The following is a 72,089-nucleotide window of genomic DNA, read 5'->3' on the forward strand; positions in this document are numbered from 1 at the left end:
CTCCAACTCAAACATCTCCTGAACACATAAGTAAAACTACAACGACTGGCACCAGCACCATCCAACTTCCATTAACAGGCCAGGAAACATTGACAACAGCGATGTCTTCATCAACAGAAGAACAATCTACATCTGCTACGACTGTGACACCAACTCAAACATCTCCTGGACACAAAATTATAATAACAATGACTGGCACCAGCACCACCCAACTTCCATTAACAGGCCAGGAAACATTGACAACAGCGATGTCTTCATCAACAGAAGAACCATCTACATCTGCTACGACTGTGACACCAACTCAAACATCTCCTGAACACATAAGTAAAACTACAACGACTGGCACCAGCACCATCCAACTTCCATTAACAGGCCAGGAAACATTGACAACAGCGATGTCTTCATCAACAGAAGAACCATCTACATCTGCTACGACTGTGACACCAACTCAAACATCTCCTGAACACATAAGTAAAACTACAACGACTGGTACCAGCACCATCCAACTTCCACTAACAGGCCAGGAAACATTGACAACAGCGATGTCTTCATCAACAGAACAACCATCTACATCTGCTACGACTGTGACACCAACTCAAACATCTCCTGGACACAAAATTATAATAACAATGACTGGCACCAGCACCACCCAACTTCCATTAACAGGCCAGGAAACATTGACAACAGCGATGTCTTCATCAACAGAAGAACAATCTACATCTGCTACGACTGTGACACCAACTCAAACATCTCCTGAACACAAAATTATAATAACAATGACTGGCACCAGCACCACCCAACTTCCATTAACAGGCCAGGAAACATTGACAACAGCGATGTCTTCATCAACAGAAGAACCATCTACATCTGCTACGACTGTGACACCAACTCAAACATCTCCTGAACACATAAGTAAAACTACAACGACTGGCACCAGCACCATCCAACTTCCATTAACAGGCCAGGAAACATTGACAACAGCGATGTCTTCATCAACAGAACAACCATCAACATCTGCTACGACTGTGACTCCAACTCAAACATCTCCTGAACACATAAGTAAAACTACAACGACTGGCACCAGCACCATCCAACTTCCATTAACAGGCCAGGAAACATTGACAACAGCGATGTCTTCATCAACAGAAGAACAATCTACATCTGCTACGACTGTGACACCAACTCAAACATCTCCTGGACACAAAATTATAATAACAATGACTGGCACCAGCACCATCCAACTTCCATTAACAGGCCAGGAAACATTGACAACAGTGATGTCTTCATCAACAGAAGAACCATCTACATCTGCTACGACTGTGACTCCAACTCAAACATCACCTGAACACATAAGTAAAACTACAACAACTGGCACCAGCACCATCCAACTTCCATTAACAGGCCAGGAAACATTGACAACAGCGATGTCTTCATCAACAGAAGAACAATCTACATCTGCTACGACTGTGACACCAACTCAAACATCTCCTGAACACAAAATTATAATAACAATGACTGGCACCAGCACCACCCAACTTCCATTAACAGGCCAGGAAACATTGACAACAGCGATGTCTTCATCAACAGAAGAACCATCTACATCTGCTACGACTGTGACACCAACTCAAACATCTCCTGAACACATAAGTAAAACTACAACGACTGGCACCAGCACCATCCAACTTCCATTAACAGGCCAGGAAACATTGACAACAGCGATGTCTTCATCAACAGAACAACCATCAACATCTGCTACGACTGTGACTCCAACTCAAACATCTCCTGAACACATAAGTAAAACTACAACGACTGGCACCAGCACCATCCAACTTCCATTAACAGGCCAGGAAACATTGACAACAGCGATGTCTTCATCAACAGAAGAACAATCTACATCTGCTACGACTGTGACACCAACTCAAACATCTCCTGGACACAAAATTATAATAACAATGACTGGCACCAGCACCACCCAACTTCCATTAACAGGCCAGGAAACATTGACAACAGCGATGTCTTCATCAACAGAAGAACCATCTACATCTGCTACGACTGTGACACCAACTCAAACATCTCCTGAACACATAAGTAAAACTACAACGACTGGCACCAGCACCATCCAACTTCCATTAACAGGCCAGGAAACATTGACAACAGCGATGTCTTCATCAACAGAAGAACCATCTACATCTGCTACGACTGTGACACCAACTCAAACATCTCCTGAACACATAAGTAAAACTACAACGACTGGTACCAGCACCATCCAACTTCCACTAACAGGCCAGGAAACATTGACAACAGCGATGTCTTCATCAACAGAACAACCATCTACATCTGCTACGACTGTGACACCAACTCAAACATCTCCTGGACACAAAATTATAATAACAATGACTGGCACTAGCACCACCCAACTTCCATTAACAGGCCAGGAAACATTGACAACAGCGATGTCTTCATCAACAGAAGAACAATCTACATCTGCTACGACTGTGACACCAACTCAAACATCTCCTGAACACAAAATTATAATAACAATGACTGGCACCAGCACCACCCAACTTCCATTAACAGGCCAGGAAACATTGACAACAGCGATGTCTTCATCAACAGAAGAACCATCTACATCTGCTACGACTGTGACACCAACTCAAACATCTCCTGAACACATAAGTAAAACTACAACGACTGGCACCAGCACCATCCAACTTCCATTAACAGGCCAGGAAACATTGACAACAGCGATGTCTTCATCAACAGAACAACCATCAACATCTGCTACGACTGTGACTCCAACTCAAACATCTCCTGAACACATAAGTAAAACTACAACGACTGGCACCAGCACCATCCAACTTCCATTAACAGGCCAGGAAACATTGACAACAGCGATGTCTTCATCAACAGAAGAACAATCTACATCTGCTACGACTGTGACACCAACTCAAACATCTCCTGGACACAAAATTATAATAACAATGACTGGCACCAGCACCACCCAACTTCCATTAACAGGCCAGGAAACATTGACAACAGCGATGTCTTCATCAACAGAAGAACCATCTACATCTGCTACGACTGTGACACCAACTCAAACATCTCCTGAACACATAAGTAAAACTACAACGACTGGCACCAGCACCATCCAACTTCCATTAACAGGCCAGGAAACATTGACAACAGCGATGTCTTCATCAACAGAAGAACCATCTACATCTGCTACGACTGTGACACCAACTCAAACATCTCCTGAACACATAAGTAAAACTACAACGACTGGCACCAGCACCATCCAACTTCCATTAACAGGCCAGGAAACATTGACAACAGCGATGTCTTCATCAACAGAAGAACCATCTACATCTGCTACGACTGTGACACCAACTCAAACATCTCCTGAACACATAAGTAAAACTACAACGACTGGCACCAGCACCATCCAACTTCCATTAACAGGCCAGGAAACATTGACAACAGCGATGTCTTCATCAACAGAAGAACCATCTACATCTGCTACAACTGTGACACCAACTCAAACATCTCCTGAACACATAAGTAAAACTACAACGACTGGCACCAGCACCATCCAACTTCCATTAACAGGCCAGGAAACATTGACAACAGTGATGTCTTCATCAACAGAAGAACCATCTACATCTGCTACGACTGTGACTCCAACTCAAACATCACCTGAACACATAAGTAAAACTACAACAACTGGCACCAGCACCATCCAACTTCCATTAACAGGCCAGGAAACATTGACAACAGCGATGTCTTCATCAACAGAAGAACAATCTACATCTGCTACGACTGTGACACCAACTCAAACATCTCCTGAACACAAAATTATAATAACAATGACTGGCACCAGCACCACCCAACTTCCATTAACAGGCCAGGAAACATTGACAACAGCGATGTCTTCATCAACAGAAGAACCATCTACATCTGCTACGACTGTGACACCAACTCAAACATCTCCTGAACACATAAGTAAAACTACAACGACTGGCACCAGCACCATCCAACTTCCATTAACAGGCCAGGAAACATTGACAACAGCGATGTCTTCATCAACAGAAGAACCATCTACATCTGCTATGACTGTGACACCAACTCAAACATCTCCTGAACACATAAGTAAAACTACAACGACTGGCACCAGCACCATCCAACTTCCATTAACAGGCCAGGAAACATTGACAACAGCGATGTCTTCATCAACAGAAGAACCATCTACATCTGCTACGACTTTGACACCAACTCAAACATCTCCTGAACACATAAGTAAAACTACAACGACTGGCACCAGCACCATCCAACTTCCATTAACAGGCCAGGAAACATTGACAACAGCGATGTCTTCATCAACAGAAGAACCATCTACATCTGCTACAACTGTGACACCAACTCAAACATCTCCTGAACACATAAGTAAAACTACAACGACTGGCACCAGCACCATCCAACTTCCATTAACAGGCCAGGAAACATTGACAACAGCGATGTCTTCATCAACAGAAGAACCATTTACATCTGCTACGACTGTGACACCAACTCAAACATCTCCTGAACACATAAGTAAAACTACAACGACTGGCACCAGCACCATCCAACTTCCATTAACAGGCCAGGAAACATTGACAACAGCGATGTCTTCATCAACAGAAGAACCATCTACATCTGCTACAACTGTGACACCAACTCAAACATCTCCTGAACACATAAGTAAAACTACAACGACTGGCACCAGCACCATCCAACTTCCATTAACAGGCCAGGAAACATTGACAACAGTGATGTCTTCATCAACAGAAGAACCATCTACATCTGCTACGACTGTGACTCCAACTCAAACATCACCTGAACACATAAGTAAAACTACAACAACTGGCACCAGCACCATCCAACTTCCATTAACAGGCCAGGAAACATTGACAACAGCGATGTCTTCATCAACAGAAGAACAATCTACATCTGCTACGACTGTGACACCAACTCAAACATCTCCTGAACACAAAATTATAATAACAATGACTGGCACCAGCACCACCCAACTTCCATTAACAGGCCAGGAAACATTGACAACAGCGATGTCTTCATCAACAGAAGAACCATCTACATCTGCTACGACTGTGACACCAACTCAAACATCTCCTGAACACATAAGTAAAACTACAACGACTGGCACCAGCACCATCCAACTTCCATTAACAGGCCAGGAAACATTGACAACAGCGATGTCTTCATCAACAGAAGAACCATCTACATCTGCTATGACTGTGACACCAACTCAAACATCTCCTGAACACATAAGTAAAACTACAACGACTGGCACCAGCACCATCCAACTTCCATTAACAGGCCAGGAAACATTGACAACAGCGATGTCTTCATCAACAGAAGAACAATCTACATCTGCTACGACTTTGACACCAACTCAAACATCTCCTGAACACATAAGTAAAACTACAACGACTGGCACCAGCACCATCCAACTTCCATTAACAGGCCAGGAAACATTGACAACAGCGACGTCTTCATCAACAGAAGAACCATCTACATCTGCTACGACTGTGACTCCAACTCAAACATCTCCTGAACACATAAGTAAAACTACAACGACTGGCACCAGCACCATCCAACTTCCATTAACAGGCCAGGAAACATTGACAACAGCGATGTCTTCATCAACAGAAGAACCATCTACATCTGCTACGACTGTGACTCCAACTCAAACATCTCCTGAACACATAAGTAAAACTACAATGACTGGCACCAGCACCATCCAACTTCCATTAACAGGCCAGGAAACATTGACAACAGCGATGTCTTCATCAACAGAAGAACAATCTACATCTGCTACGACTGTGAGACCAACTCAAACATCTCCTGAACACAAAATTATAACAACAATGACTGGCACCAGCACCACCCAACTTCCATTAACAGGCCAGGAAACATTGACAACAGCGATGTCTTCATCAACAGAAGAACCATCTACATCTGCTACGACTGTGACACCAACTCAAACATCTCCTGAACACATAAGTAAAACTACAACGACTGGCACCAGCACCATCCAACTTCCATTAACAGGCCAGGAAACACTGACAACAGCGATGTCTTCATCAACAGAACAACCATCTACATCTGCTACGACTGTGACACCAACTCAAACATCTCCTGAACACATAAGTAAAACTACAACGACTGGCACCAGCACCATCCAACTTCCATTAACAGGCCAGGAAACATTGACAACAGCGATGTCTTCATCAACAGAAGAACCATCTACATCTGCTACGACTGTGACTCCAAATCAAACATCTCCTGAACACATAAGTAAAACTACAACGACTGGCACCAGCACCATCCAACTTCCATTAACAGGACAGGAAACATTGACAACAGCGATGTCTTCATCAACAGAAGAACCATCTACATCTGCTACGACTGTGACTCCAACTCAAACATCTCCTGAACACATAAGTAAAACTACAACGACTGGCACCAGCACCATCCAACTTCCATTAACAGGCCAGGAAACATTGACAACAGCGATGTCTTCATCAACAGAAGAACAACACAAAATTATAATAACAATGACTGGCACCAGCACCACCCAACTTCCATTAACAGGCCAGGAAACATTGACAACAGCGATGTCTTCATCAACAGAAGAACCATCTACATCTGCTACGACTGTGACACCAACTCAAACATCTCCTGAACACATAAGTAAAACTACAACGACTGGCACCAGCACCATCCAACTTCCATTAACAGGCCAGGAAACATTGACAACAGCGATGTCTTCATCAACAGAAGAACCATCTACATCTGCTACGACTGTGACTCCAACTCAAACATCTCCTGAACACAAAATTGTAACAACACCGACCACCCAACTTCCACTGACCGTCCAGGAAACTCTGACAACAGCAATGTCTTTAACAACAGAAACACCATCTTCATCTGTTACCAGTGGACCAAAACACTGTCAAGATTTGTTGTTTGGAAATAACTGCTCTTTTGGAATGAATGACACTCCAGCTCACGTTGGTGAGTTTTTCTCATATACATTAATAGTTCTTAAAAAAATTATAGAATGAGTAAAAAAAGTGAAGGCTGAGATAAGTTATCAGATTTTAGTAGTATATTTTCATCAAATGTGTTTGTGTCTAACCTTAATTATCTGTTCCTCAGTATTAAAAACGCTATTGAAATGTTTCTGATGATTTTGCTCTGTGAAGTTGATTGTGTCTTCTGTGTTCGTTTTTTTCAGATACCGGAGCAATACCAACCCGGAATGCTAATTTTACTTTAAAAATCAGTGTCACTTTTCAGCCAGCTTTTAATAACCTGAGCTCATCTCAATCATTAGAATTCATCAAGACGTTAGAAAATGAGGTAGATATGTCATTCTTATTGTTGAGTGTTTTTTTTCCCAATTTAAGTATTTAATATTAATTAGCATATATGTGTTTTTCGTCTAAATAAGTCAGTTGACAGTTATGTGTGGCAGTGCTTATTTCTAAAGGTCTTTGTAATTTGTGTCTTCCGGGTTGCTGTTTCAATGTTAAATGGCAGAGGAGGCTTCATGCCCCGGCCCAACCCCCCAGCAATCCCAACACCCCTCAAATGAAATACTCTGTATTTCAAATACAGCACATTTAATATCCAAATTATTTTATTTATTGTAATAACCATGTTTTTTATAACCATGCTGTATTAACTGTCCTGTGTTGTAGCTTGAAGTCCTTTGCAGAGAAGCAGATCCACAAACCTTCAAAAAAGTTCAAGTCATCAAGTTAGCGTAGGTTTCATTAATCTTATACAATATTTTACAATATTTGAAATGCTCTGGAACTAAGTTGAAGATGTTTTCTTTGAGTTATATCTTTCTCTTTTTCTTCTTTAGAAAAGGAAGTGTTGTTGTGGAGAGTCTGGCAGAGTACAGCTATCCAAACAATGAAAGCCAAATCCAGTTTGTCAACAATCAGCTTGATGGGGTGTTGACTGATATCTTGAATGACACAAGTAACCTCAATAAGATTTCTAAGGCCTTTAATAATTCACCTGTGCAGTTAAATAGAGTCACTTTCAAGCCACCTAATATTACAAGTAAGTGCACTTTGTCAGTTCTAAACACATTTGATTTGTTGCTTCTTTGCACAGTCTGCGTGTCTTCATTGATTATATGTCAACATATTTGCATTTTAATACTTGTACAACAGTTACAAATATTTTTTTTCAATTCATCAGATATCAAAGATCTGGAGCCTTTCATAAACTGCTCTCAGTTTGCTAATTACACAGCGGAGATTGTTAATGGTCAATGGCAGTGTGTTGGACCGTGCAAAACAAACCCTGATTACTGTCAACATGGACAATGTTTCAATGACATTAACAAAGGACCAATCTGTATGTAAGTGAAAACACATGTTTTTATATTGATTGTACATAGTTTAAATACATCTTAACATTTTTCATTGTCAAGAAAAAAAGTTCCCTTATGAATCCTGTGGTCTCACCCAGTTCACAATCTACATTCCCTCAACTAACTTCTTACTTCACTTAAATATCTTCTCAACATAGAAATGAAACAACATCAGCAAGCACCAGCACGACTCCATTTCCATCACCAAGCCAAGAAACATCAAAAAGATTGGTGTCTTCTTCAACAGAGATACCCTCTACATCTGCTACAACTGTGGAACCCACAACAAGAAATGCATTAACAGCCTCAACGTCTTTGTTCACCACCAATGAAGAAACAAGCTTGACCAAGACTGGTCATTCCCCAACAACAATCCTTTCCCCCACATCTAAAGTGACATCACTGAGTTCACAATCTACATTCCCTCCAAGAACTTCTCATTTCACTCAAACATCTCCTGAACACAGAATTGAAACGACTGTGACAGAAACCAGTACGACCCAGGTGCCAATAACAAGCCAGGAAACATCTACAACTATTTTGTCTTCATCAACAGAGACGCCATCTACATCTGCTACTACTGTGACACAAAAACTTACATCTATGTTCACAGAATCAACTTCATTGCTCACCACCAATAAAGAAACAAGCTTGACCAACACTGGTCATTCACCTACAACAATCCTTTCCCCCACATCGAAAGAGACATCACCAAGTTCAGGATCTACATCAACTCCAATAACTTCTCATTTCACTCAAACATCTCCTGAACACAGAATTGAAACAACAAGAACCGGCACCAGCACAGCTAGTCTTCCATTAACAAGTCAAGAAATATCTACAACTAAGTTGCCTTCATCAACAGATGCGACATCTATATCTGTTACAACTGTGACACCAATGGCAACTAATGCATTAACAGCATCAACATCGTTGCTCACCACGAATGAAGAAACAAGCTTAACCAACACTGGTCATTACCCAACAACAATCCTTTCCCCCACATCTAAAGAGACATTAGAGAGTTCACAATCTACATTCCCTCCAATGACTTCGCATTTCACTCAAACATCTCCTGAACACAGAATTGAAACAACCACAACAGGCACCAGTACGACTCAGGTGCCAAAAACAAGCCAGGAAAAATCTGCAACTATGTTGTCTTCAACAATGGAGACACCATCTACATCTTTTACAACTGTGGTACCCACCACAACAAATGCATTAACAGCCTCAACGTCATTGCTCACCACCAATGAAGAAACAAGCTCGACCAACACTGGTCATTCACCTACAACAATCCTTTCCCCCACATCTAAAGTGGCATCACCGAGTTCGCAATCTACATTCCCTCCGATAACTTCTCATTTCACTCAAACATCTCCTGAAAACAGAATTGAAACGACCGTGACAGGCACCAGTACGACTCAGGTGCCAATAATGAGCCAGGAAACATCTGCAAATATGTTGTCTTCATCAACAGAGACACCATCAACATCTGTTACAACTCTGACACCCACAGCAACAAATGCATTAACAGCATCAACATCATTGCTCACCACCAATGAAGAAACAAGCTTGACCAATACTGGTCATTCCCCAACAACAATCCTTTCCCCCACATCTAAAGTGACATCACCGAGTTCACAATCTACATTCCCTCCAATAACTTCTCATTTAACTCAAACATCTCCTGAACACAGAATTGAAACGACCGTGACAGAAACCAGTACGACCCAGGTGCCAATAACAAGCCAGGAAACATCTACAACTATTTTGTCTTCATCAACAGAGAAGCCATCTACATCTGCTACTACTGTGACACAAAAACTTACATCTATGTTAACAGAATCAACTTCATTGCTCACCACGAATGAAGAAACAAGCTCAACCAACACTGGTCATTCCCCAACAACAATCCTTTCCCCCACATCTAAAGAGACATTGGAGAGTGCACAATCTACATTCCCTCCAATGACTTTGCATTTCACTCAAACATCTCCTGAACACAGAATTGAAACAACCACAACAGGCACCAGTACGACTCAGGTGCCAATAACAAGCCAGGAAACATCTGCAACTATGTTGTCTTCAACAATGGAGACACCGTCTACATCTTTTACAACTGTGGTACCCACCACAACAAATGCATTAACAGCCTCAATGTCATTGCTCACCACCAATGAAGAAACAAGCTCGACCAACACTGGTCATTCACCTACAACAATCCTTTCCCCCACATCTAAAGTGACATCACCGAGTTCACAATCTACATTCCCTCCGATAACTTCTCATTTCACTCAAACATCTCCTGAACACAGAATTGAAACGACCGTGACAGGCACCAGTACGACTCAGGTGCCAATAACGCACCAGGATACATCTGCAAATATGTTGTCTTCATCAACAGAGACACCATCAACATCTGTTACAACTCTGACACCCACAGCAACAAATGCATTAACAGCATCAACATCATTGCTCACCACCAATGAAGAAACAAGCTTGACCAATACTGGTCATTCCCCAACAACAATCCTTTCCCCCACATCTAAAGTGACATCACCGAGTTCACAATCTACATTCCCTCCAATAACTTCTCATTTCACTCAAACATCTCCTGAACACAGAATTGAAACAACCGCAACAGGCAACAGTACCACTCAGGTGCCAATAACAAGCCAGGAAACATCTGCAACTATGTTGTCTTCAACAACGGAGACACCATCTACATCTTTTACAACTTTGACACCCACAGCAACAAATGCATTAACAGCCTCAATGTCATTGCTCACCACCAATGAAGAAACAAGCTCAACCAAGACTGGTCTTTCACCTACAACAATCCTTTCCCCCACATCTAAAGTGACATCACCGAGTTCACAATCTACATTCCCTCCAAGAACTTCTCATTTCACTCAAACATCTCCTGAACACAGAATTGAAACGACTGTGACAGAAACCAGTACGACCCAGGTGCCAATAACAAGCCAGGAAACATCTACAACTATTTTGTCTTCATCAACAGAGACGGCATCCTCATCTGCTACTACTGTGACACAAAAACTTACATCTATGTTAACAGAATCAACTTCATTGCTCACCATCAATAAAGAAACAAGCTCGACCAACACTGGTCATTCACCTACAACAATCCTTTCCCCCACTTCGAAAGAGACATCACCAAGCTTAGGATCTACATTAACTCCAATATCTTCTCATTTCACTCAAACATCTCCTGAACACAGAATTGAAACAACAAGAACCGGCACCAGCACAGCTAGTCTTCCATTAACAAGTCAAGAAATATCTGCAACTACGTTGCCTTCATCAACAGAGGCGACATCTATATCTGTTACAACTGTGACACCAACGGCTACAAATGCATTAACAGCATCAACATCATTGCTCACCACCAATGAAGAAACAAGCTTGACCAATACTGGCCATTCCCCAACAACAATCCTTTCCCCCACATCTAAAGTGACATCACCGAGTTCACAATCTACATTCCCTCCAATAACTTCTCATTTCACTCAAACATCTCCTGAAAACAGAATTGAAACAACCGCAACAGGCACCAGTACCACTCAGGTGCCAATAACAAGCCAGGAAACATCTGCAACTATGTTGTCTTCAACAACGGAGACACCATCTACATCTTTTACAACTGTGGTACCCACCACAACAAATGCATTAACAGCCTCAATGTCATTGCTCACCACCAATGAAGAAACAAGCTCGACCAACACTGGTCATTCACCTACAACAATCCTTTCCCCCACATCTGAAGTGACATCATCGAGTTCACAATCTACATTCCCTCCGATAACTTCTCATTTCACTCAAACATCTCCTGAAAACAGAATTGAAACGACCGTGACAGGCACCAGTACGACTCAGGTGCCAATAATAAGCCAGGAAACATCTGCAAATATGTTGTCTTCATCAACAGAGACACCATCAACATCTGTTACAACTCTGACACCCACAGCAACAAATGCATTAACAGCATCAACATCATTGCTCACCACCAATGAAGAAACAAGCTTGACCAATACTGGTCATTCCCCAACAACAATCCTTTCCCCCACATCTAAAGTGACATCACCGAGTTCACAATCTACATTCCCTCCAATAACTTCTCATTTAACTCAAACATCTCCTGAACACAGAATTGAAACGACCGTGACAGGCACCAGCACGACCCAGGTGCCAATAACAAGCCAGGAAACATCTACAACTATTTTGTCTTCATCAACAGAGAAGCCATCTACATCTGCTACTACTGTGACACAAAAACTTACATCTATATTAACAGAATCAACTTCATTGCTCACCACCAATGAAGAAACAAGCTTGACCAATACTGGTCATTCCCCAACAACAATCCTTTTCCCGAAATCGAAAAAGACATCACCAAGTTCACAATCTACATTAACTCCAATAACTTCTCATTTCACTCAAACATCTCCTGAACACAAAATTGAAACAACAAGAACCGGCACCAGCACAGCTAGTCTTCCATTAACAAGTCAAGAAATATCTACAACTAAATTCCCTTTATCAACAGAGGCAACATCTATATCTGTTACAACTGTGACACCAACGGCTACAAATGCATTAACAGCATCAACTTCATTGCTCACCACGAATGAAGAAACAAGCTTGACCAACACTGGTCATTCCCCAACAACAATCCTTTCCCCCACATCTAAAGAGACATTCCAGAGTTCACAATCTACATTCCCTCCAATGACTTCGCATTTCACTCAAACATCTGCTGAACAGAGAAGTGAAACTACCGTGACAGGCACCAGCACAACTCAGCTGCCATTAACAAGCCAGGAAACAACTACAACAATGTTGTCTTCATCAACAGAGACACCATCTACATCTGCTACAACTGTGACACCGAAAGCAACAAATCCATTAACAGCCTCAACTTCATTTCTCACCACAAATGAAGAAACAAGCTCGACCAACACTGGTCATTCCCCAACAACAATCCTTTCCCCCACATCTAAAGAGACATCACCAAGTTCACAATCTACATTCACTCCAATAACTTCTCATTTCACTCAAACATCTGCTGAACACAGAAGTGAAACAACCACAACAGGCACCAGTACCACTCAGGTGCCATTAACAAGCCAGGAAACATCTGCAACTATGTGGTCTTCAACAATGGAAACACCATCTACATCTGCTACAACTGTGACACCCTCGGCAACAAATGCATTAACAGCCTCAATGTCATTGCTCACCACCAATGAAGAAACAAGCTCGACCAACACTGGTCATTCACCTACAACAATCCTTTCCCCCACATCTAAAGTGGCATCACCGAGTTCACAATCTACATTCCCTCCGATAACTTCTCATTTCACTCAAACATCTCCTGAAAACAGAATTGAAACGACCGTGACAGGCACCAGTACGACTCAGGTGCCAATAATAAGCCAGGAAACATCTGCAAATATCTTGTCTTCATCAACAGAGACACCATCTACATCTGCTACAACTCTGACACCCACAGCAACAAATGCATTAACAGCATCAACATCATTGCTCACCACCAATGAAGAAACAAGCTTGACCAATACTGGTCATTCCCCAACAACAATCCTTTCCCCCACATCTAAAGTGACATCACCGAGTTCACAATCTACATTCCCTCCAAAAACTTCTCATTTAACTCAAACATCTCCTGAACACAGAATTGAAACGACCGTGACAGAAACCAGTACGACCCAGGTGCCAATAACAAGCCAGGAAACATCTACAACTATTTTGTCTTCATCAACAGAGACGCCATCTACATCTGCTATTACTGTGACACAAAAACTTACATCTATGTTAACAGAATCAACTTCATTGCTCACCACGAATGAAGAAACAAGCTCGACCAACACTGGGCATTCCCCAACAACAATCCTTTCCCCCACATCTAAAGAGACATTGGAGAGTTCACAATCTACATTCCATCCAATGACTTTGCATTTCACTCAAACATCTCCTGAACACAGAATTGAAACAACCACAACAGGCACCAGTACGACTCAGGTGCCAATAACAAGCCAGGAAACATCTGCAACTATGTTGTCTTCAACAATGGAGACACCATCTACATCTTTTACAACTGTGGTACCCACCACAACAAATGCATTAACAGCCTCAATGTCATTGCTCACCACCAATGAAGAAACAAGCCCAACCAACTCTGGTCATACCCCAACAACAATCCTTTTCCCAATGTCTAATGAGACGTCACCAAGTTCACAATCTACATTCACTCCATTAACTTCTCATTTTACTCAAACATCTGCTGAACACAGAAGTGAAACAACCACAACAGGCACCAGTACCACTCAGGTGCCATTAACAAGCCAGGAAACATCTGCAACTATGTTGTCTTCAACAATGGAAACACCATCTACATCTGCTACAACTGTGACACCCTCGGCAACAAATGCATTAACAGCCTCAACGTCATTACTCACCACCAATGAAGAAACAAGCTCAACCAACTCTGGTCAAACCCCAACAACAATCCTTTCCCCAACATCTAAAGAGACATCACCAAGTTCACAATCTACATTGATTCCAATAACTTCTCCTATCACTCAAACATCTGCTGAACAGAGAAGTGAAACTACCGTGACAGGCACCAGAACAACTCAGCTGCCATTAACAAGCCAGGAAACAACTACAACAATGTTGTTTTCATCAACAGAGACACCATCTACATCTGCTACAACTGTGACAACGAAAGCAACAAATCCATTAACAGCCTCAACGTCATTACTCACCACCAATGAAGAAACAAGCTCGACCAACACTGGTCATTCCCCAACAACAATCCTTTCCCCCACATCTAAAGAGACAGCAACAAGTTCACAATCTACATTCACTCCAATAACTTCTCATTTCACTCAAACATCTGCTGAACACAGAAGTGAAACAACCACAACAGGCACCAGTACCACTCAGGTGCCGTTAACAAGCAGGGAAACATCTGCAACTATGTTGTCTTCAACAATGGAAACACCATCTACATCTGCTACAACTGTGACACCCTCGGCAACAAATGCATTAACAGCCTCAACGTCATTACTCACCACCAATGAAGAAACAAGCTCAACCAACTCTGGTCAAACCCCAACAACAATCCTTTCCCCAACATCTAAAGAGACATCACCAAGTTCACAATCTTCATTGATTCCAATAACTTCTCATATCACTCAAACATCTGCTGAACAGAGAAGTGAAACTACCGTGACAGGCACCAGCACAACTCAGCTGCCATTAACAAGCCAGGAAACAACTACAACAATGTTGTCTTCATCAACAGAGACACCATCTACATCTGCTACAACTGTGACACCGAAAGCAACAAATCCATTAACAGCCTCAACTTCATTTCTCACCACAAATGAAGAAACAAGCTCGACCAACACTGGTCATTCCCCAACAACAATCCTTTCCCCGACATCTAAAGGGACATCACCAAGTTCACAATCTACATTCACTCCAATAACTTCTCATTTCACTAAAACATCTGCTGAACACAGAAGTGAAATAACCACAACAGGCACCAGTACCACTCAGGTGCCATTAACAAGCCAGGAAACATCTGCAACTATGTTGTCTTCAACAATGGAAACACCATCTACATCTGCTACAACTGTGACACCCACGGCAACAAATGCATTAACAGCCTCAATGTCATTACTCACCACCAATGAAGAAACAAGCCCAACCAACTCTGGTCATACCCCAACAACAATCCTTTTCCCAATGTCTAATGAGACGTCACCAAGTTCACAATCTACATTCACTCCATTAACTTCTCATTTTACTCAAACATCTGCTGAACACAGAAGTGAAACAACCACAACAGGCACCAGTACCACTCAGGTGCCATTAACAAGCCAGGAAACATCTGCAACTATGTTGTCTTCAACAATGGAAACACCATCTACATCTGCTACAACTGTGACACCCTCGGCAACAAATGCATTAACAGCCTCAACGTCATTACTCACCACCAATGAAGAAACAAGCTCAACCAACTCTGGTCAAACCCCAACAACAATCCTTTCCCCAACATCTAAAGAGACATCACCAAGTTCACAATCTACATTGATTCCAATAACTTCTCATATCACTCAAACATCTGCTGAACACAGAAGTGAAACTACCGTGACAGGCACCAGCACAACTCAGCTGCCATTAACAAGCCAGGAAACAACTACAACAATGTTGTCTTCATCAACAGAGACACCATCTACATCTGCTACAACTGTGACACCCACGGCAACAAATGCATTCACAGCCTCAACGTCATTACTCACCACCAATGAAGAAACAAGCCCAACCAACTCTGGTCAAACCCCAACAACAATCCTTTTCCCAATGTCTAATGAGACGTCACCAAGTTCGCAATCTACATTCACTCCATTAACTTCTCATTTCACTCAAACATCTGCTGAACACAGAAGTGAAACAACCACAACAGGCACCAGTACCACTCAGGTGCCATTAACAAGCCAGGAAACATCTGCAACTATGTTGTCTTCAACAATGGAAACACCATCTTCATCTGCTACAACCGTGACACCCTCGGCAACAAATGCATTAACAGCCTCAACGTCATTACTCACCACCAATGAAGAAACAAGCTCAACCAATTCTGGTCGAACCCCAACAACAATCCTTTCCCCAACATCTAAAGAGACATCACCAAGTTCACAATCTACATTGATTCCAACAACTTCTCATATCACTCAAACATCTGCTGAACAGAGAAGTGAAACTACCGTGACAGGCACCAGCACAACTCAGCTGCCATTAACAAGCCAGGAAACAACTACAACAATGTTGTCTTCATCAACAGAGACACCATCTACATCTGCTACAACTGTGACACCGAAAGCAACAAATCCATTAACAGCCTCAACTTCATTTCTCACCACAAATGAAGAAACAAGCTCGACCAACACTGGTCATTCCCCAACAACAATCCTTTCCCCCACATCTAAAGAGACATCACCAAGTTCACAATCTACATTCACTCCAATAACTTCTCATTTCACTCAAACATCTGCTGAACACAGAAGTGAAACAACCACAACAGGCACCAGTACCACTCAGGTGCCATTAACAAGCCAGGAAACATCTGCAACTATGTTGTCTTCAACAATGGAAACACCATCTACATCTGCTACAATATCAACAAGCACAGTTAATACTGGACCATTACCAACGTCAAAGGCTTTGACATCGGTGGAAATAATGAGCACAAAGAAATTTACAACAGTCAATCATTCAACATCTACCATTATTCCCCATTCAACTTCTGCCTTGGGGACAACGTTATCTCCAACTTCTCAGTGTGAGAACTGTTCATGTAAAGGTGGTACCTGTGAATTCAACGTGACACTTGGAAGATGTCTCTGCCACTGTCAAGAGTTTGTTTTTGGAGATGTCTGCTCTCTTGGAATGAATGACACAACAGCTCATGTTGGTGAGGTTTTTCATTTCTTATTAGTTCTTCAAAATCTTGTAGAAATAATAACGTATCTGATTCTGGTTTTGATATTCTACCCCTTAGCGTTGAATGTATAACGTTATCGCATAGTGTGTTTTTACAATGTAAAATTAATGTTTTCTTCTTGGTTGTTTTTTAGATACTGGAGCATTACCAACCCGAAAGTCTAATTTCACTCTGGAAATCAGTGTCACTTTTCAGCCAGCTTTTAATAACCTGAGCTCACCTCAATCATTAGAATTCATCAAGACATTAGAAAAACAGGTAGACACTTTTTTAATTGTTGCAACACTTCTTGTATTTTAAATGTAGGAGTATTTACTTTTCTTTTTCAACTTAATTTTGTAACACATAAGTGTGCCTGTTACTGATTACATAACGGCCTTTTGTATTTATTTGTGTTTTGTTGTTTTGATGTTAAAGGTGCTGTAGATGGCATTCACAGCATTAATATAGCAGAAAACAAATATTTTCTTTTGTAAATGTAGTTAAGCCATGTCGTCCTTCCTAGAGTATGAAGTCACACTCCATCTAGGTGTTTTAATCTGATCCTCTATGACCCTTTTGTTGTCTGTCTGGCAGTGTGTGCATGTTACCTCACTATAGTTTCCTTTGTGTGTGTCCCACTTGGTGCCACTCTTTGCATTTCCCATTTTACTAAAGTAACAATTAATATAATGTTTAAACGTTTAGCCACCAGCTCAGCCAGTGCTATGTTGAGAGCCATGTGCAGTCCATTGATATCCTCTGAATATCAGATACATCACCTTTAATACGATAGTATTTTTTTCATTTTTTGTTATAAACATGCTATAATAACTGTCCTGTGTTGTAGCTTGAAGCCCTTTGCAGAGAAGCAGATCCACAATCGTTTAAAGAAGTACAAGTCATCAAGTTATCGTAAGTTTGCATTAATCTGTACTGCTACAATGATTTAAATTACTCTTTAATCAGGTCAAAAATGTTTTATACAATTTCTTTCTTATTTTCTTTAATAGAGAAGGAAGTGTTGTTGCGGAGAGCGTGGCAGTGTACAACTATCTGAACAATGAAACTCAAATCGACTTTGTCAACAATCAGCTTGAAGGGGTGCTGACTAATATCTTGAATGATACAAAAAACCTCAAAAACATTTCTAAGGCCTTTAATAATTCAGCTGTGGAGTTGAATGGAGTCACTTTCCAGTCACCTAATGTCACAAGTAAGTGTACTATGTCAGTTCTAAACACATTTGACTAATTTTTTCTTTGCACTTTCAGTGTGTCTTCATTTCTTCAGCAGCATTTCTACATTTGTATTATGTTACTTGTAAAAAATAATAAATACATCTTTTTTGTATCTGCCTATCAGATATCACAGATCTGGAGCCTTTCATAAACTGCTCTAGGTTTGCTAATTACACAACAGAGATTGTTAACGGTCAATGGCAGTGTGCTGGACCGTGCAAAACAAACCCTGATTACTGTCAACATGGACAATGTTTCAATGACATTAACAAAGGACCAATTTGTATGTAAGTAAAAACACCTGTTTTTAATTGAACAGTAAGAAGCTTAAATACGTCTTAAGACTTTTCAATGTGTAGGACAATCATTTTCCCTACAAATCCTGGGCTGTCAACCAATTAATCTAGATTCACTCCACTAACTTCTCTTTTCACTTAAATATCTTCTCAACATAGAAATGAAACAACACCAATGAGCCCCAGCACAACTACATTTCCATTAACAAGCCAGGAAACGTCTACAAGAACAATGTCTTCTTCAACTGAGACACCATCTACATCTGCTACAACTGTGACACCGAAAGCAACAAATCCATTAACAGCCTCAACTTCATTTCTCACCACAAATGAAGAAACAAGCTCGACCAACACTGGTCATTCCCCAACAACAATCCTTTCCCCCACATCTAAAGAGACATCACCAAGTTCACAATCTACATTCACTCCAATAACTTCTCATTTCACTCAAACATCTGCTGAACACAGAAGTGAAACAACCACAACAGGCACCAGTACCACTCAGGTGCCATTAACAAGCCAGGAAACATCTGCAACTATGTTGTCTTCAACAATGGAAACACCATCTACATCTGCTACAACTGTGACACCCTCGGCAACAAATGCATTAACAGACTCAACGTCATTACTCACCACCAATGAAGAAACAAGCTCAACCAACTCTGGTCAAACCCCAACAACAATCCTTTCTCCAACATCTAAAGAGACATCACCAAGTTCACAATCTACATTGATTCCAATAACTTCTCACATCACTCAAACATCTGCTGAACAGAGAAGTGAAACTACCGTGACAGGCACCAGCACAACTCAGCTGCCATTAACAAGCCAGGAAACAACTACAACAATGTTGTCTTCATCAACAGAGACACCATCTACATCTGCTACAACTGTGACACCGAAAGCAACAAATCCATTAACAGCCTCAACGTCATTACTCACCACCAATGAAGAAACAAGCTCAACCAACTCTGGTCAAACCCCAACAACAATCCTTTCTCCAACATCTAAAGAGACATCACCAAGTTCACAATCTACATTGATTCCAATAACTTCTCATATCACTCAAACATCTGCTGAACAGAGAAGGGAAACTACCGTGACAGGCACCAGCACAACTCAGCTGCCATTAACAAGCCAGGAAACAACTACAACAATGTTGTCTTCATCAACAGAGACACCATCTACATCTGCTACAACTGTGACACCGAAAGCAACAAATCCATTAACAGCCTCAACTTCATTTCTCACCACAAATGAAGAAACAAGCTCGACCAACACTGGTCATTCCCCAACAACAATCCTTTCCCCCACATCTAAAGAGACATCACCAAGTTCACAATCTACATTCACTCCAATAACTTCTCATTTCACTCAAACATCTGCTGAACACAGAAGTGAAACAACCACAACAGGCACCAGTACCACTCAGGTGCCATTAACAAGCCAGGAAACATCTGCAACTATGTTGTCTTCAACAATGGAAACACCATCTACATCTGCTACAACTGTGACACCCTCGGCAACAAATGCATTAACAGCCTCGACGTCATTACTCACCACCAATGAAGAAACAAGCTCAACCAACTCTGGTCAAACCCCAACAACAATCCTTTCCCCAACATCTAAAGAGACATCACCAAGTTCACAATCTACATTGATTCCAATAACTTCTCATATCACTCAAACATCTGCTGAACAGAGAAGTGAAGCTACCGTGACAGGCACCAGCACAACTCAGCTGCCATTAACAAGCCAGGAAACAACTACAACAATGTTGTCTTCATCAACAGAGACACCATCTACATCTGCTACAACTGTGACACCGAAAGCAACAAATCCATTAACAGCCTCAACTTCATTTCTCACCACAAATGAAGAAACAAGCTCGACCAACACTGGTCATTCCCCAACAACAATCCTTTCCCCGACATCTAAAGAGACATCACCAAGTTCACAATCTACATTCACTCCAATAACTTCTCATTTCACTCAAACATCTGCTGAACACAGAAGTGAAACAACCACAACAGGCACCAGTACCACTCAGGTGCCATTAACAAGCCAGGAAACATCTGCAACTATGTTGTCTTCAACAATGGAAACACCATCTACATCTGCTACAACTGTGACACCCTCGGCAACAAATGCATTAACAGCCTCAACGTCATTACTCACCACCAATGAAGAAACAAGCTCAACCAACTCTGGTCAAACCCCAACAACAATCCTTTCTCCAACATCTAAAGAGACATCACCAAGTTCACAATCTACATTGATTCCAATAACTTCTCACATCACTCAAACATCTGCTGAACAGAGAAGTGAAACTACCGTGACAGGCACCAGCACAACTCAGCTGCCATTAACAAGCCAGGAAACAACTACAACAATGTTGTCTTCATCAACAGAGACACCATCTACATCTGCTACAACTGTGACACCGAAAGCAACAAATCCATTAACAGCCTCAACTTCATTTCTCACCACAAATGAAGAAACAAGCTCGACCAACACTGGTCATTCCCCAACAACAATCCTTTCCCCCACATCTAAAGAGACATCACCAAGTTCACAATCTACATTCACTCCAATAACTTCTCATTTCACTCAAACATCTGCTGAACACAGAAGTGAAACAACCACAACAGGCACCAGTACCACTCAGGTGCCATTAACAAGCCAGGAAACATCTGCAACTATGTTGTCTTCAACAATGGAAACACCATCTACATCTGCTACAACTGTGACACCCTCGGCAACAAATGCATTAACAGCCTCAACGTCATTACTCACCACCAATGAAGAAACAAGCCCAACCAACTCTGGTCATACCCCAACAACAATCCTTTTCCCAATGTCTAATGAGACGTCACCAAGTTCACAATCTACATTCACTCCATTAACTTCTCATTTTACTCAAACATCTGCTGAACACAGAAGTGAAACAACCACAACAGGCACCAGTACCACTCAGGTGCCATTAACAAGCCAGGAAACATCTGCAACTATGTTGTCTTCAACAATGGAAACACCATCTACATCTGCTACAACTGTGACACCCTCGGCAACAAATGCATTAACAGCCTCAACGTCATTACTCACCACCAATGAAGAAACAAGCTCAACCAACTCTGGTCAAACCCCAACAACAATCCTTTCTCCAAAATCTAAAGAGACATCACCAAATTCACAATCTACATTGATTCCAATAACTTCTCATATCACTCAAACATCTGCTGAACAGAGAAGTGAAACTACCGTGACAGGCACCAGCACAACTCAGCTGCCATTAACAAGCCAGGAAACAACTACAACAATGTTGTCTTCATCAACAGAGACACCATCTACATCTGCTACAACTGTGACACCCTCGGCAACAAATGCATTAACAGCCTCAACATCATTACTCACCACAAATGAAGAAACAAGCTCAACCAACTCTGGTCATTCCCCAACAACAATCCTTTCCCCAACATCTAAAGAGACATCACCAAGTTCACAATCTACATTCACTCCATTAACTTCTCATTTCACTCAAACATCTGCTGAACACATACGTGAAACAACCAGAACTGGCACCAGCACAACTATTCTTGCATTAACAAGTCAAGAAATATCTACAACTAAGTTGTCTTCATCAACGGAGACACCATCTACATCTGCTACAACTGTGACACCAAAAGTAACATCTATATTAACAGCCTCAACGTCATTACTCACCACCAGTGAAGAAACAAGCTCGACCAACACTGGTCATTCCCCAACAACAATCCTTTCCCCAACATCTAAAGAGACATCACCAAGTTCACAATCTACATTGATTCCAATAACTTCTCATTTCACTCAAACATCTGCTGAACAGAGAAGTGAAACTACCGTGACAGGCACCAGCACAACTCAGCTGCCAATACCAAGCCAGGAAACATCTACAACTATGCTGTCTTCAACAATGGAGACACCATCTACATCTGCTACAACATCAACAAGCACAGTGAATACTGGACCATTACCAACGTCAAAGGCTTTGACATCGGTGGAAATAATGAGCACAAAGAAATTTACAACAGTCAATCATTCAACATCTTCCATTATTCCCCATTCAACTTCTGCCTTGGGGACAACATTGTCTCCAACTTCTCAGTGTGAGAACTGTCAATGTATCGGTGGTACCTGTGAATTCAACGTGACACTTAGAAGATGTCTCTGCCACTGTCAAGAGTTTGTTTTTGGAGATGTCTGCTCTCTTGGAATGAATGACACAAAAGCTCATGTTGGTGAGGTTTTTCATTCCTTATTAGTTCTTCAAAATCTTGCAGAAATAATATAGTGTGCCATTCTGGTTTTGATATTCTACCCCTTAGCGTTGAATGTATAATGTTATTGCATAGTATGTTTTTACAAAATTAATGTTGTCTTCTTGGTTGTTTTTCAGATACTGGAGCATTACCAACCCGAAAGTCTAATTTCACTCTGGAAATCAGTGTCACTTTTCAGCCAGCTTTTAATAACCTGAGCTCACCTCAATCATTAGAATTCATCAAGACATTAGAAAAACAGGTAGACAGTTTTTTAATTGTTGCAAGACTTTTTGTATTTTAAATGTAGGAGTATTTACTTTTCTCTTTCAACTTAATTTTGTAACACATAAGTGTGCCTGTTACTGATTACATAACGGCCTTTTGTATTTATTTGTGTTTTGTTGTTTTGATGTTAAAGGTGCTGTAGATGGCATTCACAGCATTAATATAGCAGAAAACAAATATTTTCTTTTGTAAATGTAGTTAAGCCATGTCGTCCTTCCTAGAGTATGAAGTCACACACCATCTAGGGGTTTTAATCTGATCCTCTATGACCCTTTTGTTGTCTGTCTGGCAGTGTGTGCATGTTACCTCACTATACACTGCAAAAAAGCCAACTTGTATTTTTTGGCCTAAAACAGTGATTTAATTTGGTAAAACTTGTAAATATAAATTACTGACATTTAGGGCAATAATGTTAGCACAACAAAGGAAGCCAGTTGTCTGCTCAAAAACAAGTTTGTGAGTTGTTGTTACTTATATCTTTAAGTTGGGGTTCAAAACAAGGGACAATAGTTCTGCTAACTCTTATTTCTTTGTTGTGAAATTCGGTCATTAGCGAAAGCTAGCGGCTAACTGATGTTCACGGCTACCTGATGCTAGCGGCTAACTGATGCTAGCGGCGCTGCTTGTTTCAGCTACAAGAGTAGCCATTAGCATATCAATGCTAACTCAAAATTGTGGTCACAACATTAGCTGACATTTCATAGCGGCGTTACAATCATGCCAGAAAAATTCAGAGTTGAGCAAACTCAAAAACAAAACTTAAAATATTTAGTTTTATTGTCCAACTTTTTATCAAAGTTTGTTGCCTTGAAATTTTGAGTTCACCCAACTTTTCTTTTTTTGCAGTGTAGTTCCTGTGTGTGTGTCCCACTTGGTGCCACTCTTTGCATTTTCCATTTTACTAAAGTAACAATTAATATAATGCTATAGGCAGGCCTGTCTCCATCTGCTCTGTTGCCATTTTTAACACTTTTGCACGACTTGCTGCTAGCCGCCAGCTCAGCCAGTGCTATGTTGAGAGCCATGTGCAGTCAATTGATATCCTCTGAATATCAGATACATCACCTTTAATACTATAATTTTTTTCATTTTTTGTTATAAACATGCTATAATAACTGTCCTGTGTTGTAGCTTGAAGCCCTTTGCAGAGAAGCAGATCCACAATCGTTTAAAGAAGTACAAGTCATCAAGTTGTCGTAGGTTTTCATTCATCTTTACTGCTACAGTTATTTAAATGACTCTTTAATCGTGTCAAAGATGTTTTATACAATTTCTTTCTTATTTTCTTTAATAGAGAAGGAAGTGTTGTTGCGGAGAGCGTGGCAGTGTACAACTATCTGAACAATGAAACTCAAATCGACTTTGTCAACAATCAGCTTGAAGGGGTGCTGACAAATATCTTGAATGATACAAAAAACCTCAAAAACATTTCTAAGGCCTTTAATAATTCAGCTGTGGAGTTGAATGGAGTCACTTTCCAGTCACCTAATGTCACAAGTAAGTGTACTATGTCAGTTCTAAACACATTTGACTCATTTTTTCTTTGCACTTTCAGCGTGTCTTCATTTCTTCAGCAGCATTTCTATATTTGTATTATGTTACTTGTAAAAAATAATAAATACATCTTTTATGTATCTGTCTATCAGATATCACAGATCTGGAGCCTTTCATAAACTGCTCTAGGTTTGCTAATTACACAACAGAGATTGTTAACGGTCAATGGCAGTGTGCTGGACCGTGCAAAACAAACCCTGATTACTGTCAACATGGACAATGTTTCAATGACATTAACAAAGGACCAATTTGTATGTAAGTAAAAACACCTGTTTTTAATTGAACAGTAAGAAGCTTAAATACGTCTTAAGACTTTTCAATGTGTAGGACAATCATTTTCCCTGCAAATCCTGGGCTGTCAACCAATTAACAATCTACATTCACTCCACTAACTTCTCTTTTCACTTAAATATCTTCTCAACATAGAAATGAAACAACACCAATGAGCACCAGCACAACTACATTTCCATTAACAAGCCAGGAAACGTCAACAAGAACGATGTCTTCTTCAACTGAGACACCATCTACATCTGCTACAACTGTGACACCGAAAGCAACAAATCCATTAACAGCCTCAACTTCATTTCTCACCACAAATGAAGAAACAAGCTCAACCAACTCTGGTCAAACCCCAACAACAATCCTTTCCCCCACATCTAAAGAGACATCACCAAGTTCACAATCTACATTCACTCCATTAACTTCTCATTTCACTAAAACATCTGCTGAACACAGAAGTGAAACAACCAGAACTGGCACCAGCACGACTCAGCTGCCATTAACAAGCCAGGAAACAACTACAACAATGTTGTCTTCATCAACGGAGACACCATCTACATCTGCTTCAACTGTGACACCAAAAGTAACATCTATATTAACAGCCTCAATGTCATTACTCACCACCAGTGAAGAAACAAGCTCAACCAACTCTGGTCATTCCCCAACAACAATCCTTTCCCCCACATCTAAAGAGACATCACCAAGTTCACAATCTACATTCACTCCAATAACTTCTCATTTCACTAAAACATCTGCTGAACACAGAAGTGAAACAACCACAACAGGCACCAGTACCACTCAGGTGCCATTAACAAGCCAGGAAACATCTGCAACTATGTTGTCTTCAACAATGGAAACACCATCTACATCTGCTACAACTGTGACACCCACGGCAACAAATGCATTAACAGCCTCAACGTCATTACTCACCACCAATGAAGAAACAAGCCCAACCAACTCTGGTCATACCCCAACAACAATCCTTTTCCCAATGTCTAATGAGACGTCACCAAGTTCACAATCTACATTCACTCCATTAACTTCTCATTTTACTCAAACATCTGCTGAACACAGAAGTGAAACAACCACAACAGGCACCAGTACCACTCAGGTGCCATTAACAAGCCAGGAAACATCTGCAACTATGTTGTCTTCAACAATGGAAACACCATCTACATCTGCTACAACTGTGACACCCACGGCAACAAATGCATTAACAGCCTCAACGTCATTACTCACCACCAATGAAGAAACAAGCTCAACCAACTCTGGTCAAACCCCAACAACAATCCTTTCCCCAACATCTAAAGAGACATCACCAAGTTCACAATCTACATTGATTCCAATAACTTCTCACATCACTCAAACATCTGCTGAACAGAGAAGTGAAACTACCGTGACAGGCACCAGCACAACTCAGCTGCCATTACCAAGCCAGGAAACAACTACAACAATGTTGTCTTCATCAACGGAGACACCATCTACATCTGCTACAACTGTGACACCCACGGCAATAAATGCATTAACAGCCTCAACGTCATTACTCACCACCAATGAAGAAACAAGCCCAACCAACTCTGGTCAAACCCCAACAACAATCCTTTCCCCAATGTCTAAAGAGACATCACCAAGTTCACAATCTACATTCACTCCATTAACTTCTCATTTCACTCAAACATCTGCTGAACCCGGAAGTGAAACAACCAGAACTGGCACCAGCACAACTAGTCTTCCAATAACAAGTCAAGAAATATCTACAACTAAGATGTCTTTATCAACACAGATGCCATCTACATCTGCTACAACTGTGACACCAAAATTAACATCTATATTAACAGCCCCAACGTCATTATTCACCACCAATGAAGAAACAAGCCCAACCAACTCTGGACATTCCCCAACAACAATCCTGTCCCCAATGTCTAAAGAGACATCACCAAGTTCACAATCTACATTCACTCCATTAACTTCTCATTTCACTCAAACATCTGCTGAACACAGAAGTGAAACAACCAGAACTGGCACCAGCACAACTAGTCTTCCATTAACAAGTCAAGAAATATCTACAACAATGTTGTCTTCATCAACTGAGACACCATCTACATCTGCTACAACTGTGACACCGAAAACAACAAATCCATTAACAGCCTCAACATCATTACTCACCACCAATGAAGAAACAAGCCCAACCAACTCTGGTCAAACCCCAACAACAATCCTTTCCCCAATGTCTAAAGAGACATCACCAAGTTCACAATCTACATTCATTCCATTAACTTCTCATTTCACTCAAACATCTGCTGAACACAGAAGTGAAACAACCAGAACTGGCACCAGCACAACTAGTCTTCCATTAACAAGTCAAGAAATATCTACAACTGAGATGTCTTTATCAACAAAGATGCCATCTACATCTGCTACAACTTTGACACCAAAAGTAACATCTATATTAACAGCCCCAGCGTCATTACTCACCACCAATGAAGAAACAAGCCCAACCAACTCTGGTCAAACCCCAACAACAATCCTTTCCCCAATGTCTAAAGAGACATCACCAAGTTCACAATCTACATTCACTCCATTAACTTCTCATTTCACTCAAACATCTGCTGAACACAGAAGTGAAACAACCAGAACTGGCACCAGCACAACTAGTCTTCCATTAACAAGTCAAGGAATATCTACAACTAAGTTGTCTTCATCAACAGAAACGCCATCTACATCTGCTACAACTGTGACACCAAAAGTAACATCTATATTAACAGCTTCAACGTCATTACTCACCACCAATGAAGAAACAAGCTCGACCAACACTGGTCATTCCCCAACAACAATCCTTTCCCCCACATCTAAAGAGACATCACAAAGTTCACAATCTACATTCACTCCATTAACTTCTCATATCACTCAAACATCTGCTGAACAGAGAAGTGAAACTCCCTTGACAGGCACCAGCACGACTCAGCTGCCATTAACAAGCTTGGAAACGACTACAACAATGTTGTCTTCAACAATGGAGACGCCATCTACATCTGCTACAATACCAACAAGCACAGTGAATACTGGACCATTACCAACGTCAAAGGCTTTGACATCGGTGGAAATAATGAGCACAAAGAAATTTACAACAGTCAATCATTCAACATCTACCATTATTCCCCATTCATCTTCTGCCTTGGGGACAACGTTATCTCCAACTTCTCAGTGTGAGAACTGTTCATGTAAAGGTGGTACCTGTGAATTCAACGTGACACTTGGAAGATGTCTCTGCCACTGTCAAGAGTTTGTTTTTGGAGATGTCTGCTCTCTTGGAATGAATGACACAACAGCTCATGTTGGTGAGGTTTTTCATTTCTTATTAGTTCTTCAAAATCTTGTAGAAATAATAACGTGTCTGATTCTGGTTTTGATATTCTACCCCTTAGCGTTGAATGTTTAATGTTATTGCATAGTATGTTTTTACAATGTAAAATTAATGTTGTCTTCTTGGTTGTTTTTTAGATACTGGAGCATTACCAACCCGAAAGTCTAATTTCACTCTGGAAATCAGTGTCACTTTTCAGCCAGCTTTTAATAACCTGAGCTCACCTCAATCATTAGAATTCATCAAGACATTAGAAAAACAGGTAGACAATTTTTTAATTGTTGCAAGACTTTTTGTATTTTAAATGTATGAGTATTTACTTTTCTCTTTCAACTTAATTTTGTAACACATAAGTGTGCCTGTTACTGATTACATAACAGCCTTTTGTATTTATTTGTGTTTTGTTGTTTTGATGTTAAAGGTGCTGTAGACGGCATTCACAGCATTCATATAGCAGAAAACAAATATTTTCTTTTGTAAATGTAGTTAAGCCATGTCGTCCTTCCTAGAGTATGAAGTCACACTCCATCTAGGTGTTTTAATCTGATCCTCTATGACCCTTTTGTTGTCTGTCTGGCAGTGTGTGCATGTTACCTCACTATAGTTCCCTGTGTGCGTGTCCCACTTGGTGCCACTCTTTGCATTTCCCATTTTACTAAAGTAGCAATTAATATCATGTATAAACGTTTAGCCGCCAGCTCAGCCAGTGCTATGTTGAGAGCCATGTGCAGTCAATTGATATCCTCTGAATATCAGATACATCACCTTTAATACGATAATATTTTTTTCATTTTTTGTAATAAACATGCTATAATAACTGTCCTGTGTTGTAGCTTGAAGCCCTTTGCAGAGAAGCAGATCCACAATCGTTTAAAGAAGTACAAGTCATCAAGTTATCGTAGGTTTGCATTAATCTGTACTGCTGCAATTATTTAAATTACTCTTTAATCAGGTCAAAGAAGTTTTATACAATTTCTTTATTTTCTTTCATAGAGAAGGAAGTGTTGTTGCGGAGAGCGTGGCAGTGTACAACTATCTGAACAATGAAACTCAAATCGACTTTGTCAACAATCAGCTTGAAGGGGTGCTGACTAATATCTTGAATGATACAAAAAACCTCAAAAACATTTCTAAGGCCTTTAATAATTCAGCTGTGGAGTTGAATGGAGTCACTTTCCAGTCACCTAATGTCACAAGTAAGTGTACTATGTCAGTTCTAAACACATTTGACAAATTTTTTCTTTGCACTTTCAGTGTGTCTTCATTTCTTCAGCAGCATTTCTATATTTGTATTATGTTACTTGTAAAAAATAATAAATACATCTTTTATGTATCTGTCTATCAGATATCACAGATCTGGAGCCTTTCATAAACTGCTCTAGGTTTGCTAATTACACAACAGAGATTGTTAACGGTCAATGGCAGTGTGCTGGACCGTGCAAAACAAACCCTGATTACTGTCAACATGGACAATGTTTCAATGACATTAACAAAGGACCAATTTGTATGTAAGTAAAAACACCTGTTTTTAATTGAACAGTAAGAAGCTTAAATACGTCTTAAGACTTTTCAATGTGTAGGACAATAATTTTCCCTGCAAATCCTGGGCTGTCAACCAATTAACAATCTACATTCACTCCACTAACTTCTCTTTTCACTTAAATATCTTCTCAACATAGAAATGAAACAACACCAATGAGCACCAGCACAACTACATTTCCATTAACAAGCCAGGAAACGTCAACAAGAACGATGTCTTCTTCAACTGAGACACCATCTATATCTGCTACAACTGTGACACCGAAAGCAACAAATCCATTAACAGCCTCAACTTCATTTCTCACCACAAATGAAGAAACAAGCTCGACCAACACTGGTCATTCCCCAACAACAATCCTTTCCCCCACATCTAAAGAGACATCACCAAGTTCACAATCTACATTCACTCCAATAACTTCTCATTTCACTCAAACATCTGCTGAACACAGAAGTGAAATAACCACAACAGGCACCAGTACCACTCAGGTGCCATTAACAAGCCAGGAAACATCTGCAACTATGTTGTCTTCAACAATGGAAACACCATCTACATCTGCTACAACTGTGACACCCTCGGCAACAAATGCATTAACAGCCTCAACGTCATTACTCACCACCAATGAAGAAACAAGCTCAACCAACTCTGGTCAAACCCCAACAACAATCCTTTCCCCAACATCTAAAGAGACATCACCAAGTTCACAATCTACATTGATTCCAATAACTTCTCATATCACTCAAACATCTGCTGAACAGAGAAGTGAAACTACCGTGACAGGCACCAGCACAAATCAGCTGCCATTAACAAGCCAGGAAACAACTACAACAATGTTGTTTTCATCAACAGAGACACCATCTACATCTGCTACAACTGTGACACCGAAAGCAACAAATCCATTAACAGCCTCAACTTCATTTCTCACCACAAATGAAGAAACAAGCTCGACCAACACTGGTCATTCCCCAACAACAATCCTTTCCCCCACATCTAAAGAGACATCACCAAGTTCACAATCTACATTCACTCCAATAACTTCTCATTTCACTCAAACATCTGCTGAACACAGAAGTGAAATAACCACAACAGGCACCAGTACCACTCAGGTGCCATTAACAAGCCAGGAAACATCTGCAACTATGTTGTCTTCAACAATGGAAACACCATCTACATCTGCTACAACTGTGACACCCACGGCAACAAATGCATTAACAGCCTCAACGTCATTACTCACCACCAATGAAGAAACAAGCCCAACCAACTCTGGTCATACCCCAACAACAATCCTTTTCCCAATGTCTAATGAGACGTCACCAAGTTCACAATCTACATTCACTCCATTAACTTCTCATTTTACTCAAACATCTGCTGAACACAGAAGTGAAACAACCACAACAGGCACCAGTACCACTCAGGTGCCATTAACAAGCCAGGAAACATCTGCAACTATGTTGTCTTCAACAATGGAAACACCATCTACATCTGCTACAACTGTGACACCCTCGGCAACAAATGCATTAACAGCCTCAACGTCATTACTCACCACCAATGAAGAAACAAGCTCAACCAACTCTGGTCAAACCCCAACAACAATCCTTTCCCCAACATCTAAAGAGACATCACCAAGTTCACAATCTACATTGATTCCAATAACTTCTCATATCACTCAAACATCTGCTGAACAGAGAAGTGAAACTACCGTGACAGGCACCAGCACAACTCAGCTGCCATTAACAAGCCAGGAAACAACTACAACAATGTTGTTTTCATCAACAGAGACACCATCTACATCTGCTACAACTGTGACACCGAAAGCAACAAATCCATTAACAGCCTCAACTTCATTTCTCACCACAAATGAAGAAACAAGCTCGACCAACACTGGTCATTCCCCAACAACAATCCTTTCCCCCACATCTAAAGAGACATCACCAAGTTCACAATCTACATTCACTCCAATAACTTCTCATTTCACTCAAACATCTGCTGAACACAGAAGTGAAATAACCACAACAGGCACCAGTACCACTCAGGTGCCATTAACAAGCCAGGAAACATCTGCAACTATGTTGTCTTCAACAATGGAAACACCATCTACATCTGCTACAACTGTGACACCCACGGCAACAAATGCATTAACAGCCTCAACGTCATTACTCACCACCAATGAAGAAACAAGCCCAACCAACTCTGGTCATACCCCAACAACAATCCTTTTCCCAATGTCTAATGAGACGTCACCAAGTTCACAATCTACATTCACTCCATTAACTTCTCATTTTACTCAAACATCTGCTGAACACAGAAGTGAAACAACCACAACAGGCACCAGTACCACTCAGGTGCCATTAACAAGCCAGGAAACATCTGCAACTATGTTGTCTTCAACAATGGAAACACCATCTACATCTGCTACAACTGTGACACCCTCGGCAACAAATGCATTAACAGCCTCAACGTCATTACTCACCACCAATGAAGAAACAAGCTCAACCAACTCTGGTCAAACCCCAACAACAATCCTTTCCCCAACATCTAAAGAGACATCACCAAGTTCACAATCTACATTGATTCCAATAACTTCTCATATCACTCAAACATCTGCTGAACACAGAAGTGAAACAACCACAAGAGGCACCAGCACAACTCAGCTGCCATTAACAAGCCAGGAAACAACTACAACAATGTTGTCTTCATCAACAGAGACACCATCTACATCTGCTACAACTGTGACACCCTCGGCAACAAATGCATTAACAGCCTCAACATCATTACTCACCACAAATGAAGAAACAAGCTCAACCAACTCTGGTCATTCCCCAACAACAATCCTTTCCCCAACATCTAAAGAGACATCACCAAGTTCACAATCTACATTCACTCCATTAACTTCTCATTTCACTCAAACATCTGCTGAACACATACGTGAAACAACCAGAACTGGCACCAGCACAACTATTCTTCCATTAACAAGTCAAGAAATATCTACAACTGAGATGTCTTTATCAACAAAGATGCCATCTACATCTGCTACAACTGTGACACCAAAAGTAACATCTATATTACCAGCCTCAACGTCATTACTCACCACCAGTGAAGAAACAAGCTCGACCAACACTGGTCATTCCCCAACAACAATCCTTTCCCCAACATCTAAAGAGACATCACCAAGTTCACAATCTACATTGATTCCAATAACTTCTCATTTCACTCAAACATCTGCTGAACAGAGAAGTGAAACTACCGTGACAGGCACCAGCACAACTCAGCTGCCAATACCAAGCCAGGAAACATCTACAACTATGCTGTCTTCAACAATGGAGACACCATCTACATCTGCTACAACATCAACAAGCACAGTGAATACTGGACCATTACCAACGTCAAAGGCTTTGACATCGGTGGAAATAATGAGCACAAAGAAATTTACAACAGTCAATCATTCAACATCTACCATTATTCCCCATTCAACTTCTGCCTTGGGGACAACATTGTCTCCAACTTCTCAGTGTGAGAACTGTCAATGTATCGGTGGTACCTGTGAATTCAACGTGACACTTGGAAGATGTCTCTGCCACTGTCAAGAGTTTGTTTTTGGAGATGTCTGCTCTCTTGGAATGAATGACACAAAAGCTCATGTTGGTGAGGTTTTTCATTTCTTATTAGTTCTTCAAAATCTTGCAGAAATAATATAGTGTGTCATTCTGGTTTTGATATTCTACCCCTTAGCGTTGAATGTATAATGTTATTGCATTGTATGTTTTTACAAAATTAATGTTGTCTTCTTGGTTGTTTTTCAGATACTGGAGCATTACCAACCCGAAAGTCTAATTTCACTCTGGAAATCAGTGTCACTTTTCAGCCAGCTTTTAATAACCTGAGCTCACCTCAATCATTAGAATTCATCAAGACATTAGAAAAACAGGTAGACAGTTTTTTAATTGTTGCAAGACTTTTTGTATTTTAAATGTAGGAGTATTTACTTTTCTCTTTCAACTTAATTTTGTAACACATAAGTGTGCCTGTTACTGATTACATAACGGCCTTTTGTATTTATTTGTGTTTTGTTGTTTTGATGTTAAAGGTGCTGTAGACGGCATTCACAGCATTAATATAGCAGAAAACAAATATTTTCTTTTGTAAATGTAGTTAATCCATGTCGTCCTTCCTAGAGTATGAAGTCACACTCCATCTAGGCGTTTTAATCTGATCCTCTATGACCCTTTTGTTGTCTGTCTGGCAGTGTGTGCATGTTACCTCACTATACACTGCAAAAAAGCCAACTTGTATTTTTTGGCCTAAAACAGTGATTTAATTTGGTAAAACTTGTAAATATAAATTACTGACATTTAGGGCAATAATGTTAGCACAACAAAGGAAGCCAGTTGTCTGCTCAAAAACAAGTTTGTGAGTTGTTACTTAGATGGGGTTCAAAACAAGGGACAATAGTTCTGCTAACTCTTATTTCTTTGTTGTGAAATTTTGTCATTAGCGAAAGCTCGCGGCTAACTGATGCTAGCGGCGCTGCTTGTTTCAGCTACAAGAGTAGCCATTAGCATATCAATGCTAACTCAAAATTGTGGTCACAACATTAGCTGACATTTCATAGCGGCGTTACAATCGTGCCAGAGAAATTCAGAGTTGAGCAAACTCAAAGACAAAACTCAAAATATTTTGTTTAATTGTCCAACATAACATTTTATCGAAGTTTGATGCCTTGAAATTTTGAGTTCACCCAACTTTTCTTTTTTTGCAGTGTAGTTCCTGTGTGTGTGTCCCACTTGGTGCCACTCTTTGCATTTTCCATTTTACTAAAGTAACAAATAATATTAATTATGGGCAGGCCTGTCTCCATCTGCTCTGTTGCCATTTTTAACACTTTTGCAAGACTTGCTGCTAGCCGCCAGCTCAGCCAGTGCTATGTTGAGAGCCATGTGCAGTCAATTGATATCCTCTGAATATCAGATACATCACCTTTAATACTATAATATTTTTTTCATTTTTTGTTATAAACATGCTATAATAACTGTCCTGTGTTGTAGCTTGAAGCCCTTTGCAGAGAAGCAGATCCACAATCCTTTAAAGAAGTACAAGTCATCAAGTTGTCGTAGGTTTTCAGTCATCTTTACTACTACAGTTATTTAAATTACTCTTTAATCGTGTCAAAGATGTTTTATTCCATTTCTTTCTTATTTTCTTTAATAGAGAAGGAAGTGTTGTTGCGGAGAGCGTGGCAGTGTACAACTATCTGAACAATGAAACTCAAATCGACTTTGTCAACAATCAGCTTGAAGGGGTGCTGACTAATATCTTGAATGATACAAAAAACCTCAAAAACATTTCTAAGGCCTTTAATAATTCAGCTGTGCTGTTGAATGGAGTCACTTTCCAGCCACCAAATATTACAAGTAAGTGTACTCTGTCAGTTCTAATTTGACTATATTTGACTTATTGCTGCTTTTAACAGTCTGTGTCTTCATTTCTTTATCAACATTTCTATATGTAGCAGACGGCTTTCTGCTCTCACACTGCGTTGTGTTTTGTTGAAATAATTGAGACGTGGTTAAGTATCTGTGGGGGGTTTTTCTTCACAGGAAAAATGAAAAAAAAACACAGGCGTTACACAGGAGCCACACAGCCACTCTCCACCCTCCACTTTGAGCACACACAGCTCTTTTTTTTATATCGCACAATAAATGATATAGCCTATACTACATTATAAACAACATGAAAATACATAAACTCTCTTACACACCTCTCACAGTCTAAAAAAAAATAATTTTGCCCGCATATCTAATTTTTTATAGTGCAAAAATATTAAGAACATGAACTAAATTAAACAACTGGCATACCTTCACAGGAAAAATGGAAAAAAACACACAGCCACTCTCCACCTTCTACAAAAAAAATAAAATTAAAATTCACATAAACCACAATAAAACTATACATGACACATGAGATAACACAATTTCAAATCAGCATAAAAGAGAGAGAAATAAAAATAAAAAAGTTTTAACTAGCATAAGGCTTAGTTAGCTAACTCTGAATGCATAACTAGATTTAAAGTTAAATTTATAAATTGTAAGTAACTGTAAGCTTGACCCACAATTCATAAACTTCTTACATAGCATTATATATCAACATATTGTGGTTTTGAATGGAAAAAATAGTGAAAATAAATAGAGAGAAATTTATTTTATTTTATAACTCACCCACTTTGAGCACACACAGCTCTTTGATGCTAGGTGGTGTAACGCCAAAACAACTCCCCAGAGGAACAAAAGGCATGAATTGATAACCACCATAGGAACTTTTTTACAGGCAGAAAATAATTATATTTTTGGGGAAGTTCACAACAGAGAAAAAATATTTTGTTTAGGGAAAACAAATAAACAAAATTAAATAAAAAAATTGACCTGGCTACATATATACTGTACATATAATCTATAATACATCTTTTTTCCCTTCTTTCCATCAGATATCACCCAATTGGAGCCTTTCATAAACTGCTCTCAGTTTGTTGGTTACACAGCAGAGATTGTTAACGGTCTGTGGCAGTGTGCTGGACCGTGCAAAACAAACCCTGATTACTGTCATCAACACGGACGGTGTGACAATGACATCCACAGAGGGCCCCTCTGTAGGTAAGTAAAACCCATAAGAACCCATCAGTGGTGGAAAGTAACAGTACAAAGTACATTTACTCAAGTACTGTACTTAAGTATAATTTTGAGGTACTTGTACTTTACTTGAGTATTTCCATTTTATGTAACTTTATACTTCTACTTCACTACATTTAGAGGCAAATATTGTACTTTTCACTCCACTTAATTTAGCTGATAGCTTTAGTTACTTTTCAGGTCGAGATTTAACATAAACAAACATGATTAATTAAAAGTGTTTTTTTTTTAAATTAAATCTTATAACAGTATATTAAGTAGTTAAAATGAGCCATGTCTTTAGAAAAATTAAAGCACTTACATAAATGCATCAATACAAATAGCCTAATGTAATAATATATTTGGAATAAATATTACAATCTGAGTGGGTCCATTCTGCATAACGAGTACTTTTATTTTTGACACTATAAGTACATTTTGATGCTGATCCTTTTGTACTTTTACTTCAGTAAGTTTTGAATGCAGGACTTTTACTTGTAGTGGAGTCATTTCACAGTGTGGTGTTAGTACTTTTACTTAAGTAAGAGATCTAAATACTTTTCCCACCACTGGAACCCATGGTGACACGCGTGTAACAAACACTTTAAATGTTCTAGAATCTCCCATATTCAGCTTTATGCTTCACATTAACTCATTAAGTCCCTCAGCAAGACTGTTTGACTGTGACAAGAAGTGACTTCTCCAAAATATGTGTCTGACTGGAAACAGAAATGTTAAAAAGTAGCTAATTTCAAAAAGCTTATTTTTGTTTAAACTCATTTAACAATTTAAATTCTAATCAGTATATTCATATACATATATTCATATATTTATATTTGGTCAAAGTACATTTGACCAAATATAAACAAAAAATAATCCTATCCTATCCTGTCACAATTTTGATATACACTACTGGTCAAAAGTTTTAGAACACACCAACTTTTTCAGAATTTAATTGAAAATTATGCAGTTTAATGTCTCAGTGTACTCTGAAATTAATGCACATTTGCAACATTTAAAATTCTTTATTGAGCATGATAGTGTTTTGAAAGTTAAAAAAAAGATTCAAAATTACATTTTATGTTGGACTAAAGGACTAAAAAAAGACACAAAATGACAAAAAAAGACACAAAATGACTTACAAAGACATGAAAAGAATTAAAAAATGGACAAAATAGCCCAAGACTCCATAGAGTTAAGTTGTTAACCCATTTCTTGTTCCCTGAAAAAAGGCCTACTTGTATAATTCTGAAATGTACATTATTTTTCAGTTTTGGTTAAGCTTACCTTTTTTTATTTACCTCTGGCAGTTCACCACTTACCTTTGTACCCTTTCAAGCTGTTCATTTGACTTGAACTGCTTGAATTTCAATAAAAAACTGGAAAAATTGGGGTGTTCTAAAACTTTTGACCGGTAGTATATGTGGTGGAGATGCAAAGAAAAAGGCAAATTTGTGTTTCTGTAAGCAGAAAAGTTGTCTAGTTTATTTATTTTAAAATAAGAAATATCATAAACATAACTTCCATAAATGCCCAATGTAACATGTATGTCATATCACAGATCTTTGACATTTAGAGGTAGTATTTATTTTATTAAAACATCATAAATGTGTTCAATGTGGTCCACTTGGTCTGTGGTATATCCCCCATCATTTTCCTTTAAGGATAAACAGGTCTGGGTTCTTATGGGATAAAGACCAGTTTTTACCCTAATTCCAGGGAGCTTAAATACTTTTACTTTTGCTCTTAATATTATGTCTTATTAATGCTTTTCCCTCTTGTCGTCCTTCTGTCCAGCTGCTTCAGCTCCAGCCTTGAGCAGTTTTACGGCCCACAGTGTGAACTTTTCCGCCGCGGTCCAGGTTTCTGGGGCGCGCTGTTTGGATCATTGGCTGGAGCACTCCTGATCTTCATTATCATTGTCATTGCTGTGATTGTCAAAAAGAGACATATGCGTATTTGGTGAGTTATAATGCTTGTTATGCATCTTCCTACACTGTAAAAAAGAATCTGTTAAAATTACGGTAAATTACCGGCAGCTGTGGTTGCCAGAACTTCACCGTAAAAAATACAGTGAGTGGGTTTTCGACTGTAAATATAAATATCAGCAAAATGTGTAATTTAGAATGAAAGGTCCTGTTATTTTTAGGGTAATTGTTTCATTGTGACATCATGGTATTTCTCCATTAACTTTACATGAAAATGTTATATTTTTACAGCAAAACTGCGTGTTTCCTACTGTTTATGACAGTAAAAGTAAAAGTTTTGTGCTATTCTTATACAAACATTTTTTACAGTGTATATAGTAATATCCCAATGGTCAATCAAATCAATTAAGCTCTTTTTATTTTAGGAAAAGAAGCAACTCCTACAACAGAAGACTGTCTGCTTTTGAAGAGGATTTCTTTGACTTCTCTAACACAGGTGTGTGTTTGTGTCTCTTTTTTCATTGTAATCACTGATGTGTTTTAACAATTTCTCAGTTATGACTCTTAGCATTTCCTGTTTTTAATATTATCATATTCTTTTTTTCCAGGAGGTCACAACTTGGGATTTGCAGGCACTTATACACCCCGATTTCAGGTATTCTTGTTTACTATTACATACAGTACCTTTAGAAATACTGATGAATTTAAGGTTGTAGTTATAATGTCGTTCTTGTTTCTCTCCAGCCCACAACAAGACGTCCAGAGGTTCGGAACGTCAACCCTTGATGAAGGCTACAGACTGAATTTTTTTTTTGTTTGAATTACAATGTTTTTTTAATGCTAGCATTCAGGAAAATTACAAATCAGTATGAGCTACTAACTTTATATTGCACGTGATATACTCGTAAATTGTTATTATGATATTTATGACTTTATTTATATTGATTGTAATTAAATGTTGCCTTTTTTGCCCTGATATAAAAATGATCATATCAGGTCAGACTCATTTATTTTACACCACAGCCATTGTAATGTGTTAAGCTGTTATTGATGTTCTCCTCATTATGCTGCACTATGATTTTATTGTGTTTGTTGTCAGCGAGCAATACTGTGCTGCAATATAGAAAATCGCAAGGTAAAACAAAAATATGTAAAACTTATTTAATCACGTCCCATACTGAAACTTTTGCCCAGGGGTTGTTTCAGCTCTGTTGACGTCACACGCTCTTATCTCTGAGAACATTTTTGACCTCCTGGCTTTTTGCTGCAAGCATTATACGTCTACATTTACTAAGAATGCATTAAATAATTTAAAAAATGTAGAAAATGCTCTGAGTTTACGTAGATGCAATGGGAACCAGGACTTAAGCTACTTATAAGAATAAAATTGAAATGTTTTCAAGCTGTTCTGAATGAGTGTAGACTTTATCAGTGTTGACATGAGGGTTGGAGCAAGTTAACATTCAAATGTCAATGTTTTTGGTAGCCTAGTATTTAATAAATTGCTGCAATGGGCTGTGCCTCTTTGTGTAATATTTGACATATGGATACGCCCAGTGATGTAAAAAGTATTCAATAATAATCAAACTCTGGTGCGGTTAAAGACTTGTTCGTTTAGTTTAGTTTATTATTAAGATCCCCGTTAGTGGCAGCGAAGCCACAGTTATTCTTCCTGGGGTCCAACACTATCAAATATATAGTTGAAAACACAAAACATAACTAAAAACAAATAAGTGAGCGATATGCTTCACCTAACAAAACAAAAATAGAGTGAACGTTTACACTTCTTAACTGTGTTTAAATTTAATTTCAATTTATAACGATGAATTACCTATTTTTTGTTCAAACAATATCTCATTGTACACAAAATTGCACACCCAGCATGTGTCCATTGTATAATAGTTTAATTGTGCAATAAAAGCTTGTGTATATATATTAAAATAGATCATTCTCACTGTACTGCACTTTCAAAATAAAAAAAGTAATTGTGCACAAAAATGAGAAATGTCATTGTTGAACAAAAATAGTTATTATTGTTGGTAAGTCTCCTTGTTTCATCAATGAATTTGTATCTTCCAAATATACTTAAATGAGATTTTTAAATAAGCTAAAATAAAGGGTTTGAATGCAATATAATAAAATATAATCTTTGCTGTTTTTTAATGTGCCCCTCTGATTAAACACTGGCCCCTGCTTGGCCCCCACAGTAAAACTGGACTAGAACCGCTACTGCTAATGTGGCTCAATTGCACTGTGAGCGTAATCCGACCAGAATCTGACCCAATTAAAGGAAATTAACCGAAATGCAGTGGATTGTGGGCTACAAAGACATATAATATTATACAGATAAAATGCGTGTCCTTCAGTTTCACTCTGTTGGCTACCACTGAGCTAAAGCTAATTTCTCACTGCATAATTATCAACATATTGCTCAAAATAACTCAATATTTACCTTCCTGGTAGAAGCAGATGGTGGTAGGAGCATCAAGGCTCGCCTTTATCTGATTCTACAGCTGTCTGATCTCACCGCAGCACTTTGTAAATAATGGATCAACAAATTGGTGAGGACCCGGAGCCTTAACCCTTTATCAGGCAAAGAACTATATTTGGTAACTTCAGGTAATATTTCGAGAAAAAAGTTGCAAATTTACTAGATTAAAGTGGCAAATCTACAAAAAAAAAAGTTGCAGATTTACAAGAAAAAAGTGGGAAAAAAGCTACTTTTTTCGCTCAGATTCACCACTATAAATCTCATAAATCTGCAATTTTTTTTCTCGTAGATTTGCCACTTTAATCTCGTAAACTTTTTTTCTCAAAATATTATTTTCGTATGTTTTTTTACACATTCTGGCAGTATGTAATATCCTCCAATATTCTCTAGGGTTGAAATTGGTGAATCTGGGAGAAAAAAGTAGCTTTTTTCCTACTTTTTTCTCGTAAATCTGCGACTTTTTTTCGCACAGACTTGCTACTTTAAGTCTCTTAAATCTGCGACTTTTTTTCTTGTAGATTTGCCACTTTAATCTAGTAAATTTGCAACTTTTTTCTCTAAATATTACCTGAAGTTACCAAATATAGTTCTTTGTCTGCAAAATGCACAACCGTATCGTATCAGAGAGGTGGATATTTATATTTGAATAAGTGTAAATCAGATTATTTCTCCCCCAAGACCCCCAAGTCTGAGAGGCTCATGGCTGCATGTGAATGTCCCTCAAAGTCAGTAACAGCATCCTGTCACTAGATGGCAGACACACACTCAATTTACCTTCTTGCCTTTACAGCATGTTCAAAGAGAGGCACAGAGTCAAAGGGGGGTTTAATGCCATTAATTATTATCTATGAAGGGAATTAGAGTGAAAATGTGTCTTTGTTTAATTACCCTCGCCAGTGACCAGAATTGGGATTTTGTACTTTCAGCATCAGGTAACAACAGTCCAATATTGTTGTTCCTGCCAGTCTTATTCGCTGTGATTCTGACATTCATGAGATCTTTTTTAAACGGTGCCACTGTGCTTCAAAATGCTGCTGCACGTCCCTGCTGCTGGTCCTCAACGTCCCTATAATGTTCACTGGTGGCTGTTTGTGTCCACCTAGTGGCCCACTCAGAGGACAGACCTGTGACCAAGTTCTTTACCTTCACTTGATGTACTATATTTTCTTTACAAGTACTCTGACCTGAGTAAAATTTAACCAGCAACACCTCCGTCTAAGTTAAATATTTACAACTTTGTCCATCCCTCACGGCAAACGATAAGAAAAGTTACAACTAAAGAAAATTATAAATGCACACTGTGGAATTAAATAGAAGATTTTCGAGATTATCTTACTGCAAGTTGTTTTGGAAAATGTGATGGGAATCAGAATAACCTCAAAAGAGTCAACACTGAACCTGCAAACGCTCCTTATTTTGGCTTTTGAGAATATGCAGATGTGCAGTAACCAAAAGTATATATATATATATGTGTGTGTGTGTGTGTGTGTGTGTGTGCGTGCGTGTGTGTGTATTAAGAGCCAGTCACAGAGAACAGACATGCTGTCTTCCACTCAGACTAATCAAGCAATTACTGAGGCAGTAATCATAATTACTGTAATAATTCTTATCATTAAAACAAGTTTGTTCCACTTGTTAATCCATCAGCAGTGCAAAGGACTTCTATCTAATTAGCTCAGGCCAAAAATACATTTGATGCAGCTGAGCCGCTACAGCTGGAAGTTGAGTCCCACAGACTCGATACCTGAACTGAATCCAAGTGAGGGTCGAAATCCAACAGCATGTTTGAGAAAAAGACAAAATCTGTCTTGACAAAGAGAAAGCCCGATGCTTAGTTCTTTCAAAAGTATACTTGACAAATTTCTTTTTTTATCATTGTGCTTAACTAGGTCGAGCAACTCCTGATTTTAAGGAATCATAACAGTGCTTTATACTGTCTGTTGCTGTTTTTAGCTGAATTATTTATTTGCACAGTCCGCTCCTGTTTTAATTCACTTATTCACTTACTTTTATTACCAGTGCATTCATGTGTGCATGCGTATACTTGTCTGTTTTTAACCAAATGCATGCTTGCATGTATTGTATTTTGCACATTGTGTTGCTTTAAGTATGTAATACTCTGTAAATAAATTTGAACTAAACCTCACAGATAATCATAATGCATTTCATGTGCATTTATGATCAAGTTTTATTTGAAAAAAAAAAATCAAAAGTCATGAAATTAGTCGAGTCTTAGAGAGTGATGTGTCGGAGTTCTGTTTTTTTACTTCCACAGTAGTGAAATAATGTGTTTTGCTTAGATGACAATTACAAACCACAAGCTTCATTAGTTCATCTGGCACTTGATCTTTCAAAATGAGCAGCCGGTCTTTTGGTCGCCACCCATGTTGTCACCGAGCAGCTCAGCAGGTGAAAGGCTTTACAGGGTGCCCAGGTGGTTCAAACTGCTGCCTTTTGTTACATTAATGCTTTATCAGGCAAAGAACTATATTTGGTAACTTCAGGTAATATTTCGAGAAAAAAGTTGCACATTTACTAGATTAAAGTGGCAAATCTACAAGAAAAAAAGTCGCAGATTTAAGAGATTTAAAGTGGCAAATCTGTGCGAAAAAAGTCGCAGATTTACGAGAAAAAAATGGAAAAAAACAACTTTTTTCTCCCAGGTTCACCACTTTAACCCTTAATAGGACACTCATTGAAATACTTGCAAATTCCAAATTTCAACCCTAGAGAATATTGGAGGATATTACATACAGCCAGAACGTGTAAAAAAAAAAACCATACGAAAATATTTTGAGAAAAAAATTGACAAGATTAAAGTGGCAAATCTATGAGAAAAAAATACGTAGATTTATGAGATTTAAAGTGGTCAATCTGGGAGAAAAAAGTTGCTTTTTTCCCCACTTTTTTCTTGTAAATCTGCAACTTTTTTCCCGTAGATTTGCCACTTTAAATCTCTTAAATCTGCAACTTTTTTTCTTGTAGATTTGCCACTTTAATCTAGCAAATTTGAAACTTTTTTCTCAAAATATTACCCTTACCAAATATAGTTCTTTGCCTGATAAAGGGTTAAGACACATAATGGTGAATCAATTGCTCTCAAACCTATACAGACATGGTCGATGCCTTGCTGACAGGTTATGGTGTAACTGTAATAATTTAGCAATTATTTGACCTTTAATGCTCTGTGTGGCTCGCTGTGGTTTCGGCTCGATGCCTAAACCACATGGAATCAAGTCAAGAGAAAAAAAACACTTGCAACATTGTTAAGTGCTTAAAAAAAACCTGTGGGCGCAAAGCTGGCTGCCACAGAGCATCAAAGCAGGAGGGGAGCGTGTTATAACCAGGAAGAGGAAGGCAAATCACTGTACACCTGTCAGTCGACCATTGTAAGTCACTCTTCTTTCTCTGGATGGAGGCCAGTCACAATAAGGCTCAGCATGAGGGTGTGTGGGTGATAAAACAGGCCAAGCAGCTGAGTTGAGAGTGCAGGATTGACAGATTGAAGAAACAGAACGAAGCAGGCTCATAAATAAGTCATTTTATTTTTGCTTTCTTTTTCAAAGACTATATACTTCATGACAACAAATGGAATTGTTAAATACTGTACACAGCATACTGTACTCTCCCAGTGCATGTCTTCACCACAGCAGAGAAGTTATTTCTTGATAAACTAGTCTTCATTCAGTTTTATTATTTCTAATAAGACATATGAATACCTTAAGATTAAATAGTATCAGTGTATGATGTAAACATTTTTTTCAGACATTTAAGTCAAAAGCAACATTGTGTTGGCAAGGTTTCATGAGCAGGAGGGAGAAGAAAAAGTATATTTCAATGACCATTTGACCTTAGTAGTTTCCCAAACTGAACACCGTGTTCGATACCAAGGGTTACTTCAATACATGTGCTACATTTATTATATCGTCCTGATGCTTCTTGAATAATCTACAACAATATAACTCATATTTTTTCTGGGCTGCCAGCAGCCAAAGTCTTTCAGACCACACCCACTGCAATCATGTAAGGCAGGAATGCATGAGCAGAACAGGAAAGTCTGTGTCAGGTAGGTAAACCTTGCACTGTCTTTGTAATGCGTCTGTATTAACAGGTTGGCCGAACATCTCTGTGATCTAAAATCTCTATTTAAGGATATCCGGTTAAAATCGACTGAAGTGTAACCTAATTAAAACTTGCGTCAGGTCACATTTGGAGCTGGTTACCTCATGTTTTATAGATCATTATTTCAGATTTAGGCTTTACTAATGGGGGATTATGTGAAATATAGGATTGATATCAAAGGGAGGTAGTACTTGAGGCAAATTATTTCCAAGCGACGACTCACAGCTTGACCAAAAAGATATAAGCTCCTCCACCTGTTTGATGGAATTTCAGTAAGAATAGCATACATTCACTTCAGGTCGATTTCTGTGCAACAAAACAGACCTGGACTCTGAAAGAAAGCACTTTTTTTCTCCTTTTTTTTGTTTTTTTAGAGGGCTGCAATTAGGCAGAGCACGGTAACAAGTATGGTTTTCTACCAATTGTAGAAAAGTTGCTTTATAAAGTCTCACCAGAACACTTTTCCAACTGCTGTTCACATGCACATATGCACAAACACGTCCACGCACATACATACACACACTCATATCAACAGACACCATATAAGCTGCACTAGACATTCCAATGGAAACATGCGTAGCTACCAGTAATGGTACCCACTGCTTTGTAAAAATGTACCATGTGGGAAATATACACGGATATAGTGGCCTGAGTAAGAGTAAAACTTCATCAAGGCAGGGAAACCATATCAGTGTCGATATAAAATAGCAAACAGAAAAGAGATTTGTGTGCTAGCATCCTTCATTTCGTTAAAAAAAATTAATTGGCCTTGTGTTTCGACTTCATATATTAAGTGATACTTTACATTACTGACCTTTTCTCCCTTGTGAGACACAAAAGCAGCATCAGTGCATCTCACAAAACATCCTCAACCTTCCAGGTACGGAAAAAAAACACTGAGCATGAGAGGTTCAAGGCCCGCTTGTACCTTCTGACTGTACCACGTCGTCAGCAAAAACAGCACGATATTGAATGTCGTGAAATTAAAATCATATCAAAAATAAGCTCTACAATGTTGAATTCTGCCCACAATCTATAGTCAGAGATGCAGTTTTCTTTACATAAAGTATCTCCGTTGTGATAGCTACTACAACATTACCAGTAACTGAAAACAGTGCGCACATACCCTGTGTTCAGAAAACATCGGGGGGTAAAAAAAAAAAAAAAAAAAAAAGTAAAAGCAGCTGTATGAGGGTTGTTAGCGTGCAGTTACACCATTTTTTCAAGTGGTTTTTGCTCATGTACAGTAGAGTCTGCTACTTCCACTACAACTTATCAAACTAAATCCACATGTGCTTTCCTGCTGGTGTGACAGTCCAAGTCCGAGTCTGATGCATCAGTATTGCGTGCCGCGGAGCTGAGAAACCGCTCGACACAAGGTGAGTCCATGAAAGCGGGCCGCTGAGGCAGGAGATAGTAATGTGTGGTGCTGGACTTCTTGCCGTTTTCCATAACGGGGAGGATGCACGGGGAGCCTTCGCTGTTTTGTCTTTGTAAACCCCGAAAGCTTACGTACTTCGGATCTGGTGCAAAGCTTTGTGTCGGGGGCATCACCCCGTTAAAGTACGTCGGGAGGCTCTTGGGGCTCGGGGTGCGGGAGCTTCCTCTGGACAAAGGTTCCCTCGGGGGCACCTTGGGCGGTTTGTCCTCGTCGCTGCAAGCCCCAGACGAGACCTCTGCTGACCAGCGGCGGTAGTCTCCTGTCTTGATTGTTCGTGGCGGGATGGGGGGCGGCACCTCGCCCTTGTCCATACTTTGAGTGTGCCGTTTGTGGCACGTGAGGCGCAGCAGAGAGGGCTTGTTGAAGGATCCGGCCGGGCCGGAGTGTGAGCGCCGCAGCCTCCTCTGAGCTTTGTCCTGCTGTCTCTGACAGACCACCGGCTCAGGAGGTTCATGTCTCTGCTGCTCGTGATGTTCCCGCACTTCCTGTGGAGGAGGGGCCTGATGCTGCTGCTGCTGATGCTGATGATGCTGATGATGCTGCTGTTGGGGCTGTTGGGGCTGTTGCTGTTGGGGCTGCCTCGGGCTTTGCGGTCCTAATGGCCCATCATAGTAGGCATAGTTAATCTGCCCGCAGTCCCTGAAGCTCCTCCGACTGGGGACTCCGTATCGGAAAGGAGACGGTTTGGAACACTGGTCGGACACCAGGCAGCGGCTGTCGTCCGAACTTGTGAAAAACTCTACCTCGTTGTCCATAGCCTGCTCGGGGGAGATGTCTGTGTGCGGAGGGATCGGGGGCAGAGGCTTGGAGCATCTGCCCGGCGTCTGTGGGGGACTGCTGCACTCGTACACAGAGAGCCGCTGGAATGAGGGGACCACCTGGTCGTCATCAGCAGGACTTGGGGTGGATGGTTCAGCGCTGCAGGATAAGGGGAGGTGGGAGGGCCGGGATTTCTTCGGAGGTAATCTCTGTGAGCTGGGACTGTGTTTATGTCCTGTCAGGGAGGAAAAATAAAAAAAATAAGCATCACACACACACACAGAGTATTAAATTGGTGAACAACAATCATAATTTACTACTACAACTTCACCGCGTCCTGTAAAAAAGGACTCCTGTGGAAGACTAGCTTCTGGAAAACCACTTACTGTATCCAGTAAGAAACAACACATGCAATGCAGCGTTTGTGTATTTCAAAAGACAAATCACGATGACTTACTTTCATGACTTAGAGACGGTGGAGGGGGCCCTTTATGCTGCGCACGAGAGCTGTGGTCTGAGTGTGCAGTGTCCATACTGAAGTAGAAGCTGCTGGAAAAAAACATGAAAATAAATCAATTAGACTCAGTTTTAAAAAGCTGCAAAAACCCACCTTTTCAAAATAGCTTACAATACCTGAACTCATAATCTCTCATCTCTGTTTAGTTGTTTTCTTCTGTATTTTGTGTTTGTGTGTGTCTAATTTCCTGTCATGTTAAGCGACTTTGAATACCTTTAAAAGCACTATATAAATTTAATGTATTATTATTATTATTGTTATTATTTAATTGTGCTTTACAAGAAATCCCAGACTGACCTGAACCATAAAAGTGCAGCATGTCATGCAGGTTTTTAAAGAAATATGAGAAATCTTCCCCTAACAGACTGCTAGTTGTGGCACATGAACACTCACTTGTCCAGCTCATGGCGATAGCTCCAGGAGGGTTTGGATCCAGCCATGCGGTGACAGTAGCTGCCCCTCAGGAAGGGGTTTTCTATTGGGAAAGAGATCTCCTGGGCAGTCAGGCCCACTGTGGACATGCTCCAGGCACACTCGGGTCGCATCAAAGTCAGGAAACACTCAGATCGCCCGGCTGGCTGCTCCCGCTTCTGGTGTACCTGTAACACAGCCAAGACAGAGACATGAATAAGGCGAAAAAAGGAGGTTGAAAGCAAAAGCAGATGAAGAGAAACAGAACATGTGGTCGTGCATTGAAAAGCACCGTCTGGAAGCTGAGCCAACATCGTCTACTGAAGCCAAGATAGAAGAGAAAGTTTTGATATTAGAATATAAAACAAATCATCTCCCACTCCCTGCTGCCAAACAAACCAAATATTTAGTTACAGCCTTTTGTTTGGGATTCTTTTCACTCTTAAAAAAGACAAGACAACAATCTCTTATGACAAAGGAAAGACAAGATTTTAGGACACTTATGTCCCAACACCATGAGGACACAATATTGCCAAAATCTGATCCTGATATCGGTAATTTTGTGTCTTGACAACAATATTTATCCTGATATACTATAATTATAATACATTTTATTTGTACAGTGCTACAAAAGGATGCTCAAAGACATTTGAAATGATAAAACAACAGGAAACAGTATCAACAATATCACTATAGAAACAGGTACAAACCACTACTTTTATTGGCAATTCAATGAAGATAGTCTATATATGAAGTAATACATTATAAAGCTTAAGTTTTTGTACACTTGCGCGCAAGGATCAGAATATAAACGGTCATCAAAATAATGCAATGTTGCCATAAAGCAGTTCAGCTTATACTAAGACTGAATAATTTTTATATCGTTTTGGTGAAAAATATATTGTCATATGACATATAGCACAGAGGGCTCTGTCATTTATAATGTTCTGGTCAGAGTAATTTACAATGAAAGCAGAAAAGCAGTAGACAGACCAAAATAACTAACAATCTTGATGTTAAAATGTTGCTGTTATGCACAGATTGTGTTTCTGTTTGTTGACCATGTCTACTTCTTTCAACAAGCGTGAGGCAGATGAAATATGGAAGTTAGAAAGCTGAGTTTGTTGAAGTGGAAATTGTGAAAGCAACTGGTGGAACTGACAAACAAATACAAGTTAATTCTCACCTTTATATTCAACCTCAGCCTTACATAAGATTCTATATGAAAGTCTAAACACCAGAACGTCGGAACATAGCAATCTTAGGTGTGAACTCATTAACCAACTTTCAGACTTGTATTTCTACAAACTGTGCCTCCGCTCTTCACAAGTTTACGGGTTATTTTAAACTTGACTGTGCTGCAATCTGGCTTGTCCTGAACAGCAGAGGAAGGGGCTCCTCCAGTAACCAGAGATATACCTGATGTTGCAAGAACTCCTCAAGTCAAATGACCTGAATGTTCGTGTCATGTCAAGTATGTGTCAGGCCTGAGTAAACAATGTGTACGATATTCAGAGGGGAGGAAAACCAGCAGCGTATTGATATTTCTGGGGTCAGCAATACACTGGAAGCAAAATATGATCTGATTTTTTTTTTTTTTTAAACCTCACACACCGGATTAACCTGTTCAGTATGTCACAATCTCTGGAGACATGAGTTTAGAAAGTGCTATATCAAAGTAGGAACCGCCTTTATCACTTGAATGGGGTCACTATGAGGGAGGCAGAATATAGAATTAAGACAATAACCAATAAATGCTTCTTAGTTAGGGTGACCTGAAGCGATAATTTCACATTTTGTAGTTCAAAAAGAAGTTCACAAACTGTTTACGCTCATCTGAGGGTAAAAAAAGGCTTTGGATTTAATATTTTGTAGCTCTGATCTAACTGACATCCCTATTAACAGTTCTGACTTAAAATTTCCATGCGTTTTTACAGTGAAGTTTGTCAAAAAACTTCACAAACATAATTTTATAGAGCGTTTTGCAGACAAATTCAGTTTAAATACTTGACACGACAATACATTATATAAATTCACACTGCCACCTACTGAAGCCAAGTGTGTAGATTCGGCGCCTGCTAAAAAAATTAAACCAATTTGGCTTTGTATTATTGGCTGACGATTTATTGGCTTTAATTTCACAATCCATGAAATACATTTCCAAAAATGTTGAAACGTTGTTCAAAGCACAATGCGATAATTTGCTCATCCTTTGTGACGTATATTCCACTGAAAACCCTTCAAAGCTCAAACTGAAACTTTTGTTTTTGTCAAAATACACTCTTTAAGTTTAACACAGCGTCACAACTTTTTTTGTGATCGTGGCTGTACATCCTGTCTGAGCCATGCACTGTTGCAGCAGAACGTCTAATGACTTCACCGCTGTATCACAAGTCCTATTTGTCAGAATGCAGCAGAACAGGTGCATCCATCCGGTGGCCCAGTGGTCATCTCTTCTGGAGACCACAAATGAGGTGTGTGCACACGCAGAGACACGCTGTCCTCCTTATAATGTTGGAGTGATGACTGAGAAGAACACGGCCCCCTCGTTCCTGCTCTTCTATGAGCCATATTTATGTGCTGCCCTGACAGCTGGTGAGAAACAAAGCTCTAAAACAACAGGAAGCCTGGGGGCATCAGTGTGAGCCAAACTGCCCAACAAGGCATGCACTCCCCATGCCCAGGGCCGTCGATTCGGTTCGGCGGGGATGGGAAGCAACATGATCCTCGATAATGAACCCCGGGGGCTTGTGCTTCCTCTTGCAACAGGTGCAAAGACGGTTCATCCTGGCAGTTAACCATTGGAGCATTTACAGGCAACAGGATTAAACAAATGATGCGTAGTCATGCAGAGCATTGACCCTGTTAAAGAGGAATTCTTCAAGTCAAATAATTCAGATCATTTGAGCAGAGAGTGGGAGTATTTATATGGTCAGGGCTGGCCTTTCTGTCCATACAATAGGTGGACAGGCCCAGTGTGGAGATACCACAGGGCCCATGGGTGCTGGGGAAGGAGCAGGTCTGATGACAGTGATGTAAAACATCAGGAGATAGCCTGCCTTTGATTCAGGATTGTAGTAGTCTGACACACACGCAGGCCTTGAAAGAAGCAGTTCACACCCCGATCATGACACCCCTGCAGCGGTTTCCGAGCAACCATACCCGCTCTACCTGTGCGGCAAGCAAACAGCGCGCACACCCCCTCACTTTACCGGATTGAGATAATAATGGTTAAAAGCCCTCTAGCAGGCAGGTGACTCACAACACACAAGTCAGATATCTGGCACAGCCAGGTAATGATGACACAGAGTGGGTAATTTCCCCTCAGTTAAAGCGGAAAAGGTAGGATATTTTAAATGGATTTTGAAAGGAAGACTCCAAACAGGTTACAGGTTTGCACAAAGTTATGTAAGGGTTCAGACACCTTATATTTATAATAAAGCTAGATATGGAGACTGAGCAAAAGTTGACAAACGTGTTCCTAATTCATTTTTGTCAGAATTAAAAAAAAAAAAAAACACCGAATAATGTCCACTAAAAGAAACGCTGCTGCTCCAAATGGCTGAGAAAATAATAATAAAATAAAATATCTAAAAATACACACAAATAATCGCAATAGGAGTTGAAGTTGCATCAATCAGCGGTGTCTGTCGTGCTGGCACCAACATACAAAACAATAGACAAGACATGGGCTCTTACAGCAGCAAACACCACACATTTCAAGCCACTTTCTGAACTTACCTAAATAACTTCGCAGTTCTCCACCGCTGACTCACTCCTACACTCCTGTTTGGCGAAGTATAGCTCCTTTATAGTTTCTTTCTTTTTCCTATTTGAGTCTGTAATCTTCTGATTGCATCAGGGGGGGAACAGGACGCCAGCGATTTGTGACGCTACAGCTAAAACTGTGACACTTTTCGATAAGTCTAGTATTGTAGTGAGATGTTTTATAAGCTCCACCACACGAGAGACGCGCTGGCTCCGCCCCCCCACACTTGCTCTTAAAGACGCAGTGTTCTTTTTTTTTTTTTCACTGCCTGCAAGTGTGCATACGTGCAGCATGGGACTGCACAATCACCCTTGAACATACTGTATACACAGGTCTAATTTAAGTTAACTTGATGTGATCAAAGTCTGCTTTTAACCTGAGAGGACGGAGCAGGTGTGAACACAAGGATCCAGTCAGCTGATAGACGGCTCCTCTGGGATGGGGACATGCAGGATCCAGTAAACACCTCAACAATTAGAGGTGCAGCTGCTCTGTGAATACATTAAACGCACTGCTCAGTGGTTGGCTGATGCAGTGGAGTGATGTTTATTCATACCTGCATGCTGTTCATAGCAGCAATAATGACAAGGTGGAACATCAGCCTTTGCATTGTGACCTATATTCTTTTTTAAAATGTGCTTTCAAAGTGTACAGTTCTGCAGGGAGACGAGGGCAGCAGTGGGGATGGCTCCAGAGTAGATAACGCAGACAACAGGCAGAGAAACACAGCCAGCAACACTCTTATCTGCACAGCTGCTGGCTGAAAGGAGCCCAGATTGTTTACTTATCAGATCACCCTGTGCATTTTGTTTTAGCAGGACCTGTTTTCTGTCGACCTGACATAATGTTCGCCTCAACACGGCAGCTTCAGGCGTTGATATAAATAGATCTTCTTTGTTTCTGTTTAGGTTAAATGTGAAAAATCATCCCTCACACCCTCTATTTCCAGTCACTTAGCCTACTTAGATCTTAAGTGGTGTTGTATTAACTATGTCACCTAACCTAACTGGGCTATACAAACCCAACACTGACATGCACACTAACCAAACACAGCGATACAATGGCTACAAACAACTTGTGTGTTGAATCAATAGTGGCAGAAAGCAAGAGGTGTGTGCGGAGAGAGAACACAGTGTTCTTGTGCCTGAGTTCGTAAATCCTTTACAGCTTGGGCAAGGGGGCCCCTCAAACCCAAAAGGCTTATCATAACATATTTGGCCCCTACATGGATTGGGCTATCGCTAATCCCCCTTTATAATTTCAGGCACATTTTTGGGATTCCCTGGGACAGTCGTGACCAGCAGAGGAAGGGGTTTTCTAGGTGAAATTTACAGTTTGTGTGTGTGATTGCGGATAAAATGAGCATCAGTGTTTGGATTAAAAATTATTAACAAGTTTTATCTGATGGATGGTGCAGGGAATACTCAACTATAACAATAAAGGTACATTTTGTGAAAGTGAAAGAAATGAAATGTAATCAAATCCAGTTAAAAAAAACATGTTTTATGTTTATTCCTGCTTTAAATGTCTGAATCTGCTGGAAAACTCTCCATGTTTCACCAAACAGACACACTGAGTGGGATAAAAAGGCTTCACGTTCAAACTGTCTCTCCTCCCACTTCAGCCCCCCCCCTCCTCCCCTCCCTGCTTGTGAGCCACATCGTGATGTCATCACTCACAGGAAGTGCCTTATAAAGTTAGTCAGGGAGGAAAAAAAATAGAAAAAGTTAGTCAGGGAGGGAGATAAGCACCCACAGCCAGAGGCAGCTCTGATGAGAGTTTGAGATGGCAGATGAAAGAAATCGTGTCAAAGAGGATATCCTTCTCAGGAAAAAAACTACTCTGCCTTTTCTTTGGTTCTGCTTCATGACTCATGCTGAGATTTATCCACCACTTCCAGCTTTCTCCCACCCCCTAAAAAATGACACCTTCGGCTCGTTTTCCTTTCAGCTGCACTTGGAGCAGAAAGGAATTTCCCTTTGTGGCTCACACTCCAACACAATGGTATACTTATGGAGTGACGCTTCAGTCTCTCAGCTTATTATGAATCCCTCACCAACAGGAAGGGTGGAGTTTAGTTGGAAATGGGGGGGGGGGGGAGTAGTCTGTATCATCAGTGTAAATGATTTATTCACTATGGAGGTCACAGCATTGATCGCTCCTGCCTGCTGAGGTCATTAAATTACGTGGATATTTAGCCTGCGTCCAAAGTTCACACTGATATAAACACAGCAGCAGAAGGTTCAGTGTTGTAGTAAGGTGACGTCAAGCCTGCCAGGCTGTAGGAGACTTCACTGATTAGGTGTCAAACTTGTGTTTGTTTTTGCTCAAAGCAACGGTTTCAACCAAGGTTTCCTGGCTATCCATCTGTCAAATTTAAAGGTTATTGTATGCAATTTCTGGTCTACAACTTTAGACTCCCTTTAGACATAATAATCAGATATGCTGTTGACACAAAATAAGCTTAAAGGGTCAGTTCAGCCACATTGAAAAAAAGACATATTTTTCTGCTTAAGCTTTTACAACCCACCTGTCGAGTAGAGTTAGAGTTAGGGTTACACAGCAGCTAATAATAAAATAACTGTAAAGTCAAAATACATGTATGAGGCTTCATTTGAAAGGTTACATCTTCTGGTTTGTGAAAATGCACTTTTTTGTCTCACTCTAACCCTACCCAAATGCAGACAGGTGGGTTTTAAGATATTAACACTCGTTAAGTAGAAAAGATTATGTATGTATGTTTTCTGTTTTTAGCTGTTTTTTTCCTTTTTTATCCTTTTTATAATTAGACTGTCATGCTTTTAACCTGTAACACTTTGAGATTTCCTGTAATGTAAAGTGCATTACAAATAAAATGTATTATTATTATTATTATCATTATTAATAACAATAATAAATATCAACTGTATATTGCCTTTTACATCTAAACCTTTCATATTGATTGAGCTGCGCTGTGTGGGCATAGGACGTTTCTGCAAACCACATTTACATTGATATGAAATGTCTTTTCCAGACTTTCACCCAGGAGCAATGCTCTGTGTCCAGTTTGTGTCCCATGTTGAAGTGACAGCGAAACTCATGTTATGTAACAAACTTTTAACTTCAAATTTTAACCCAAGCCATGATCTTTTTCTTAAACATAACCAAGTATGTTTCAATTCACAACCTTAACCACATGTTGAGAACTGCAAACCAGTGCATCACTTGATGCCAGATTTTCAAGATTCAATGTCTTTGTGGTTTGCAGAAATGTACAATGCTAATATATTTATCATGCAACTGGGTTGGTTCAAGTTTATTCACATTCACTTCCATTATATTTTGGTCGTGGCAGAAAATATGTAACAAAACCACAGAAATAGACAGAAATTGAAAGAAAGAAATGGAGAGAAAATAGAGTTAAAACTAAGTACAAAAGTAAGTTTGTCTATCTGTCTGTCTGTCTGTGATATTGTTGTAATTTTATATATATATGTGTGTGTGTGTGTGTGTGTGTGTGTATTCTGTTATTTGTTATTGTTGTTACTGTTGTTGTTGTGTTTTTACGATCTTTACTGTGTTTTACTCCCCTTCCCTCAAGTGGCCCTTGTCGATTGTCAGGCCGCCATTGTAAATAAGAATTTGTTCTTAATGACCTGCCTGGTTAAATAAAGGTGAATGAAAAAGTGAAAGTACACAGCTAAAAAAGAATGAGAATTTGGATTTTCATAGCTTGGATGAACTGACTTGTTTTAATGTATTCATTGTAAGTTAAGCTATGAGTTGCTAAAAAAATGAGCTGTTTTAAGACAAATATTGTCAGTCACTCTCTAATCATCTGCAGAGAAAAGCAACAGTAGCCCACAGTAACAATACGCTCTTCATTCCAACATGACTGTGTCCTGCCCTCGTGGTTCACACTGCAGATGAGTCCAGCCGCTGCAGCTGTGAGCACCACAGCCCAGGCTCAGGCTGACACATCGCCATGTCTTACTGCTGGATCGTGGTTTCGTCTGGCAGACCCACACACACTTGGCTCCCGCCGTGGAAACAAAACACAACTCCCCAGGCAACGGGCTGTCATCTCTCGCTACAATGTAAATACGACCATATTAAAGCACTTCTACTTGTTAGCCATACCAAACTCCTGAGAATCCTCCAGCTGCTTCACTTATTAATCATTTCCTGTATTGGTACAAAGACTTCTGGGAAATGGAGGGATTTTAGAGTAAATTGCCTCACACACAGGTATTTTCTATTTTGGAGCGCAATATAATCAAAAGCAGCAATAACGAGTCATCGTTGCATCACTCCTCGACATTGTTATGTTGAGTGGTTCAAGTGCCGCCACAGCCTGCTGTTAGTAATGGGTGGAGCGAGCCACACCGCCTCCTTGATGATGACAGGGTGTGTTTAGTCTCTATGACCCGAAGATCACTTAAGACTTAGACCGGGGGAGTTATTGGCGGCTCATCCAATGGCTGACTCATGTTGTGATGCCAGATTATTAGTGAGGCCAACATATTGTAATAATTCTCCTTCTTGGGAAGTCATATAATTTTTTTTAAAAAGGGAATTCACATTCGCACAGTCACACATAATCCCGACACAGACACCCCCACACACGCTCTCATTTGTTTCTGGTGTTTGGGGAGAAGCTGTGAAAACGACAGCTGTGGTGTGATGGAGAACGTCACGCTGCCTCGACTTTCTCCAGCCGCTGGTTCGGAGCCAACTCTGCTCACAGGCTGCACCACTGGAGCTCTATGAGGATTGACTGACACAGATGGAAACAACCTCCTAATATGCCTTGTTTCCGGCCCTAAGACTAATATTCAGCTGCCAGAACATCAGCCATCTTTTGGCTACATTTTCATTTTCTGTTCTGACTGCATTATTGAATCCTAGAGGGTCTCGTGAAGAAATACATTACCTGTTTCCCTGCCATGTAATGCCTGTATTGTGTTTCAAACGTCCAAAACAGGAGGTTCTGGCATTTGGCCGATGAGTATCCCAGGTTTCCGGTGCTCCTGATGTCAGAGGAGAAGGTTCAGGTTTTGCTTAATGTAGCAATCTATTAATCTTAAGTAACATCTGATTGCTGGGGGAGTTTGCTCTTCCCCTGATTTCCTGGTTCGGCCTCACTCATGGGGGATATTAGAAACACAGCACACAGCAGGACCCAAGGCCCCCAGCTCTGCTGATAAAGATTTCAGATGTTGTCCACCGAGGAGATCAGCAGGCTTGCCATCAAAAGGGGGCACTTCTGATGGAATGAGGTATAAATCAGTAGCCACTAGGTTAAGAAAGCATGCTTCTGTTAGTGCACTTAAGAGGAGAAAAAAACACATGTGTAACGAAGGATGCAGTCCACAGATGAGCTGTAGTCAGTGAGCTGAACAAGTCCTGTTTCCCTATTTGTATGAATGAGTGCATGTGGCAGGGCCTGATGACAGGGACTGAGTCATTCGGGGCAGAGTATCTGCTTTGTCAGAGTGGCTTTTGTTCCATTCACACATGGATTTAGGGCCCCTGATGAAGTCAGCCAGACTACCTGATGCGGCGCTGGGCAGCAGCCACATTAATTCCTCACAACAGAAACGCTCCGGATCACCGCTCACAGGAGCCTCTTAACAAGCCTGCGGGCTCCAGGAGAATGCAGATGAGGTCCAGCTCCCATTTTTCCATCCACTTCGAGCAGATTGGCTGTGCAGATGCATATGTTTGGGGCAAAATGTGGTGCTCCAGGGGGAGAAACATGCGTGGGTGGAAATTCAGTCCTGTCCTGTCCATAGCAGCCGTGGGGCTACATGCTGAAAGCCAGATGAATAATTAATAACTCTGCACCACAACATCTTTCCTCAAGAGTTAATGCAAAGTCACACCAACCCACGGTGTTATTGGAGAACACTGAACTTTCAGCAGGCACAGCTACTTCTTCATGTATATTATACAGAACTATTCCTTTTCATAGTTTTACTGTTTCACGTTTTAATAAACAATATAAAAGTGAAGAAAAACCCAAAATAAATTCAAGGATGAAAGGAAATTCAAGGTTTGATTTGTCAACCAAAGAAATAATTTGAAATGCAGGTAGCCCTACTCTTAAAGGGAAAGTTCACCCCAAATCAAATATACACCTTTTTTTTTCTTGAGTTGAACATTGTTGTAAGCAGTTTTATGTAGGAACTTTTTTCTTTCTAGCACTTTTTTCATGCAAACCAAGTACCATTTAGTACCATTTAGTAATAGTACTACAGGTGAGAGATAAAATATGTACTCTGGATTTTGGGGTAAACTGTGATTTTAAGCCTGCACAGTAAAAAAAAAAAAAAAAATCTAAATAAAGGGGCACTTGGATGATAAAAATGATAAAACAAGTTCAATATAAGTATTAAACTGTACATATATTAACATGTTTTTAAGTTTATAAAAATGAAAAACTGTAATTAGAGTATGTCTCAATTGTAAGGCTAACTTGTATGTTGGGGTGCAAATATGAATGTTAGTAAGAAATGAGTGAAGAAACATGACAAATACTGATGATTCCAAATACTGATGATTCCATACACAGGGAGTCACTGAAAGACTTGATGAGTGGGAAGGATGTTAAATTACAGGATGTTATGGCTTCAGCATCATTGAAACTGTTGTGGCCCAACACTTTACTTAACCAAGACATGTTGGTAATTATTTTTAATTTCTTATCTATGTCAGGGTAAAGTCTTCAAATATATATTTTATCTTCTTTACTTTAAAGGCCTGACAAGACTCTACAGTGGTCAACACATTCACTCTTTTCATTTGTGTTGTTGTATTTTACTGTACTTACCTGTAAAACAACCCAAAAATGATGCATACAATCAACACCAAACTGCCAACACAAAACTAAAGAGACATGTAAAGACTTCAGAGGAGCCACCTTCGCTACTTTGTAAATTTAGATCTGGGTGGAAAGAACATTCGAAGTCAATTTTAAATAAGGACTGTAATTATCTCGGAGCCAGCAAATTATTCTCAGCTCCGCAGAAAAATAATGGGTTATCACTGCTGTACTCCCTATTTTTAAATCATGCAAGGAGTGACGCTGATGGTTCTGGAGGTCTGATTATTTGGGTTTAGCTTCTCCAACATAGTTCTTGCTTTGCCCTATAGGTTTACTGTGTCTAAAACAGTAGGGTCACAAAGAGGGGCAGCTTCTGTTTGAAGAGGCGATGAAGTGTAGAATTTATTTATGGTTGTTATGCCTTGTAAATTTAACATAAATCTCAGTTTATCCTTGCCGGCTTTCTGCCTTCCGGCAAACCCTGCAGACGCTCTCCTCCCTGCACCGCTGTGGTCCCTGGCAGGAAGTAAATCAGCCGGGGAGCCGCCCCAGACCAAACACTGCGAGGGCCTCTGGAGCCTGAGGGCGTGTGGGAGGTGTGCACCGAGCTTACGGGGCACAATGTGCTTGTTACTACCTCGTCAAGTAAAAAAACAGACTTTGCTGTATACACAGACATGCACATAAACTCATATTGACTCACGGCAAAATGTGTGCACACACAGACGCCTGCACGTACTTGAGTTTACACATCAACAGACGTACAGACAGGCATGCACATGTGCGTGCTTAAGTCAAACATTTTCATTTTCAGGTTTTCCGGCACTTCAAACAACACTTTGAGAGCGGTAGTCTATACTTAACACCCTCTTCCCACAAATCTCCCTCTAAAACTATATTTACAGTAAAGCTCCTGACATAATTACTCTATCGTTTGGAGCCTTCCCTGGATGCCCTTAACTGACAAGCATGGTGAGATATCCACTACACAAGGAAAAGAGTGTCATTTTACACTTCTCTAAGAGATATCACACTCACATACGTGTGCCTCTGACCTTAGACTGCCTTTGAAGGACTGGCTTTAAATAGGGGCTCATGTCGAAGTGGTTAAGACACATTTTGACACACTGTGTACGTTATCTCTCATGACCTAAGCAGACCCCGAACGTGTCTGTCTTCAGGAGACTTTTTCAAAATAATTAGAAATAGGAACAATTTTTCATGTTTTACAAAGAAACAAATGGCATCCCATTTAGTACTTGAGTACTTTCTCGCGAGTCGCCAGAATAAATGTGGACATTGTGTGTTTCTGCAAACCAAATTTTGAATTGCAACCCATTCTCACTCCCTGCTGTTAGTTAGTAATAAAGCTTTAGGGGGAAAAACACAATAGCACTGGTTTGCAGTTTTAAACACATGGTTAACGTTGTGAATTAAAGCAAAAACTACTTTGTTATTGTAAGACACTAATTAGTTAAGTTCGAACAACAAAATGACTTGGTTAAGGTTAGGAAAAGATCAGGGTTTAGGTTAAAAAACAAGAACTTGCAGTTGCAGTTCTAATAAAGATTTGGGGGGAAAAACAGTTGTGGAGGTTACGCACAGCATGATATTGGAAAATGATGTAACATTGTACCAACTGTAGTTCACAGGCTAACTTTAAACTTAATAAAAGTAACTTAAAATTGACTTTTGGTTTAACACAGGACAAGAACAGGACCGGAAACCAGGGCTCTCTGCGTGGACTGTGTCGCTCATTATACATTAAAAGTCACCAGCCTGATGCTAAACCGAAAGGGATTCATAAACATTTAATATCAACATATCTATGGTTTTCAGAAATGTACAATGCCCACATTTTTTACATTTCAAGTTTCCACTGTGAGTATTTGCAGAGATCAAACATATCAGACATCAGACAATGGCCCTTAAGCATGGCTTTCTCTGACTAACTCAGGCCTGATAATTAGCCTTGCCTAATTAAAACACTGCCATAATAGCCTGGAATAACTCACGGAATACACTTGAGCACTAAGCTTCAGATTAAAGTGCGGGTAATTTTCCATGGGCTGTGACGTCTGAGACATCAGTATCTGTGTCCTTCATTTGTAGGCGACAATAGCCGGCCATCCAATTACTAATCATGTTTCCTTGACGAGCATAAGGTCGGCTATCCTGACTACATGATATTCTTGACGCATCTGTTCCTCACTTCGTTATTTAATCAGATGCGTTTCCGTAACTCTTATCTGCAGACAGGATGAGGAGCCTGATGTTTACCTTAGTCCCACCACAAACACACACATGATTCCCACAGAGTGAGCCTCTGAGGCCACCACTGTGTCGTAACAAGAGAGAGAGAGGACACAGAGTGAGTGACAGACAGACCAGACAGGCAGGGAGGTGGCCTGTCTTTGAATGTTTACTCAGATTAGAGTTCAAACTGAAAGTAAGCATCTTGAAATGCAGCAGACGTCAACAGGAGAACAAGATGGCAGAGTCTGTGGCGAAACGGAGCTTTATGGCTAAAGTAATCACACATACTAGAGAAAGAGAGTAAAGTCATATGAGAGAACTCCTACGTTTTAAACAGATGTTTGCCACATGGAAATTATGGTATATTATAGAGTCCTGATGCTTATATAAGATAACATTCTGCTGCACAGTGAGCACTTTGAGCTTATCCTGCATAGCTGTAATCTTTATTTCGACGAGAGCTTGCAAAGTGTTCCCACCAGGACCCACTAATTAAGTTCATGCTCATTAAAGTACTGAAAGGAGCTCCTTTGAAATTCTGTCTGGTATGCTGCAAACACCAAACAAATCCTAATAAAATCTTTCAGACTGTCGAAGTCTTTTCAGATTAAAGACAAACAATCCAAGGTTGAAACAAGTGTTCTCTGTGTGGTGAGATAACAATCAGCGTCCATTTGTATAAACTACCTGAAGTTTCTCTCTGAGACAAAATATTTCCCGAAACTAAGGTGTTCATTTAGGAGCACAGAATAGAGCCTCTAAGGTTGTGTCCTTACTCAAGTTTTTAAACTGAGGTTCTTATGTAATTTACTGCCATAATACAGCACAAGATGAGGGACACCTTTGCTTTAAAAAGCCTCTATTGTGATATAAAGAGATTTTAAAGATACAGAGTCAAATTTACACTCTATAATAAGTCGCCAATCCTCATATAGTTCATTGGGTTTTACTTGCCCTGACAAATATGTCTTGGTATCTCATCATCTTCAATCACCATAAACTCAGCCTTTGCCTTATTTTCCACATATTATCTCACTTTGAAGTGACCACTTTGAATGGTTCCCTTAATACATTTTTAGGAACTTCTAGCTTGGCATAACAGAATACTTAAGCAGGTAAGGGCAAGCAGATCAAAGGGGTTTCCTTTAAGGGCAACAATAAAGAATCTGCTCATCTGAAACTCTGCATATTGTTTACTATTTGTAATAACTAGAGGAAGCAGGGAGGTACCAACACATCCTCTCAAACTGTGCCCAGCTCTAACTAGTGGATGCATACCAAACTCAGGGCAGATAAGATTGTGAGTCATTGAAAGGGGTCCAAAACACCCAGCTCTTCCCTCCCCTGTTCCAACAGCTCCTTTCAGGGATATCTCTACTTGGCGCTCTATCAGGACAGGAAGCACCCAGCCGAGAGAGACAACAACAGCTCTGCTTCCTCTGCCCCCCCACCCCCCACGTCCTGGGAAACTGAGCTAATAGGAAGTAGATAAAGCGAGTCCTGGAAAAATGAAAAGTTTTTGTGGGAGTTCACATGCACGTACAGTATGTTCACATGCACTTGTGCGCAAGAGTGGGACGAATAACGTCAGCGCGGGATGAACAGCAGAGCTCAGAGGACTTCATGGGAGTATGTCAGCGTGTTGTTGGCACTCTGTGTGAGAAGAAGCAGATGCAACCAGCGATGTGTTTTCCTAGTCCCCGGTTGCCTGTTAGTCAGAACAACAGCAGACACACAGGGGAAGAAAAGTTTTTTTTTAATAGGGCAGGCTTAAGTCTGATGGACGTGCTGGCCTGCACTAAGCACCTTACTTGTACAAGAGCATAAAACACCACTCCCTGCTGTCTTCTGGCCTTTTGTGTTTGCATAGGCACGTGTCCATGTGACGCAATGCAGATCTCTCATGTGACACGGCTATAGCTGGGCAAACAGAGCTGTGTCATGTTATTCCAAAGCCGGTGTAGTATTGGTGATATCTACTGTACATTCAGTCAAATCATGGGCAGGAAGTGAAGGGGTATTTCTGGAGACAAACATTCATCACCTAAAAATCGGCCGGATGATTCACATGGAAAAGATGGAGTTAGAGAGGAAGAGAGTGAGGGGGTTTGAGAAAGATGGGTCAGGAAGTAGTCACAGGAGAGAAGCCACCCACTCTCACCACGAAAGGCTTGACTCATGCGGTTGGGTTGGCACCAGGCTGTGGGACAGGGACATTACTCTGGGTCTCCTCTCCAGGATTCACTGCCTGGCTGCCTGCCTCTCGAGCTAGAGAAGAGCAGCGCGGTTAAGTCACTGACAGCAGCTTTCACGACTGGAGCCACAGTGACTGGTGACTTATTAGAGTAGACACACAATTATCTAAATCATGACATACGACCCTGCAGAGAGCACACAATGTCAGAGGCTGTAGTTGTGCATGCTGTCATGTGTGTCACTCCTGCTACAGTGAGGGTGTGTAGCATGCTTCAGCAGTGAATAACTGCAACACTATGATTCTGTTTATCTTCCACTTTTCCAAGTTATGTGGAAAATTACATATTTCATTTTTTTTCCATTTATCCTTTATTTATTTTCTCGAGGAATCATCGAGGGCAACCCCTCATTTGCAATGATGTCGAGAGTACAGAGAAAACACGAAACAGAGTACAGAGAAAACACGAAACAGAGTACAGAGAAAACACGAAACAGAGTACAGAGAAAACACATGCAGAAACATTAAAAACAGTTGCAGTGAAAGGCAGAGTTATTGATTATCATAGTTTTAACTGGCCCATAGTTATAATTGTGTTGAGTTTGGGTGAATGTTGTCAGATGTTCCAGGTAGATGGAGCAGAAAAATTGAAAGCAGTTTTTCCAAATTCAGTATTTGTCCGAGGAACACTGAGCATTAAGCAATCACTTGAGCGTGTTGGACTAAGACATATAACTATGTTTTGTACTGTGTTTGAACATTAGTTATATTATCTGCTGACAACACACTTTTTGCTTGTTATTGTTGCTTTTCTGCAATCTCTCCAATCCTCAAAAATCAACTTCAGGTCACTTGTTGCTCTGTGACTCCGTCGTTAAGAGAAGCTCCATCCGGTATGCTGCTCATTTGAAAGGAAAACTCTCCACCTCCCCCTTAGTCACAACAGCGCTAGCTAACATTTGTTTTTATTTGAAACGACATCTCTGCATTATTGCATTGATTCTTGATCATTTTAGGTGCTACGTTTCCAACTAAAGTTGCTGTGTTGCCGTTTGTTAGCTAACTATTTAATAAAGAACCACAAGGGTGCCAGTGTTTATTTACTCAACATTTACCAAACTAACATAAGTCTCTGTAGGGAGGGTAATAAGCTGTAATTAGTGTGACATTTATCAGGCCGCAATATGACTTAACTGTTATCCTGTCTCACGTGAAGGATGAATGTTATGGAAACACAAAAATAATAATATACTGTTAGCAATAGCTTAAGAAGTGCCAGACTCGGAAACGCCAAAATTAAGGTAATTGTCACGCCAGCTACTGTGTGACTGGTTATAGCAACAACAAGACCAAAAACCCAAATCTCCATTTATATTTTACCATATATAAGCTTTAATTTATACTATATCATATATGTTATACTCGTATAGACATGATTTAAGTAAGATCAAGGCAAGTTTTTGCTCATATCTTGGGTTTCAAAATAGTCCAACGACATGCCGGTCTAAATGTTCTTTTATCAAATTGGAACTCCAGGTTATGAAATGAACCTGAAACGAGGAAAAACCAAAGCTAATTCAAGATTGTGCCGACCAGAACATATACATAGCGTGCCCGCAAAAACATTGCATAACAGTGACATATCATTTCCGCATGGTGGTCAGAAAAAATCTTCCTAAAAGAGATATTGCTCTCCTTCATATGCTAAGTAAGACATCTGAGATTACTTAAAAAAATGACAGTGTGTTGCAATCATATTTCCAAGAGTATTCATTGGTCCTGTCAACATGAGTGGTTATGATCATATGTAACACCTGATGTTTTGTTTGTTTAAGCACCTGGCCTCTCTTTCCTGTTTTCATCTCGCTGTGTCCCTGGTCACTTTGTGTACACTGTGTTTTTTTCTGTGGCATAGCTGATAAAACCCTCCCTCCTATGGACACTGAGATAAGAGCCTGTGATTACGACATCGTGAATAGTTAGCGTGCACTCACCAGGGCAACACACACATGTGGTGTGTATAAATCTGTTCTTACCAGCTCTCCCAGGGTTTAAGGGTGTTTCCTGATTGGATATGTTGAAATCTTCTCTGCCTACAGAAGCCACACAGTGACACACAAAGTAAAAACTTTCCTGGAGTGCACACTGTGTATGACTTGGTTACTCAACAGCCGAGGGGCCAAGTAGTGTTTGTCACCACTATATTGAATTAAGAGCAGGTACCAGCTCCAGTATTAGTCAGCTCGGCCGGATGCAGAAAACTAAAGACAGATGAACAACTGGACAAGCCCCGTACAGCACTTGGAGGGTTATATATTTTGACTTTAAACACCTGGGCATAAAAACTGGCCAGTTTAAACAGATTACTACATTTCAAAGATATCATGACCCGTCATTGTTTCAAGCCACAGTGTTACCAAAGGCCTGGGAAAAGTTAAACAGTTGGGAGCCAGCTCATCCTGGAGTCAAATCAGCTCCGCATTGCAGAGACCTCAGTGAGCCCTGGATCCAAGCATGCCGGCTTGTTGGAATAATGTTGTGGCAAACCTATGTGTTTACAGAGCTCCCCATTGTGGTAAACATGGATTTAAAAAAAAAAAAGTCTGACAGCTTTTAAACTCCCACCACCCACACTGTCTCATAAGAGCAGGACGCGGTTGCTTGAACCGGGTGCAGACCTCCTTCTGTTCCCACTAGCTGCATTTTGTGTGGCTGACTGATTTGAGTCTAGTGTTTCATACACATACAAAACCCACACATTGTTTGTTTTACTTGTTGCCCTAGTGATAGTGGCATCTCTCAATAGTTGACCTGAATAGATGCTGTGGGGGTAGCGCTGGGCACGGCTTCGCTTCCACTAAACTTATGAGAATAGAAATGGATCAGATGTGCTGCAGTCGATCGCAATAAATTATACCGGGGTTGTTTTGTCTCAGTGTTATTACGTTTACACTGTCTTCTTTGTTAACCTCCTGTGACCCTGCGTCCTCATATGTGGACATTTCATTTTAGGTTTTCTGGACCTTATATTTCATTCTGCTTAACTATAACTATGCACTCTAGAATAAGAACAATACATCAATCAGTGTAAAAATCAGATGGCATCTTGGTAAAGTCAATTAACAGCTTTTACCCAGACAAAAGTGGACCAGGTACCAAAGCTGATCAGATTTTATGGCTAAAACTTGTGTATTTGTGCTTAATAATGTTTGTAGTATGATGTTCTGTGCAAGTTTGACTATTTTTAGCATTAGCAACAAGTTCCGACTTGTTAATCAGGAAGTATTCATTTGAAAACTAATAGACTTTTACTATCATTCTTCAAATGAGAGGGTGTAAATGTAAGGAAATAAAAAGTTTTATTCACTGGTGAATTAATTGCGTTATACAGTAAAATGAACCCATTATTTTTTTTCAAAAACGAATTCCTGTTCAAAGACAATGCTTAGTTTTTGTATTTATCAGGTCCTACAAATCTAAAATATCTAGGAGAAACTAACAATACATACCAAACAAAAGCTTGGGTCTCAGGAGGTTAAGATTCAGTGTCAGCTGCTTACAGTGCTGCTGTCCGCAAAGCTTTGTCTCATATAAGCAGTTTCCGATACTTAAGTTCAGAATTAGACTTTCAGTGCTGAGTGTATGATTGGTAACTCTACCCAGCGTGCAAGAAGGCTGGAGTGTCTGAAAGTGGCATTGGGAGTCTGTTTCTGGAGTGACAGTGATGGAGAGAGACAAAAACAGATCATCCTGGGCCAGATGGGGAGGGGGTGGAGGATCTATGCTGTTTGTTTCTGGATCAACACACTGTTCTTTTCCTGCTCTGTTAGCTAGAGGGATATATTACCGCCGTCTGATTGCTTTACAACCTGTTGGCACCAGACCGTCTGCCTCAGGTAGGATCTGCACCTGTGTGCTCAGCAAGACTGATAGGGCACAAACACAAACTGCACACATGCCTGGAGACAGCCTCCTCAGGCTGCAAAAGCTGACTGTCTTTTGCGTCAGAGTTCTCAGGTACTTTATGAGTAAGTCGGGAATCAAATGAGCCCGTAGAATACTGTCACACACTCGAAAATTACTTTACTTTACTAGCTACTGTCCTGCAGGGTCGGGGAGTAACAGAATACCAGTAATGGGATTTTGTATTTTTAATTTTGTTGTTTTTAAAAGTTTAAATTGGTGGTATTCTGAATAATTTATATATTTCAAAATAGATCTCTTGTGAAGGGATAACTTTCAACATTTCAGTTTGGTTTGCTTACTGAGTCAGCAGGATTATATAAACAACTACTGGCCTAGTTTTTTATGAAACTACGTGTAAGGGTGTAACATGGGCCAAGATAGAACCCATTACATTTTGGTGTGGATCCAAATCATGAGGTGATGTGCGGATAACTTTTCTCTTTTGTAACATGGCGACATAGGGCATGGCCTTGGCAGAGGTCTGCCACGATAGCAGAGGAAACAAATGAGCCCAGCAAGACCACTTTGAAGTATTCCAAAAGTAATCCAAATTTAAAATACATTACTTGATTTGAGTAATCCGAAAGAAGACGTAACAAATTACATTTTAGGGGAAGTTTTCAGTAATCTGTCGTAGAATATTACAGTAAACCTCCTACCACTGCTGTGCTGACATTATTATCATAAATAGTCTCAGTGACAAAGTGAAGTTACAGAGCCTCCTTTTAGTTCCTCATGCCTGTAACAACGAATCATCTGTGAGCGGCTAACTAATTGACAAAGTAATAGCAGGAAATTGAAATAAGCTGGCTGCGTTATCAAGGAATCAAACTTCTTCAAAGAAAGACTCTTGCAGAGGGCTCAAATGTTTGTCAGATAATCGTGGGGCAACACTGAAGGTTTGTCATCTGTGACTGGTTGGACCTGATCTGTCACTTGTATCTCTGTCCTCTCTCCAAGCACAGAGGGTGGGGTTTACCCCTGGCCTGTCTGTGCAGAAGAGTAAAAAAAAAAAAAAGATTTACACTGAACGTCTCTGTAGTATTTTCTCTGTTTTGAAACACAAAGTGTCTGTTAAATTTTACGAAGTAAATGGACAAAAATTAAAGGTTTTTGAACTAGATTTAGATAAATGTGCAGTGGTAAAAGTATATCCTTCAAACAATAATGGTGCCACTGTGGCAACAGGCTTATGAGAAAGAAAGACTCCCTGTTACTGTGGTGGTATGACAATACACCCACCAGTATGTAGTTTATATAAAGTGTCACATACGTTTCTAGCAGCTGTGGTACACTTCTATCTTCACCATCTTTGATGCATGACTGCATGCACTCACTGAAGGAAGAAAAAAACAGGTCAGCATATTGTGCAACCATTTGGCACAGAGATCTTTGCATTTCACTTCACGCAAGCGAACATATGCAGAAACTTTTGCAAAGATTGTATTTTGTAATCTGAGTGTGCATGCATGTGCATTGCTGATTGTGTGTCCACCGACATGTAGGATTTATTTCACTTCCTGGAACAGTTTAAATCTTGTTTTATACTGACAGATTGTGCAGACTGAAGTACAACTGACTGAGTCAAACTTGGCCTCTCTCTGTACCAAGCATGTATTTAAAGTAAAAGAAAAAAAACTTGAAATGTCAAACAGGATAGTCAGGATTTATGAAAGCAGAAAAAATGTGTTGCTGCAAGGTTAACCCAGTGTTGTACAAGAGCAAACGTACGTCCTGATCTCAGACCGAGCACCCCCCTTTCATGTCACCCATCATCGCCCGCCTCCTAACCTCTGGACATGAGTACATATGTTTCCATCACCTGTGGGTCTGTGCCTATGCATGTGCACTTCAGGCTCTCAGTGTGTCATATGGCTACAGTTTACAAACAGAGTCTGTCTCCCGTTACCGGACACCGGAGCTATTCTGGCCTTCTCTTCCGATGCACACCATCCAAGTGTCCGGTCTCCATGTGGAAGTCTGCAAGCCAAGGTCACCGGGTCACATTCCTCCAGCTCTTTGGCATTCTGCCCCAGGGTTCAAGTAGTGTGGAAGTGTGTGCGTGCGCATGTGTGTTTGTGTGGTGTGTGTGCATGAGTTGTTTGTCTTTCATGCCACAAACTACATTCTGTTAGAGGGGAGGCACTGCAAGAGAGTTCTGCACTGGTGACAGATAGAGGTGCACACACACATACACACACACACACAGAGGTTGTATTTGAAATATAGAGCTTTAAAAGGACATGTTATACAGGAGTGTGATTAATGTGGCTGTCTCCACACATACTTTCAACAGTCCTTGTTGGCTGGGAGGCGAGTGCTATGAGAAACTGCTGTTTGCTTGGGGGTGGGACACTGATCCTTCAGGATCAATTGCGGATAGACATATTTTAAATGTATCTGGTTGATTTAGACTCTGTGTACTTGACACTTGAGCACACCAGCGGAAGTAAAGAGAGTCAGTGCAGCATTACAGTGTGAGAAATTCAACACAGTTTGGCAGCTAAAAAAAAATCCAGACATAGTGATCCACCAGGCAGAGACAAAAGAAATAAACATGTTTTTTTCATATTGAGTGGAGGACTACAGCAAAGTAAACACGTGTTTAGAATCTCTATGTAAATAAAGTTATTAATACCACATTATAAAAATACTCTCTTTCAAATACCAGCATTAGTAAAAGAGCAAACCTAATATCAACTAAAATGATTCATAATGCCAAAGATTTATATTTTTCTCTATTATATCACCGTTACACTATTATCACTGATGCATTAACCTATTTTATTCTATTATACACAACAATAAAGAACTAAGAGGTATAAACTGTACTGAATTAAAAGTATAAAGAAGTAGACAATAGAAATACCCTCAAAAGTGTACTTCAGTACAGTACTTGAGTAAGTTTTCTTATTTCACCACTGGCTACAACTTTAAACCTTTGTTTCCACATTCTAATTTCAAATCAAATAAACTTTATTTATAGAGCCCTTTAAGACAGTGTTAGCTGACACAAAGTGCTGTACATGGCAGGACAGACCAACAATAAAAACAATAAAAACAAAGAACAAGCAAAAACAACTAAAACAAAGTGAGTCTCATGCTTCTTTCTCTCATTTCAACTCGACACTTTGGTGATCACTTTTAACCACACTTTAACTTTGACTCAAACTTTTCTACTTGATTATGTTAAGGCAACAAAGTAGTTGTTTAGGTAAAGTAGTGTATGGTTTGGGTTAAAATAAGTATGTTTGTCATGTACATAAGTTAAGAAATCAATGCAAATAATTCAATGTTGACTTTTGGTTTCCCACAGGACATGACAGTCTCTTGGTAAAAATCATGTGTTTGTTTTACCCATCTGACCCCCCAGCCTCCTCCATACGTGGACTTTCTCGGTCCTTATACTACATCACAGAGGTTTAGATTTGTGAAAGCCTTATCATCTCATACACACACTAAAGGGTGTCTTGTTAGTCGGCCCCGAAAGCTGAGGGCCGTGACGAGGCATTGTTATTTGATGACCTGGGCCTGCCAGTAACCATCAATCCAAATTACGTAAAATCCAACCCAAATTTGCCAACACAAACACTTAAACACAAACATACACACAAAGCTTCAGAGGTGAGTCTCCTCTGAACTGACATGTTTGTTTTAATAGCCCTGTGAGGGAGAGGACGCCCAGGTAATCCCAAGATGACAGACACCCTGTCCTGCTCTTGTTTCTTTTCCCCTGGCCAGCATCTGGAAAGGGAGGAGCCATCTGATGAGCCCACAGAGGAGGACACGCACACCACACACACACCACACACACACACACACACACACACACACACACACACACACACACACAGAGCAGATCTCTGTCTGTCTGGAGAGGGTGGGACGTGGGGCGTGGGATGCCAAGACAAAGCCATTTTTCCTGCA

General features: G+C 40.1%; 6 protein-coding genes across 7 annotated transcripts in view; 5 read left to right on the forward strand and 1 right to left on the reverse strand.

Moving 5' to 3' along the window:
- LOC131968121 (integumentary mucin C.1-like) overlaps positions 1–4,916 on the forward strand; it is a gene marked incomplete at both ends in the record, with an annotated part of 9,213 nt that extends 4,297 nt beyond the window's left edge. The window contains 2 exons of the mRNA XM_059328863.1: positions 3,192–3,248; positions 4,875–4,916. Of these exons, the coding sequence (XP_059184846.1) occupies positions 3,192–3,248; positions 4,875–4,916 (99 nt within the window). The remainder of the gene's footprint in view (positions 1–3,191; positions 3,249–4,874) is intronic.
- Positions 4,917–7,046: 2,130 nt separating this feature from the next.
- On the forward strand, positions 7,047–9,090 carry LOC131968122 (uncharacterized). Its single transcript, XM_059328864.1, has 6 exons — positions 7,047–7,071; positions 7,295–7,419; positions 7,761–7,825; positions 7,931–8,133; positions 8,275–8,437; positions 8,937–9,090. Exons 1-6 carry the CDS (start codon positions 7,047–7,049, stop codon positions 9,088–9,090), a joined length of 735 nt encoding a protein of 244 aa, XP_059184847.1.
- A 7,777-nt stretch (positions 9,091–16,867) lies between these two features.
- LOC131968123 (uncharacterized) lies at positions 16,868–20,784 on the forward strand. Its single transcript, XM_059328865.1, has 8 exons — positions 16,868–16,889; positions 17,868–17,978; positions 18,142–18,266; positions 18,838–18,902; positions 19,001–19,203; positions 19,353–19,515; positions 20,013–20,119; positions 20,609–20,784. The coding sequence occupies exons 1-8, from the start codon at positions 16,868–16,870 to the stop codon at positions 20,782–20,784; spliced, it is 972 nt and encodes a 323-aa protein (XP_059184848.1).
- Positions 20,785–23,476: 2,692 nt separating this feature from the next.
- LOC131968124 (uncharacterized) lies at positions 23,477–31,469 on the forward strand. Its single transcript, XM_059328867.1, has 16 exons — positions 23,477–23,518; positions 23,669–23,801; positions 23,960–24,084; positions 25,242–25,306; positions 25,405–25,607; positions 25,757–25,919; positions 26,091–26,205; positions 26,415–26,569; positions 28,892–29,040; positions 29,171–29,281; positions 29,445–29,569; positions 30,141–30,205; positions 30,301–30,503; positions 30,653–30,815; positions 30,987–31,061; positions 31,316–31,469. The coding sequence occupies exons 1-16, from the start codon at positions 23,477–23,479 to the stop codon at positions 31,467–31,469; spliced, it is 2,046 nt and encodes a 681-aa protein (XP_059184850.1).
- Positions 31,470–34,154: 2,685 nt separating this feature from the next.
- LOC131968125 (mucin-3B-like) lies at positions 34,155–40,217 on the forward strand. Its single transcript, XM_059328868.1, has 9 exons — positions 34,155–34,486; positions 34,645–34,769; positions 35,887–35,951; positions 36,050–36,252; positions 37,323–37,488; positions 39,301–39,465; positions 39,857–39,927; positions 40,040–40,086; positions 40,176–40,217. The coding sequence occupies exons 1-9, from the start codon at positions 34,162–34,164 to the stop codon at positions 40,215–40,217; spliced, it is 1,209 nt and encodes a 402-aa protein (XP_059184851.1). The 5' UTR covers positions 34,155–34,161.
- Positions 40,218–45,443: 5,226 nt separating this feature from the next.
- Positions 45,444–53,090, reverse strand: errfi1a (ERBB receptor feedback inhibitor 1a). Of its 2 annotated transcripts, none has more exons than XM_059330294.1 (4): positions 52,914–53,090; positions 49,155–49,360; positions 48,702–48,790; positions 45,444–48,479 (listed from the first exon to the last, which is right to left on the reverse strand). In XM_059330294.1, the coding sequence occupies exons 2-4, from the start codon at positions 49,304–49,306 to the stop codon at positions 47,320–47,322; spliced, it is 1,401 nt and encodes a 466-aa protein (XP_059186277.1). In that variant the 5' UTR covers positions 49,307–49,360; positions 52,914–53,090; the 3' UTR covers positions 45,444–47,319. The 2 variants fall into 2 exon arrangements, with proteins under 2 accessions (XP_059186277.1, XP_059186275.1); XM_059330292.1 differs by having other exon boundaries at positions 48,702–48,793.
- Positions 53,091–72,089: the final 18,999 nt, after the last annotated feature.

This window comes from Centropristis striata, chromosome 3 (genome assembly GCF_030273125.1).
Source record: "Centropristis striata isolate RG_2023a ecotype Rhode Island chromosome 3, C.striata_1.0, whole genome shotgun sequence".
In the NCBI taxonomy this organism is placed as follows: domain Eukaryota; kingdom Metazoa; phylum Chordata; class Actinopteri; order Perciformes; family Serranidae; genus Centropristis; species Centropristis striata.

Excerpts from the sequence above, each read along its gene's own strand:
- LOC131968123 (XM_059328865.1), top strand. The coding sequence starts at position 16,868 with ATGTCTAATGAGACGTCACCAA. Across the intron at positions 18,267-18,837 it reads TCAAGACATTAGAAAAACAG|CTTGAAGCCCTTTGCAGAGA; the intron begins GTAGACACTTTT and ends CCTGTGTTGTAG. Across the intron at positions 18,903-19,000 it reads GTACAAGTCATCAAGTTATC|AGAAGGAAGTGTTGTTGCGG; the intron begins GTAAGTTTGCAT and ends TTTCTTTAATAG.
- LOC131968124 (XM_059328867.1), top strand. The coding sequence starts at position 23,477 with ATGGAGACACCATCTACATCTGCTACAACATCAACAAGCACA. Across the intron at positions 29,282-29,444 it reads TGACACAACAGCTCATGTTG|ATACTGGAGCATTACCAACC; the intron begins GTGAGGTTTTTC and ends GTTGTTTTTTAG. Across the intron at positions 30,816-30,986 it reads AACAAAGGACCAATTTGTAT|AAATGAAACAACACCAATGA; the intron begins GTAAGTAAAAAC and ends TTCTCAACATAG.
- errfi1a (XM_059330292.1), bottom strand. The coding sequence starts at position 49,306 with ATGCGACCCGAGTGTGCCTGGAGCATGTCCACAGTGGGCCTGACTGCC. Across the intron at positions 48,794-49,154 it reads TATCGCCATGAGCTGGACAA|CAGCTTCTACTTCAGTATGG; the intron begins GTGAGTGTTCAT and ends GTTTTTTTCCAG. Across the intron at positions 48,480-48,701 it reads ACCGTCTCTAAGTCATGAAA|GACATAAACACAGTCCCAGC; the intron begins GTAAGTCATCGT and ends CCTCCCTGACAG.
- LOC131968125 (XM_059328868.1), top strand. The coding sequence starts at position 34,162 with ATGGAGACACCATCTACATCTGCTACAACATCAACAAGCACAGTGAAT. Across the intron at positions 34,770-35,886 it reads TCAAGACATTAGAAAAACAG|CTTGAAGCCCTTTGCAGAGA; the intron begins GTAGACAGTTTT and ends CCTGTGTTGTAG. Across the intron at positions 40,087-40,175 it reads CTTATACACCCCGATTTCAG|CCCACAACAAGACGTCCAGA; the intron begins GTATTCTTGTTT and ends GTTTCTCTCCAG.
- LOC131968122 (XM_059328864.1), top strand. The coding sequence starts at position 7,047 with ATGAATGACACTCCAGCTCACGTTG. Across the intron at positions 7,072-7,294 it reads TGACACTCCAGCTCACGTTG|ATACCGGAGCAATACCAACC; the intron begins GTGAGTTTTTCT and ends CGTTTTTTTCAG. Across the intron at positions 8,438-8,936 it reads AACAAAGGACCAATCTGTAT|AAACCAGTACGACCCAGGTG; the intron begins GTAAGTGAAAAC and ends CGACTGTGACAG.